A 72,089-nucleotide genomic window follows, 5' to 3' on the forward strand; every position below is an offset into this window, starting at 1 on the left:
ATAAGTGCAAACACCCCAAATGTCATTTCTAAAATACAATATTGAAATCAAAGGAAAATAACAATTTATCCATTTGTTCAAATATTCTATAAAATATTCTATAACCACATAGAACAAACTATATTTGAAACTTTACAGTTTAACGAATTGGTTAAATTACATATAAAATATATCTGTCACGCTTTTTAGTTCATTAGTAGCTACAGAACCCAACAAATGAGTAAACTATTTTTGCTCGGTGGGGAAGGCTTTCTTTTCTTCATCAAATGCTGACAAATTATCAAATATTTTATCACAATAAATCCAGTCTTAATAATGCTTATTAACTCTCAGCTAATACAAAAAAAACTCTGAAATGGTGTGAGAACTTCACTTTATTTGTCCGTGTGCAAAGTTTGCAAAACCCTTTTTTGGTTGATTAAGAAAGTATAGACTGAATGAATCTTCTAACAATAAAAATGTTGCAAATAATAAATATTTTCATAGTGAGAATTGTATAATTCCAACACATTTGAAGTATATTTGCCTAAAAAGGACAAACCGAAAAAGCAAGTGGAAAACATAGGGTTAAAACACGATCGATGTTGTTCAACTAAACAAAATTACAAGAAAGTCGGCTTTAATTTTTTTGTGCAATCTAGTTAAAAAGCTTTTAGGAAACACAATTTTCACTAAAAAATTGCAAAAACTGGCACAATCTTACTTAGTTTTGTAAATTTTGCGTTGTGATGATTTTAATGATGTTTGTCTAACTGTTCAAGTTTGCTACAGTATACATAATAAAGTGTATTTAAATATTGTATGGTGCAATGCAACGTTTGGTATAGTATATTAATGAAGGCTGTCTTGCGATGAAAAAAGCTTTGTTTAATTGCTTTAATTTCAAATAACAGCATGAAATCTCATTAAAAGCACCAAATTTCCGACATATTATTATGCTATTTTGTCTTGCAATTATTATCGAGCATAGCAGTTGGTTATTTCTGATTGTTATAAATTGAGAAACATTTAATTAAAAAGATATATAAACTCTCTCGTAAAGATCTTCTCAACATGAGTAAACCCTCTTTGTGCAGGTGCGCTGAACTTGGTTTTCAAAATTACTCGATTTTAAGCTGAGATGAATTTTTTGAAGAAGCAATTTTGTTTTCACTTTGCCAAGCACGTACTCATTGCTTTAACTAGAAACAAATCGTGAAATTATTAAAACTTTCACCTGTCTCAATTCAAACGACGATAAAGCCAAAATGAGAAATTTAAATAGTAAGTTAACATTTATTTCATATCCTTACTAAACGTAATTTCCTGTGATTTGTTAATATATAATTATTGTAATGTTGAATTCAAGGAACAATAATATAAAAATAAATTTAGAGTAACAAAATCTACAAGGCGCGTCTTAAACTATAACATAAAATAATTACAAACCATTTGTAATGTTTTTTTCCACAAACTGTCCTTGTACTCTCGGGCATGTGACCTGTATAGTCTGTCTAGACGGTGTAAGTAAATAAAATAGAGTGTTGTGTACAAAGATTATGTCATCGATTATATTCAATGACAGCATTCCATATTTTGGTACTTCCATCTTCCTTTGTTAATTCATTCATCAGTAAGTGCAATATTGCACCACTTTTTGACTGACCAATATCAAAGTACGTAAAACTTTTCTTAAAGATGAGTAAAGATCCAAATATAAAGACATTTCATTTAATGCCATAAGTCGTCATTATTTGAAATAACTGCCTACTTGATACATCAGTAAATAATTTCTACTTCTGTTCTAGTATAAAACAATAGGGAAGCTTATTGCATCACATTTTTAAAGACATAGTATCATGTACATTTAAAGCCATCTTAATAAATATGTAAGCAACGACAAATATTTAACAAAATAACCTTTGTATGGTACATTGTATAAAGTACACAAATAAATTGAAATTTGTCAAGACAGTTCTAAAACGGTCAAGAGAATGTCTAAGATAAAAAGAATAACCAAGATAATAAGCAATGGTCAAGACAACAACAGTTATGAAGATAATAGTAATTGCTCATAAGTTAGTGTAAATCATTAAGGGCTCAATGACTTTAAAGAAGAACTTAATCAATGAATATTTTAACTCTCTTGCATATAAGAATTTAACTAAGAATCCGATATAAAGTTCAGCCAATAATTCTCCACTTAAACTACTTCGCTACTTCCAGATTTACATTCGTGGAAGACGTTATTTATGTTCTGCATGTCATTTTTACCACATGTAAATTATGATGTTTAGTAACAAAATTAAAGTAATTGCACGAAACATACAAAAACAAGCTTTTTATCGTCCAGATCACGCATTGCCGAATTTTTCATGCTTGTTTCCCCACAACAGAAAAATGTCAAGTGCTGAATTTAGTAGAAGAAAATGAAGAACTGTGACAACAAACTATTTGTATTTTGTTGAACAGAAGGTATTACAAATTATAACAACTACATACAGCAATTTATCGTTTTTATAATAACTTGCATTCAAAGATTGTAAGATAAGGTACTCTATTAATTACGAATTTGACGATAAAGTTAATATTCAAATGAAACCTTTCAAGCGGAATATATTTTGCGCATTATTAAGTTCTGAGCATTTATTCATGCGTGAAATCTAGTTCTATCTTGTATACATGTATTAAATTTTTAAAAGCAGAAGAAAAGTAAAAGTAAATGCCATTTGCACTATTTAAAGAAAAAATGAACAAGGTAGTATTTTCATGGCAGTGAATTTTAAGGAGTAGTAAAAGCCTTTCCACGCTACCCAATTGATACCATCAGCATATGAGGAGTGTATACCATGATGATAGATCCCGTTTAAACTAGAATAATGACAATCCTTATACCACCATGCTCCCCTATACACACTTGCACAATTGCCAAAGTATTTATCGTTGTCAGAATCTTTTGTCGAAAATGCCATTCCTTGGTGGTAGTTCAACGATCACCAGCAGTTCCTAAATATGTGCACAGAATAATTCAGGTCATCATAAGAATTAAATTGTGTCTAAAATGTATATTTCTTATGCAAAACTTTGAGTTGTAAAGCATTTTAGAACGTCTGATACAAATAAACAATCATTTGATAGTATTATTTACTACTTATTATGGGAGGGAATTTATCAAATTGTATTTTGATTTGTAAAATCTTAAAAATGTAAATTGTTTATGTAACACTGTTGCAAGCGTTTTAGTTTTTTAAAAAGATTAACATTTGACAATATTGCTTTCGTCTGAAGTGGTATGGAGATAAATTTCAGCCTTGTCATTTAATCCAAAAGCTTCTGATCAATTAAAAATAATTAAAATTATTCGTAATATTACAGGCAAAATCAATTAAAGTGTTGTATGATAAACTGAAAACAACAAAATAGTTTAAAGTCTGTTGAAAAGATATACGAAACCTCTGTCAGTTATAAAATTCACAAAACTTTTTTTTCTTAATTTCATTTTGCTACTCGATGGCTATCAGGATTTTATACCTGAATATGTTCCAAGGTACAACGTCTATTTCTGCCATTCACTTGTAATAGAAAAGAAGTCAAATTCTGCGTATGTTGTGTTTCCTTTAAAGTCTTCCATGTCAATCGGATTTTAAACTTCCAAAGCCATTATTGTAATCTTGCCATCCTCTGTAGAAATCGACACTACCATTAATACGACGTTGAAACACGGTGCAACCACCACCAGATGTCCTCATGTCACACCATACATTAAAACTGCCTAGATTGTCCGGATGAATCTTGTAGATTCCGTTGACTCTTTTGTCATTATCGTAAAGATCTGCGCAATCTGTTGCTAGGAAAAAAAATATATTCACTATTTAAGAAAATTCACACGTTAAATGCATTCAAACATGAAAAAAGCAATTTTTCATTGGTCACATGATTGCGAATTCGATTCAACTGCCAAGCAGTTTTAAGCTGTTCATAAGATTATATCGAAGTTCTGTGAAAACGAAGATCGGTTTGTATCAAAAATTGACCATTGTATTTTAAAAAACATTTAGAGTAAACTTTTCAAAGGATTTTTGTTCCTTGAAGTTTGCAAGATGTTTTATGAATTTTGAGGCTTTTCAATAAAATAACTCTAAACTTTTGAAATTTTATGAATGATCGTTAAGTCTTACGTCATTTAAGGTTAAGTGAACGACTTTTGGCTTTAAAAACAAGATTTTCATTTTTTAAAGACCATATTTCTGCTGATCTTTAGTTGCAATTTACTTTTTTGTCAATCAAGCAAATAAGCATTACAGTAAACTGGTTTCGAGTTTAATATATCTTTTTTTACTTGAGCATAAGCTTGCAGAAAAAGCGTTTGTGGATGTTTTACATTTATTATAATGTTTTAAAGAATTATGTAAGTCATTTTGTTGTTTAAAAATGATCATATGTAAAGTTAAAAAAAAGAAAATAATTAGCTGTAAGACCTGGTTTCAAATTCATTTTTTTAAATTGCTATTACAAATACTTAAATGTAACAAAGTTCATTGATCATGTCGACATTTACAGAAATGATTATAAGAATATGTTGTAAATTAACCCTTTAAGTAAAAAATTTAGAACTAAAGGTGCAAATTTTCTCTTGCAAAGAATGTTTGTTTTATGTACAATTAATGTTAGTATTTAAAAAAATTAGCCCTAATTTTATTTTAGGGGTGGGGTGGGATGGGGTTCGATTTGTTGCAGGTTTTCAACATAGCTGCTTAAGAATATAGATGTTATAAAATTTAATATCATAGTAACTTTATTTATATGCTTTTTTAATTTTTAACTTTATTAACAAGTTTTATAATTATTTTATTTAGAATATGACTGTATACACATAATTTTTCATGTTTAAAAGTTTTAAAAAAGTAGTTACAACATAATAATGTGGAGAATCATGTCTATTTACAAAGGTAGTGAAAAAAACTTTTTTTTTCTTCTGATGTAATATAAATAAACTTGCCCTTAAACTGAAGTCAAATTTGTAAATTTAATATTAAAAACTGCACCTTAATGTACCTAAATTTTTGTGACTGACCAACTATGCGGGCTTTATTCTTATTCCTTCGTTTGTTTCTATTATAATAGCATCATGATATGTACAAAGAAAGAGCAAAGGTTGTATCCATGAAATAACGAATACATGAATGAAGCTAATACATTTAATGGTAAATCAAAGACCCGTACCAATGCCACTATTCCTTATCAGATGTGTGTAAAAAGCTTTCAAAATTATGCTATAGTGATTGCCTTAGTTCATTTCAATAAATTTGTTGGTAGTGTTGGTATCCACTTTACACTTGGCAACCTTGTGGCAGTCTACACTGATTTTCAGTGATCTCAGCAAAATCGGATGTTAGGGTGCCAGGAAATACTTTAACTAATTCACCAACACCATGCTCCCGATACAAAATTTTGCTATTTTCTTCTTTAAAATAACTTTGGACAATGATTTTGTGTACCATCAATAAATTAAAAAAATTGACATTACAGCAGATGATGTGGAGGAGCTACACCCACTTAAAAAAGATTGGACAGTTGAAGCACTTAGTTCTAGAATGATAAAATGAGTTTATCATCTGACAGAGTCGCTAAATAATCCTAACAAATTTATGTTGTAGATAATAATTCCCAAATAAACGTATGCTTAAAATTGTTTGAAGAGCAAAATTTATGGATACATCCAAAGTTTTAGTTACTACTATCAAAGAAAATATGATATTTAACTTTCAAGTAAATTGTTAAAAATATAAGAACATGAAGTACTTTCATGAATAAGGGATTTGTCTAGGCTATTTCTGACAAAGGTGGCTCATATGACTACATTTTAAGTATAAATTATGAAAGTGACTAACTAGAGTTACTTTAGTGTAAGTTAGCAAAGTGATAATCTAACATACGTAAACTAACATCACAAATAATCCTTACTTTTTTCACCAGAAAATCATAAATAATTCGCAATAAAAAAGATTATTATATTAATTAATTATAAAGTGCTTGATCACAACACCCATATATGCGTCCGTATCTGAAATATTAGGATACTTGCAATTGGAAGATCTAAGAGAATAATCAATCAAATCTAAAAAACGATCACTTCAGGAAGAATAATTTTTTGAATAATATGCAACGTGTTGTCCCCGTTTTACGGCAAGGCGTTACATTTGTGTTAGTTCTGAACACTATATTTTCTGAAATTCTTCGTACCATTAATTTTTTATATTTATTTACATGGCAAACAACAAACTATGGAATGAAACACCAAAAAATAACTGTTCTAATTCCAGATTATATGCTTCGTGAAACCTTACAAATAGACAACTATAGTTCATTCAGGCGTTATTGGACAACAGCGTGTAAACGGCTATGTGCTTGCATTTAATCTATAATGTTGATGGGAAAGGAAAGACGAAAGGGAACCATCTTTGTGAGTGAGATGTAAAGCAAAATCAAAGAAAGAAGATTGAAGAACGCATGAAGACAACATTTAGCAAAATAAAAATAACCAGACAATGGCTTGCAAACAGACAAACGTCCAAACGAGCAAAGGAAGAAAAGGCAGATAAATAATAGAATAACTAGTAGAGATACAATATACACAATATAAAAGACGTCGTCATGTAAACAAAGAAAAACCATCAAAGTAAATTATTTAAGGGAAGAGATGTAGTGTTTAACTTAATCTGGGGATACTAATGATATGCATGCATCCATGTTGGTCAAGGGAAGAAAAATATAAGGAAGGTAAATGATATAGATTGAGGAGAGCATAAAAAATTAAACAAGAAAGAACAATAGGCATGGATCTTTATATAGTTAACAAAAATAAAAACAGATAAAATGCTTGAGGATACTTTTGCTGTTCTTGGGTTTTCTTCAAGCGAGGGCTTAAACGTTGCAAGTTTTAATGAGGATATTTAATGTTGAGTCATTGAATGACGTAAACGTCAACTATGTTTACTATTCATTAATGACACCCTAACTAAATTATTAATGAAATATTTCTCCGGTACCTTTTTGATATAAAACAGTCACACATTCTCGAATCTCCTCTTCGCAATCCCCCACTATTGTAGTCTCATCAAAAATTACTTGAATTTTACTCTGAAGTGGCAGGCTTAGAATATATTTAAGATTCAAGGAATTACGCTGATGGCGTCGGTCAGGCTATTTAGTACTGACGTAGCAAGTTGCAAAAGTTAAAGTTTGTTTTGAAATAAAGAATTACTCATTGCGATTTGCAGCATCAGAACATAAATATACATCAGAAAACTAACTTTTTTTTCGATTAAGAAGTCTGGTAACTAGCGTAAAGACAATTATGGATAGAATAATGTTGACTGCCGACACTCAAAAAGAACAAACACTGACTTTAGGAGTTTTCAATTCATTTCTTTGTTTATTCCCAGCAAGTTGTCCTTTTTCCAGTTAAGAGGGGGAATTCAAAAGGTCCTCACATGGTACTATAATCCCCATGGACTCATCTGGCGCCACCTAACTCAAAGCATGATAATTAGGCACACCTACTCTACATGTACATATTGTGGTTAATTGTATGCATTTACAATTTTATTGTTTTTAAGTTAAATGTTCTCGTCATGTTTTTTCAATTTGTAAAGTAGACATATCAGGAATGGAAAAATTAGTTAAAATATCTAAACAATTTGCCTGTTTCCGAAATGGGAAACAAACGAGAAATCTTGTATACGTAATAAACTGCAAAAAACTGGTAATTTTGACCATGTTGTAAAAGCCGACCAATTCTAAAATCTTCTTGGGCGAAATTAATGATTTAAATTAGTAAAAAAAATTGATAAAAAAAATTTACATAAGTACAATATCAAAAAGTTTTGGACAATTAGACACTATTTTACTTTCATGAGTCTAAAAAAATTTAGAACCAGAATTCTTACATTTTGGCTTAATTTATCTTTGTTTATTTGGCAAGTTGTCACTTTTTTCCCGATGTGGAGGGAGTAGTGAAGGTCCTCACAAGGAAACTATAATCCCCATGGACTCATCTGGCGCCACTCCTAGCTCAAAGCATGTTAATTAGGCACTTTACCACCTGCTCTACTGTGCATATTATAGTGTCGTTTTAATTGTATGCATTTGCAATTTTATTGTTTTAAGTTAAATCGTCATGTTTTCATTATAAAGTGAAAACTTATCATGGAAGGCAAAAAGGTAGAAAATATCTAAACAACTTTTACTGTTTCCCATATCCTAACAAACTTATCTAGTTTTATTGAACAGTATTCTCCTGTAAAGCCAAAAGGACATTGACATCTGTAAGGATCAGAACCAGGTCCGTCTCTCAAGTCAACAGTCGTTATTCCTCTATTTTCACACATCTTTTCTTTGTTGTATGGTATCTTTTAAAAGTAAAATGGGCAATTAATTAAAATAAGTGGCTTTGCATATAAAAATAACTTAAAACCGATTGTATAATATTCATTCGTACCTTTCTTTGTGGATTTAACAATTCATAGAAACTCCACTTGTTATCTGTGCAATGTTCATAATACAGTGGACGTGTGTGGGTTTGTTGGCAAGTTATGTCCCTTTTCGCTATGTCTTCACAATAGCTAAAACCAACACAGAACGGCTCTTGTAAGCATTTTAATGCACATGAATTTGCCGATAAGAAAAATGTTTCAAAGAAAACATTTTCTCTTAATGGACGAGTCTCTAAAATTAATGGTGAAGTAAAAACATTTTTCAAAAACAAGATTTAAGATAGCTATAGATTAGATGACAAGATGCACTTTGGTAGTTTTCTTGTGACTCGAAATTGTCAAGGGATTGAAAGTATCTTTCTTGTCTCAACTTATATCATGTACATGAAAGGTGTATCAAAATATACGAAAAATATCTGTGAATTATAAAATTGAAAGATAAATTACATAAATATGGCTTCAAATTAGGTTATCACACTTTAGTGAAACTAAACTTTTTTCAGCAAACGCAACATGGATTTTTTCAGTAATACCACAACATACTTCAAAAGCAATTGTGATTATAAATGTAATAATCTGAAAACTCAGTGACAGTTTTTACTTTTTCTCTAAATCATGGATGTATAAGGTCAAGAATATGGCCAAGTTTTTGTCTGGATCTAAAAAAAATCAACAGTGTGATCTCATGTTCTTTAACAAATTCAATGCGAAAGCATGAAATGAAGTTTTTAACGTTTCACTCTTTCTTCATTTTTATAAATTTCCCCACTAAATTATTAATCTTTGAGAGTGTTCTAAAATACATTGTTTTTCTTGAGATTTTAAAAATAAGAATTTTATTTTAAGCTGTGATCAAGATTATTCTTTGGTAATTTCGTTATTTCTTATGTATAGTAAGAGAGGTGATACATTAACAAACTAATCATCTTCCTCTAAATGTTACAAATTATTTGTTTGTCTAGGCGATATAAACAAAAATAAGATTTTTAAACGATTTTAATATATTTTGAAGTTTGATTGACTCACTTCTACAATTTTTCAGCTACATATGGCAACAGAGGATGATTTGATTAAGAGAGAGTCTAGTATGTATCTTTTAATTTATTTATTTACTTTAAATTTATATAATCAATAAACTAAACGAGGGTCCCTACAGTTACTTAGCAGGGGACCGGAGAAAATTTGCATGCACATATTGGGCTCATGTAAAGTGGGCTTTTTTCATAAACGCTTGGACTCTGTGACTTTATTGAAGGTTTTTCCTTCAGCAAATTTTGTTAAAAGTTCGTGTAGATGTTTATCATAACAAAATTATAACATACGCAAAAAAGAACAAAATCTACAAATAATTTTTCATTTAGCTGAAATTCTTAAATAGCAAAAAAAATTGTTTATAGAATTCCTCAAATGCTCAACATATTGTTTCTTGAATGATTGACAATCGTTACACGAAAAGTTAAAAAAAATAAACCGAAAACAAGATACGGTAACTTCTTTTAAAACTGGACAACCAAAGCGTTAAAAAAAATACTATATGGCTGCCATAACAAAGCAAACAGTTATCCCATCCAAGCATTTATAGATTTCACTGGCATTCTTGACTATTCTCTCGAAAATTACATTTCTAAAGTTTTAATGTTTTGAACAAACTAATATTTTGCAAGTAAAGGCTACCTGAAATACCCGAATTTCACGTGAACTTGTAAATACCGAGATACGGACGCCATGAGTTATATGAAAGAACTTGATCTAAGATAGCAGTTAAATTAAGCAAACTTAACTATAAAATAATGATAAATAAATATGAAGAAAAACAACATTTTTTATCTTTTATTTCTCTAGGAAAGATATAAAGCGTTTTAATACAATAATGCCTTTCAAACAAATCAGAGACCTTGTATACGTAAGTAACTGCAGGAAACTGGTAAATTTTGACCATGTTTTGCTTTTGCTGGAAGAGAATACAAATCATAAAATTTACGTGTCTTATTCAGTAATTGAATCGGGAGCAACACGGATGATCTGACTGTAAATCATCCCAAATCGAGAATGTTTGTCGTGGCTCCGTTTCAACAAGCCAACATCAGCATTTTAGCAAATAAGCTTGGTTCACCCTGAAACATTTTAATGCTATCAACTTACTGCAGCAAAAAAAATTCGAAGATTTGTGCACACTTCTACGTCACTTAGCTAGCATTTCTTGTGTAAGAAATACTCTAAATAACTTGGCACTTTTTCTGCATTTTACCAGTTACTTGCTTAACAAAAACTGTCGTTTTGAAAAAAATATGTATGTGCACATTAAAGATAATGGATCTTTATTTCTTATTTATCTTTTTATTTCAATTTATTATTACATTGCCTTTAAAAATGCAGTTGCCATAGTCAATGGCGAAAAGTGATAAAGCTCCCAAAACTTCTGAAAAATATATAAACCCAGTTCTATAATAAAAATTAGGACTGCTGGGTTTCTATTTAATTTCAGAAATCTCTAGGACTCTGCTAAGGCTTTGCAAAATCCTTTAAATGGTCGATAAAGAAGATACACTGAATGAGTTTTCTGACAATAAGACTGTCACGAATTTAAAAAAATTTCGAGTGAGAATTGTTTTATGTAGAAAGATCTTCAAAATAGTATTTGCACAAACACGAGAAAGGTAAAAGGCAGTTTGAACACGGAGGTGTAAGATGGTAGATGCTGTTCAAATTGTAAAAAAGTCGTTCAAAACATGTACAAGAATGCTTAGCTTTGAACTTATGAACTATTTTGTGGGGGTTTTTCTGTGCATTAATGCGTTTTATAAAAGCCTCGTAAATTATTCGGCAAAATAAGTTCAAGTTTAGACATAACGTATAATTTATAAATTATAAAAAACATTTAAAAACGAATAATGGAAAAAATAACACAGGATTTATAGAACGTAAATGATTAGCGTGTTCGCATTTGCGAGATTTCTTAAAACTATGTCTGCTTAAACAATATATACATGCCATGTTTTAAACTTATCGAATCCACTTCATTTTTAGCTGCTTCTAAATAAAGAGCCTTTAGGAAACACAATTTTCATTTAAAAATTATAAAAACTGTCACACTTTTACTTAGTTTTTTATAAATTTTGCACACTAATGAATTTAATGACGTTTGTCTAAATATTCAGTTTTGATACAATATGTATGAGAAAATGTATTTAACTTTCTTCTTCTGTAGCGCAATGTAGTGTTTGCTAGAAATTGTACTCAATATGCTCATTTTTTAGAAACAAAAAGGTTTTATGATATATTTTTCATTTTTAAATCTTAACAATCAGAAACATTGGCGTCAATCCTGTGTTTAATTGGTGGACCACATTAATATGCTAATATGCTAACAGTGCTATGCACTGTTATTTTCTTTTCAAAACAATTTCATTTCAAAAGAAATTAGACTGGCATAAAACAATATATGAATATGGTCCACCCCCAAGTATTGCATGATTGACGCCTTTAATCAGAAACAAACAACATTATTCTTAAAATAAAAAAAAAATTGCATCTTTCAAATGTTGGAAATTGAATATAATTGTTCAAGATTGTCTTGCACAGAAAAAAGCTTTGTTTAATTGCTTTTTTTTATATGACAGCATGAAAATCAATAAAGCATTAAATTTCCAACCTTGGATTATGTTATTTCGTCTTGTGGTTATTAGTTGACTATAGTACTTTGTTATTTCTGATTTTTATGAAATAAAAAGAAATGAAAAATGAAATCTGTCATAAAGATTTTCTCACCATGTGCTTACTCTCCTGATTTAATGGTTTATATAAATTGTGAATTATTATTGTTAAAGCAAATCTACAATAAATTAATCATGGGACTGTTAACATCATCTCGGGAAACTGGGTTTTAGAAAAGCTTAGAAGGATATTGAGGTCAAATCTTCAAGCGTTACTTCACGTTCGGCACGCCGCACAGTTAAATTTCAAGCATTGTTTGCTGCATTATGAGTTTAATTTTGCCAACTTATTTCTATGAGTTTTCAGTTAATCTCTTTATTGCGCCATTTTGTTGTTTAACATGTTTGATATTTAAAAGAGAAAAATGAAGTTCCTTGCAATTCGTTTTTCTTCTAACACTTGGCATAAATGCTATTTTACCATAAATTCTGCATTTGCTTGTAGTGTAAGTCCTATAACAAACAATTTTTTCGTGTGTGAGGACTTTGTACTTTTGCGCCAAACTTGGTTTTCACTATCATTCGTTTTGAGTAGTATATTAGTGTTGTGCCTAAAATTGGTGCTTTAGTTTTGGGCAAAAAAATCATGTAGTTTTACCCAAAATTTGGTGCAAATTGAAGGTTACAGGCTGAATTTTGAGTTGGGTTGAATGTGCGATGAAACCATTTTGTTTTCTATGTGACAAGCATGAATTTAATTACTCTTACAAGAAAAGAATGGTGAAAAGTTTGGACTTTCTCGAATTAAACAATGCTAAAGCCGAAATGTGAAATATATATGGTAAGTAAATATTTACTTCATATTCTTACAAACTGAAATTTCCTGTAATGTGTGAGTTACAATTAATGTTTTGTTAATTTGAAAGAACTAAAATATAAAAATAAATTTAGACTAACAAAATGTATAATCGTGTGTTAAAGTGTTTCTATGACGAATTTTAGCCACCCTATTTTATTAGCTAAATTGAAAGACGGCCTTTCAGTGATTATACTCCTGCAGTTATAATTGAAATTGGATTGGTAGAAGTGATTTTATGAATGTTCATTTCAGGAATTTTTTTTCAAACTTTTTCGTCGGTTTAATAAAGAGTTGTGACGTAGATAGTTGAACTCATATATCAACTTGGCTTAATCTACTTGTAATCTCAAAACTAAACGCGGAGGAAAACGCTGTGTTGCTGGCAAACCTAATCAAGTTAGTTCCTTTAATGATTTAAAAACCAGATGAATATCGATGCATCTATATCACAACAAAGAAACAGAGCCTGATTTATGTAAAATTGCGACAAGTGTATTTGTATAAAGACGTTTGAAATGTTTAGAGCATTATATTACCAGGAAAATAGTGTCTGCAGTGTAGCATTGCTTGCGATTTAGTTAAAGCATATGAGGCGCTGCATTGCACATTATTTGCAGCCATACATGCAGTATAATAAACCTTTAATATGTTCTATTCTTTCGCAATAGCTATGAGGAACTTAAAAACACGTTCCATATTTTTCATAATTTTAATAGTATGACAAACATAAACCTTCTAATTCAAAACATATTTTAAAGATGATTATATATTATCACAATATATTTTTACTCAAGAATTTGTTGCATACACCCTGGTCTTTTTTATATATCATGTGGTAGGATGCATTGCGGTCTTGGTGGCTCTATCCACAGCCTTGTGCTGGCGAATTGCGCAGGGCCATGCAGGTTGGTAATGGTTTAGTATTAGTATAATTCAAAATGGCTATGATTCCATCATGCGAAACAGCTGCCTTTAGCGATGTCGCTAGTTTTTTGGAGTCATTTTAAATTCATTACAAGATATTGAACAAACGTTGAATAACCAAGAATTCAAAGTTCTCGATCATTTCGAAACATTGGCGACCATCTGGAAGAGACGTTTCAAAAAAGTTTATGATTTACGAACGAGGGAGAGAATACTAAAAACTTCAAACCAGAGGTTTCAGAGAGGAGAGAAGATACTATAAACCGGGCCTTATTTCTAATTCAAGATCTAAATAGAACCTGCAAACGCTTAGTTACTTCAAGGATTCATTTTGAAATTTTAAGCACTAAAGAAGCTGAGAGAATAAAGAGTTCTGCACAGTCTGCATACTTTCCATGTAAGCAAAATTTTACAGGAGAGGGAAGGCAGCCATGATTGAGTTCGTTTTGAAGCTTGTAGCATATTTGTATTTATGTACTAAGATATTAAAAGGAGGAAAAAAGATGAAAATAAATGCCAGTTGCCAATGATTAAGTTAAAAATTTTGAGGTTATATTTTTATGGCTGTGTATTTCTAGGAGTAGTAAAAGCCTTTCCATGAAAGCCAATTTATACCAACACCATACGAAGAATGATTAACATGATAGTAAAACCCAATAAAATTGGAAGCATAACAACGTTCATACCACTATGCTCCCTTATACACAACTGCACAATTGCCGGAGTATTTACCGTAGTCAGAGTCTTTTGTCGAAAATGCAAATCCTTTGTGAAGACTTAATAAGTTACCAGCTGCTCTTAAATTTTTGTACAAAATAATTCAGCTCATCACAAAGCTTAATTTGAGCCTAAAATGCAGCTATATTTCTTATGCGAAACTTTGAGTTCTATGCCATTTTGCAATATGAGATACTTTTATTCCACCATATAAGAAAATTAGTTACCACTATGGGGGCTGACTTTATCAAATTGTATTTCAATTTGCAAAGTCTTAAAAATCTAAATTGTTAACGCAACACTTTTGCAAGCACTTTAGTTCATTAAAAATATTAACACTTGAAAACAATGCGTTCATTTGAAGTAATAGGTGGATAAATTTCAGCCTTGTCATTTAATCCAAAAGTTTTTGATCAACTACAAAATAATTGAATTTTTTGTAATATTACAGGCAAAGTCAATTCAAGTTTTGAATGATCAACTAAAAACTGCAAAAATGTTTAATTTCTATAGAAAAATAGACAGTTGACATTTTTTCCTTTTATTCGACTACTGGATACCTATCAGCATTTTCTACCTGAAAATATTCCAAGGTCAAACTTTTATTTCTGCTTTTCAATTGCAAAAGAAAATAAGTCGTATTTGGCGTACGTTGTGTTTCCTGTAGTGTCTTCAAAGTCAATGCGAAGTTTATTATTTGTTCTAGACGTAAGTCTATTTATTTTATCTAATCCAAGCCAAAGTTCTAATTTTAGATTTCCAAAGCCATTTTTGTAATCTTGCCATCTTCTGTAGAAATCGACACTACCATGGAGACGACGTAGAAACACGGTCCAGCCACCTCCATATGTCTTCTTGTCACACAAAACATTGAAATTGCCTTGATTGTCCGGATCAATCTTGTAGATTCCGCTGACTCTTTTGCATTTTCGTATAGATCTGCGCAATCTTTTCATAGGAAAAAACATATTCACTAATTAAGCAAATCAGCAATTTTCTGTTTCCGACGTTAGCAAAATTCAAAACCTGAAAAAGCACTTTTTGTCAAATCACTTGATTGCAAATTGTATTCAATTTCCTAGTAGTTTATAGCTGCTCATAAGATTATTATCGAAGTTCTGTAAAAACGATGATTGGTTTAGGATAAAAATTGACCATTGTATTTTAAATAACATTTGGAGAAACCTTTTTAGAGGTTTTTTGTTCATGAAAAACTTGAAGCTTGCAAGATGTTTTATGACGTTTGAGGCTTTTGAATAGAATAACTCTAAATTTTTGACATTTTGTGCATGTCATTAAATCTTACGTCATGTGACGTTAAGTGAAAGACTTTCGGTTTTAAAAACAAGATTTTCATTTTTTAAAGACCAAACTTTTGCTTATCTTTAACTGCAATTTACTTTTTTTTCGATCAAGTAAATAAGCATTACAATAAACTGGTATGAAATTTAATAAATCTTTCTTTAGTTGAGTATAAACTTGCAGAAAAATCATTTGTGGATATTTTTCATTTATTATAATGTTTAAATAATTTTAATAGTGATTTGGTTTTTTAAAAAAATGATCTTTAGTGCAATTTAAAATAAAAGCAAATAATTAGCTGTAAGACGTGGTTTCAAATTGATTTTTTAAATTGCTATTGCACATACTTAAATGTAACAAAAATTCGTTGATCGTGTCGTCATTTATAGAAATGATTATAAGATTTTGTAGTTAATTAACCGTTTAAGTAACAACTTCAGAATTAAAGGTGAAAATTTATCTTGCAAATAATGTTTCTTTTATGTTCATTTAATGTTAATATTACAAAAAATTATTCCTAATTTGTTTTCGGTGGGGAGTTAAGGAGTTACAATTTGTTGCAGATTTTCAACATAGCCGCTTAAGGGTAAAGATGTTATAACATTTAATATTATAACAACTTTATTTATATGCTTTTTTTAATTTTTAACTTTGTTAACAAGTTTTATAATTTTTCATATAATTTTTCAAAGTTACTTAACAAAATATTTTTTCTTTCTTGTAGGTATAAGCACGCATTGCTGCAATAGATTTTGGAATAGCCATCTTTACAAAAGCAACAGCGACCCTATGTTCTTTTGTGTGATCTGGCCAATGGCTAAATCCATAATATCGAATGTCATTCGTTGGGGGATTGCAAAATAGTGTAGATGATGGCATAAGAGTGTTTAGCCTGAGTCTAACCTCTCAGGTAATACGAAAAATACTTTTGTTAGGTTTTTTAGAGGCTTAAGAGTTTTGTTTGTTTAATTTTTGACGCGTTGCACAAATATATTTAAGCTAAGAAATATTTTTTTCGCAAAGTTGCAATAATAAATTTAATATTACCAAATTGTACCTAAATGTAGCGCAGTAAAAACTTTCAATTTAAAAAAGTGGTTAATTTTTGTGACCGAGTTACTATGTGGTCTTTATTCTTATTCGTTAACAAAGAAAGAGCAAATGTTGTATGCATAAAATAATGACTATATGAATAAAGCTAATACATTTAATGGTAAAATCAAAGACCAATACCAATTCCAAAACTTGCTATCAGATGTGTGTAAAAAGCTTTCAAAATCATGCCATAGTGATTGCCTTAGTTCGTTTCAATAAATTTATTGGTAGTGTTGGTATCCACTTGGCAATCTTGCGGCAGTGTAAACTGATTTAGAGTGACTTCAGCAAAAAGGGATGTTAGGATTCCAGGAAATACTTTAACTAATTCATTCACACCAGGCTCCTGATAACAAAATTGTGCAATTTCCTTCATTAAAATAACTTTGGACAATGATTTTCAAAAACCATCAATAAAATAAAAAATATACCTTACAGCAAATGATGTGGAGGAGCTACACCCACTTAAAAAAGATTGGACGCTGGAGCACTTAGTTCTACGATGAAAAAATGAAGTTCATCATCTGACAGAGTCCCTAATTTCTCCTAACAAGTTCATAATTTCAACGAGATAAAATCTCATTTTTTGACATAGGCACTTTAAAGCATGCATGATGACATTGGTCACTAGGACTGACAACGCAACTCAAATAGGCATTTATCTTGAAATTATGATAATGAGCTAGCGTAATCTTATAAGACATATGAGAAATAGATCGTTCAGCAACAATAATGGTGGATTGGGAAGGAGATTCAGTGCTTGAAAAATAATTTTGAATTTTTTGATTTTAGGAGGATTAAATTTCATTGAGTTTTTTACAGCCCAGTTAGAGCACTCGCAAATTTTAATGAAAGACCTGTTTCTGGTTTTTTCTTTCTAAATGATTTCACATGATGTAGTGTCATCGAGAAATTGAACTATTTCTTCATAAATATCGAAATCACTTGCCATGATTTTAAATAACTTTGGGATTAGTTTGGTTTTCTTGGAAACGCCCAACAATGACTTCGCCTAAACACGAAAAGCTGGTCCAAGTTTACGCGCGTTATCTTCGGTTTGTGAGAAAATTTGCAGTCCAATTAATCAGAACGGGGTTGACTTTTGTGATTTGTGGCTTTGCATCACAATATTTTGATCATGTAATTTTGTCGAAAGCTTTAGAATCGTCTAAGGTACATGTAAGCGTGCAGGTATCGAATGTGCCCATATATTCATACCATTCATTGAACATATAAATGAGTACAGTTTTAGAAATAGGGTGCCTGGTGTGTTCAAATATTCTCATCATTTATGGAATATATAAATGAGTGCCAATTTAGAATTAATGTGTCTGGGGTGTCTATATATTCATACCATTTATGGAAAATATAAATGAGTACAAATTAAGAATTAAGTCATTTAATCCCAAAAAATTGCTTATTATCAATTAAAATGCTGATTGATTGCAACAGTCATTATTGGTAAACAGTCATCTATTGGATGTTAGGGAGACTGGTCTGAAGTCCCAAGTCTGAAGTGTGTAATTTTAAAGATCTAAGTGAACTTTTGATTTCATTAAGGCTTGATTTCAGGCGTTCATCGATTTTAGTGATGTATAATCTTGAATGTGCATTTTTATGGAAAATGTTCCCTTTGTTTTTGCAAAAATAAACGGTAGCTTAGTTTTCTAAACTCCAAGCGGCTTGGCGTTTGGACATTTTTTTATGTTTAGGAGTTATTAAAATTTTCTCGCTACTATTAATTTTTACTCGTTTAATGAAACATGATGTTCAAAAATCCTATTAATAAACTCTTAGCTGGTGTACTATACACAACTCTTATAAACTAAGCGTGTGCATCAAATTTCTTCACTTAATTCAGTTGAACGAGATCGAAGGTGCCCTTCTCTTTGTCAGTCAATCATTGCACTTAGTGATCGAAATGAGATCTGTTGTAGCTACAACAGTAGCAGTGTCAATTAACGTCACTATCTTGACAGATCATCAATGTCTTGTACGTTGAGACCAATAGTAATGTGTATTATATACATTCATCTTAATTAAAAAAAATTAACGGCCTTTTAAATTCCAGTATTGTTCATCCTATTAGTTGCCAACATATCAATAGTGGTGACGTAGTTTTCTATAAATATCGCGTTTTATACATCATCATGAATTATTGTAGTTTTTCTAGCAAACTTCACAAGGAACATCAATATATTAAGTATTCTACATAATGCCAATAAAACGGTAAATTTAACCTACTTGAATCATGAAGCTATCGTTATATGTTAACTTAACATAAATATTTATTATAACTAAGTTAAACTTATAGAAATCTCTAAATTGCAATAGTATATAAGAAAAGAAACGGAATAGAGCTGTGATGTTTATATGGAGCAAGTTGGCTCAATAAGATTAGTAGTATTAGTAAACTCAAAGTCATGGAAACCAATACTGTATCCAATTAAATATGCATTGCAATTTTTTGCCAGAAGATTTATCTCATCAATCGACAAAATTTTGTCCCATATGTACACAGCATCTAAAATTCCTTTAAAACTGTCATGAATGTCAAATCCTCCACCAAGAGTGTCTTGATCCTGTCCAACAACCCATACCCCTCCTGCTAGAAGCGTTAAATCTTTTGCAATTTTTTCTGAATATTTTTGTTCGCTGTCTTTGTAAATGGTCATTTTTCCATTAACCTTTTGCCACGTGATCATAATATGATGTTCTTTTCCATCAAATATATCACTAATGTCAGTTCTAAAAGGTGTAGAAAAATTTATATGATATCAAGTTAGAAATTAACCATAAAAAGATGGAAAATTTTCGTTCATTTCTAGCTACCACTTTTTAAAGTCTTTTTTATTATGTCAATAACATTTTTTGTTGAGGAGCTACTAAATGGTTTAGAAAAAATCAAAAGATGACAAATGAATGTTGAAAACGGAAAAAGTCCATTTTTACTTACTTCTCCATCTCGAAGTACTTTTTTAAAGAATCAATTACACTTTAGGTAAAAGGAAATTTCTGTATACGTAAAACCTAAGTGAAAAATATCCACGTATAACGTCTTTTTTGAGATATAAAACATCGGAGCGTTATCATAAACGTGGCCTTCTTCTTCAAATGCATAAGATATTATCGATGCTTCTTGGGTCTGGTAATAATCATCATCAGACATTGTGATACAAAATGATATTGAAAATGCATTGAATTGCTCGAAAGAGTTGAGATATATTCCATATTGATGTGTATTGTCACCATCAAACTTGCTTGCCAGTCGTGGACCTGCAAGAAACTACTAATTCAACCAAAAGTACATTTTTAAAACATTTTTTTATGGAAAAAAGATGACATCAGGAGAAGGGATAGCCTAAAATTTTAGCAGGGTAGCAACGTACAAAAATGATACTGCTAATTTTCTAATACTGTCGCTCAAAGTTAAAATAGTACTATACGTACGCAAATGCGAAGGTGACCTGAACAAACAGGTGCAGTTATTTGGCACTTTTTTCAAACTTTAACTTCCTTATTTCATCATCAAAACGCAGAACGCACATTCTATAACTAATAGCTAAGTTTTTTTTAATAATTAGGTTAGGTCTATGCCCTAACTTATGTGATAGTTTTGTATTATATATATCTCACGTTGTAAATAACTTCCTTATTTACTCTGAGTTGTTTTTGTATTAATGATATTAATAAAAATAAATTTACATTTTTTTCCTTCTGGTAGGCATAAGCACGCATTGCTTCAGTATATTTTGGAATAGCCATTATTATAAAAGCAACAGCGACCCTATTTTCTTTTGTGTGATCTGGCCAATGGCTAAATCCATAATATCGAATGTCATTCGTTGGGGATAGCAAAATAATGTACATGATGGCGTAAGAGTATTTAGCCTACGTTTAACAGTCAGGTATGATAACAAATACCTATATTTGGTGAGTAGAAGTTTAGGAGTTTTGTTTGTTTAATTTTTGAGGCGTTGCATAAATATTTAAGCTAAGGAATATTTCATTCGCAAAGTTGGAGTAATCGAAGTGTAAATAAAATACCATCCGAATTACAATTTTCCTAACCTTTTGAAGTTAGTAAAGATAATTTTTTTGATCAAATATCTAGTCTTAGTCTTAAAATAATACAAGAAAGCGTTTACCAAATGAGCTTCTATAATATAAATAAATTTGCCATTAGACTGACGTCAAATTTGTAAATTTAATATTACCAAATTGTACAAAATTGTAGCGCAGTAAAACCTTTCAATTTAGCAAAGTGGTTAATTTTTGTGACCGGGCAAGTACGTGGTCTTTATTTTTATTCGTTCGTTTATTTCAATTGTAATAGCATCATGATATTAACAAAGAAAGAGCAAAGGTTGTATGCATAAAATATTGACTATATGAATAAAGCTAATACATTTAATGTTAAAATCAAAGACCCTTACCAATGCCACTCCTCCTTATCAGATGCGTGTAGAAAGCTATCAAAATTATGCTATAGTGATTGCCTTAGTCCATTTCAATAAACTTGTTTGTAGTGTAGGTATCCACTTTACACTTTGCAACCTTGCAGCAGTGTACACTGATTTACAGTGAGTTCAGCAAAATCGGACGTTGCGGTGCCAGGAAATACTTTAATTAATTTATGAACATCAGGCCCGTGATGACAAAATTGTGCAATTTCCTTCATTAAAATAATTTTGGACAATGATTTTTATCGACCATTAATAAAATAAAACTTTGACCTTACAGCAGATGATGTAGAGGAGCTACACCCTCTTAAAAAAGATTGGACAGCGGAAGCATTAGTTCTACAATGAGAACATGAAGTTCATCATCTGAAAAGTCCCTAATTTCTCCTAACAAGCCCATGTGGTAGAAAATAATTCACAAATAAACGTATGCTCAAAATTGGTTGAAGAGCAAAATTTATCACTACATACAAAGTTTGGTTACCACTTACAAAGAAAATATGATATTTAACATTTTAGTAAATTGTTAAAAATATAAGAAGACGAAGTACTTTCATGAATAAGTGATTTTTCTAGGCTATTTCTGACAAAGGTGGCTCATATGACTATATTTTTATGTATAAGTCATGAAACAGACCAGGGGCGGATCTAGAGTATATCAAATCCGTCGCGCGACCTATGTTTGAAATTCAAAAATTACCTATTCATAATAATTAAAAATTCATTAATTCCTCTTACTTTATTATCGCATTTATTTCGTGATGAAAATCCAGCTTTATTTATTATTGAAAACTAATGACTAATGCAATGAATATCTCGTTGGTAACCAGATCAGTTCAATTTTAATTGACCTGGAATAACCGACTGATAAGCGGGGTGGCTTGACTGGTTCGACGGATAAAGGAGTCTATGAACGCCAAAAACGCTTATTTCATTGGTCAATAGCCAGATCAGTGGACGATCTGGAATAATCTCGACCGATAAGCAGGGTGGCCGGACCTATAAGGGGTCCACTTGCTATCGTGTAATTGGCTCGTTTAAATTTTTGTCTTACTGTGATTGGTTTGACCAATCTCGACTGATAGCCAACTGAACTAACATAGTCAAGCTCACAGTCTGAATTGAATGTTTGATCGTTTCATAGTAATTTTCTAAAGCATGATAGAAACTAAACTACAATTAGATGGAATTTATTGAAATCTTTTACAAATTCATATATTGACATGAATGCTGCTTTCCAAACTGGGAATTTTTTCAAGAGGGTGAAAATTTTATGGATGAATTGTAAATGCTTGGCAAAGACGATCTCGCGAGCGACATGCTAGTCATTGATGTTCAAAAGCAAGCCAACATTGTTTTGAGTTTTATCAGCAGAAATTTACATCCAAAATCAAAAGTAAAGGACAAGTGAAGTTTATGCATGAATGCAATATATCAAAGACAATTTATGCGAGTGTGTGATGCGATTTATGCTAATATGGCGTATGGTAAGCAGATTGATGCTTCTAAAATTGTTGTTGCCGAAGGACTTTTAGCTTTGATTTCTTTAATGCTTGGGGTATCGTGGCCGTTATATGGCAGCGAAATCCTACATTCCTGCAAATATAATTCAATGAACAGAAAATCTGTAGCCATAAGGCGCCATACTATTATTTACTTTATCATAAACAAATTTTTGGGGCTTTTAAGTTTATGATCATTGATCATTCAATCATTGGACAGTTATGCTACATATTGTTTAAGATTTGAGAAAAATAACATTGATTACATGAGAAGCTGTTTACTATAACCTGTGATTTTGTGTATTCTGATCCATGAAGCTTTTTATTTTGACAATTTGACTGAAATGGTATTAAACCTGAGTATTTCACATACATGAAATGTTGTCCTATGTTACATATTGTCCCCTTTTCTAACTGAACACCTCATGTAGAGATGTAAAGGTGTGTTAATCTACGGCTCATACCAGATTGTTTGCCATAAATTCCAAAGGGCTATTGATGTATGAAAAGTATTTTCTATAAAGTAAAAATGTCTTCCTATGTATACAGATAAACCTTGAAATTTGGCAAAACAGCAAAGTATTTTTCATGATCACTAGGTAATTGTTATTGATGATCATTATAATTTATAATCTAAATTATTTCAGATTTACATTTAAACAAGCTTTGATTATTTGAAAAGATATTTATCATAACCAGTAAGCATGACACATAAACCATTTTTAACATTCATGTAATTATATAATTAAAGACATGTGGTTACATTCTGTTTGTATTTGATAATTCAATGCTACTAGTGATTGCTATATAGCACACCTGCAGAAGATAATAGTCTAGTGAAATGCCTAATAAACATTTATGGCATTAAGCTAACCTTAACTGAAAATTTTCACTGTGATAATTTTTGCTTAATCTTTGGCAGAAAAAAATATTGAGTTTTTCTCAAAGGGTGAATTTGCTTGCACTGATGTGGAGATGGGTAAAGGGTTACAATAAACTTGCATGGTTTAAAGTCTGAGCTTTTCTATATCTATGAACTGTCACTTATAGTACAAAATTTCTAACTTAACTCATTACATAGAGGTTTGAATGGGAGTCTCTAAAGGGTCTATGCCTGACAACTTGGTAGAAACTTTAAAGACTATATCTGTTTTTGAATAGCATTATTGTAAAATCAATTTTACGTTCCTAGACATGCTAACGAGCCATATATTTGGCATGATAAAGATTCTAAATATTTGGCAAAACATTCAAGTATTGTTCACTTTATTATTTTTTTTGAAAAAACGTAAGCAAAATATGTTGTTTTTACCCAAAAACGATGCCCACAAAATACATTTTGTATTGCTCTAAAACGCTGAAAATGGCATTTTCAAGGCTCTGAAATTCAAAGTTTCTCAAGGGAGAATGCCTCAGACCCCCTAGGTGCGGAGCGCCTCCGACGTTTTATGACTGATGTTCGACAAATCCTAGATCCGCCCTGAAACTGACCAACTAGAGTGCCTTTAGTGCAAGTTTGCAAAGTAATAATGTAACATTCGTAAACTAACCTCACAAATAAATTCTTACTTTTTTCACCAGTAAATCACAAATATTTTGCAACAAAATATTATATAAATTAAAGTGCCTGAGCATTAACCTTGTTCACACATCCTTATATGCGTCCGTATGTGAAATAGTGGGATATTTGCAAACGGAAGATCGAAAAGAATAATCAATCAAATCTAAAAAACGATCAATTTCTCCCTCTACCTCTGTTGCACAACTGACCTTACTGTTGCACAAAGCAATAGTCAATATGTCATTCTGACTCTGCAGAAATGGTAATTTTAAAAATTTACAAGATCATGCTCTTCGACGTTATTCTAATTTTGATTGTTCACTTGCACCAAGCAGCGTTCACAAGTTTATTCAGCTTCGAAATCTCGAAGGAAATACCTTTTTGAAGATTAAAAATAACTGAAGCTATGACTTTGTTGATACAGAATACAACACGACTGATAAGTAGAATATGTAATGGAAAGTGCTAGTTCCCTTATTTCCACCTTCAATGACCCGCAGTTTTTGAGTAATAATATGTTGGTGCCTTTCTCATAGTATTAAAGTTCTTTGATATATTCGATCTCTGTAATGCGATATTGCCTTATGCAATAGTGCGATATATAAATTATAAAATCCTGACGGTTTCATTCGACACACTTGAGACGCGGTGCGAGAAATTGATGAAAAACTAGTATTTTTTATAACGGTCTTGACGTAATCAATAACTAAGGGTGTTAATCATTTATGCAAAACAAATATTTTGTAAAAAAATTTTTTGTCAGCAAGAAAAATTATATAACTTCAACCATTTTGCAGCATTTTAATTTGTCAATATTGTGTAGCCATTCACCTCCTGGACTTCTGAATAATCCTGCTATGTAGTAACCACCATTTTTGCACGTTACCCATCCTTTTTTGTTAAACTTTTCACTGATGTCTTCATCGTAACAATCACCATACTTGTCTGGATGATTGACTGGTTTGCAACATTTTCCTTGCTCAATATTGTTTAATCTTTGGCCATTGGTACGAAAGAGTCCGTTTATAAAATAACCATAAGGGCAAACACCCCAAGTGTCATTTCTAAAATACAATATTGAAATCAAAAGAAAATGGCAATTTATCCATTTGTTCAAATATTCAATAAAATATTCTATAACGACATAGAACAAACTATGTCTTACTGTTTCTTGGATATTTGAAACTTAACGGTCTAACGACTTGGTTAAATTACATAAAAAAATATATCTGTCACGCTTTTTAGTTCATAAGTAGCTACAGAACCCAACAAATAAGTAAACTATTTTTGCTATGTGGGGAAGGCTTTATTTTCTTCATCAAATGCTGACTAATTATCAAATATTTTATAACAATAATGGCATAACAATCTTTAGAAAAGACATTGTATAAACTTACGAAATTTTATAAATGGCAAAATTAGATGTAGTAAATTTTTGCTTAACAATTTTTAATTACTTTTTTAAACCCTCGTCAAAGTGATATTTGATTAATTCTATCCAAATATACTCACATAGTTGAAGAGGTTTGCCAGCTAACATTTTGACATGTGCTACTTTGCCCTTTATGTATATTATTTGACGAACAGCAGTTGGCTTTTTGGAGATTGTGAATGCCATCAACGTTTGTATTGTTGAACTGGCTGCGCCGAAAACCAGTTATAAATTTGTAGTTGGACCCACAAGTTGACCATCCTTTTTTGTTAAATGATTTCTGCCAACCAGCGATTATGCAAGACTGTGGTTTACGAACGCCTAAAATGAAAAGTTCTGTTATATTCTTTATTCAAATAAACTGATATATTTTTCACGTACACTTTCTTTGATTTTGTTGTTAAGAAAACAATTATCTTCTCCTCATACTCTTCCTTATTAATGTGCATGCACTTAAAGCTAATTTTTTAATGAAAATCTTGCTTTTTCAAAATATAAGTACAACAATGAGAGAACCCTAAATAAGTTAATTTTTAAATTTGCTTACATACATGACAATCTATAAAAAAGTCAAAACGAAACCCCGATATTTGTACAAAAATATTTTAGAAAATTTACTGTGAGAAATTAGAGTCTTGTTAATTTTATAACATCAAATCCTGGCAAAGTAAACATTTTGCTTTGAACTTTTTTTTCTAAATTATTAGCTACTGTGCACATAGAAAAGGAAAAGACCACCAAAAAAGTATAGTTATGGTCTTTTTGTGGACTTTTATAACTCAATTAATAATAGTCCAGGGGCTGATTGTATAAAAACGTAATTAAATTTAACTATAGTTAACCCTAACTACCGTAGTTAACTCCTCAACTGTAGTTACTTAGCTGCTTGACTTAACTGCGTTGCACAAAACGTAGTTTGTCGGATAGTTAAGTAACTGCCTAGTTAACGTGCGTGGAAATTGCGTGGAGTGTTGTTTTCGTTAAATTACATAAGGTTTAATCAATTTATGCTTTGTAATGGCAGGCAAGTGAACTATAAAATGACTTTAAAATCAAGAAAAATCTCTTGGCTTTTGTAAAAATCTTAAAATATGGCAAACTTTTGTCGTTTTTACGGATGTTGATAATGCAAAAGAAAATTTATTAAACGTGAGTCGTGGTAACCTAGTGACATGGTAACGGGATCAAATTGTAGCATAACGGTGACATAACCTAACGGTGACATGGTAACCTGATCAAATTGTAGCATATACTTTGGATTTTTCTGAAGAAAATCGACCCTTATCTTCTGTGTAGTACAGTACGATGTTGATGAATATGAGTCTCTGCAAGGACTGCTTTCTTTCATGAACCAATTATATATAATGGACTTGGGCAAGCGAAACAATGAAATCTTCTCAAATTGATTCATATTGTGTTCTATGTACAAGGATTTAAATATTTCAATGGCCTTGCTTTCACAGAATTTAAAACTGAGAGTTTGAGGGTACCAAAGGAAAAGGTCGTTTCGTTTCTCTTTCTAACAGCTAAGTAAAATGCTTGAAAGAAATGTGTTTGTAAAGACATAAGTCACACATACTTGTAAAAGATGACAGTGATGGGCTTTTTTTATTATTAGAAAACATTTTTTGAGCCATCATAGTTAGTAGCCATGTAATCCAGCAACTGTCTTGCTCTGCTTGTGTGACATGCTATATTCACAGCTATACACAAAATACTTATTTGTTCTTAATTCTGCCTTGCAAAAAAATGAGTCATAAAAGCTATTGGGTATATTTGTTAATGAGCCGTAGCTATGAAACTCCACAATCCACTGTTCAGGCAAGTATCAACCAGAAACTACAATCCACTGTTCAGGCAAGTATCAACCAGAAAGCTATGGATGGCTTTACCAGTGTTTTGAGCAAAAAATTTAAAGTTTTCAAACAGGAATAAAATGAAAACATGCTGTTAAACTCATTTGAATCATTTTTGACTATTTCTCCTTTAGGAAGAATATTGTTTTGGATAATCTGGAACGTGTTGTCCCCATTTTTACGGCAATGCGTTACTAAGTAAAGCAGACATTTGTGATCGTTCTGAACACTATACTTTCTGAAATTCTTCGACCCAATAATTTATTTGTGTTTAAGCTGAAAAAGATGCAAAACTTGGCAGACAACAAACTATGGAATGCCTCAGCAAAAAAGAATTGTTCTAATTACAGATTATATGCTTTGTACAACCTTACAAATAGACAACTATAGTACATTCAGCCGTTATGGGACAACAGCATGTCCACGGCTATGTACTTGCATTTAGACTATAATGTTGACGGGAAAGCAAAGACGAAAGAGAACCGTCTTTGTGAGTGAGACGTAAAGCAAAATGAAAGAGAGAAAATTTATGAAGACATGAAAACACATTGAGCCAGGTAAAAATAACCAGACAATGGCTTGAAAACAGATAAATATCTAAACGAACGAAGAAAGAAAAGGCCTGATTAGAAATAGAATAACTAGTAGAGATACAATATACACAATAAACAAGGACGTCGTCATGTAGATTAAGGAAAGAAAAACAATCAAAGTAAACTATTAAAAGGGAGAGATGTAGTGTTTAACTTAATAAAGGGATACTAATTGTATGCGTGCATCCAAGTTGTTCAAGGTAAGAAAAAATAAGGAAGGTGAAAGTTATAGATTGAGGAGAGCATAAAAAATTAAACAAGAAAGAACAATAGTCATGAATCTTTATATAGTTAACAGAAATATAAACAGATAAAATGCTTTATTATGCTTTTGCTGTTCTTGGGTTTTCTTCAAGGAAGGGCTTAAATGTTGCAAGTTTTAACGAGGAGATTCGTTATTGTGTCATTGAATGACGTAAACATCATAAGAAAGTTTTTACCTATGAATGTGAGAAGTTGAGAGATAAATCTTTTCTATTCTTTATCAACCATGTTTACTATTCATTAAAGGTTCCCAAACTGACTTATTAATAAAATATTTCTCCTGTAACTTTTTAAAACAAAACAGTCACACCTTCTCGAATCTCGTTATCGCAATCACCCTCTAATGTAGTCTCATCAAGAACTACTTGAACTTCGCTCTGAAGTGACAGGTTTGGAACTTATTTAAGAACTAAGCAATTGAGCCGATGGCTTCGGTCAGACTATTTAGTACTGACGTAGCAAGTGCAAAGTTTAAAGTTTGTTATAAAATAAAGAATTATTCATTGCGAGCTGCAGCATTAGAACATAAATATACTTCAGAAAACTAATTCTTTTTGAGATTAAGAAGTCTGGTAACTAGTGTAAAGACATTTATGGATACAATAGTGTTGATTGCCGACACTAAAAAAGAACAAACACTGACTTTGGGAGTTTTCAATTCATTTTCTTTGTTTATTCCCAACAAAATGTCACTTTTTTTCTCGATGTAGAGGAAGTGCTGAAGTTATTCACAAGGAGACTATAATCCCGATGGACTCATCTGGCGCCACTCCTAACTCAAAGCATGATGATTAGGCACTTTACCACCTGCTCTACTGTACATATTATAGTGTCATTTTAATTGTATGCAATTGCAGTTTTATTGTTTTTAATTAAATGTTTTCGTCATGTTGTCATTGTAAAGTGCAAACTTATCATGAAGGCAAAAAGGTAGCAAATATCTAAACAAATTTTGCTGTTTCCCATATCCTGACAAAACTTACCTAGTTTTATTGAACAGTGTTTTCCTGTAAAGCCAAAAGGACATTGACATCTGTAAGGATCAGAACCAGGTCCGTCTCTCAAGTCAATAGTCGTTATTCCTCCACTTTCACAAATTTTTTCTTTGTTGTTTGGTATCTTTAAAAGTAAAATGTGCAATTAATAAAATAAGTAGCTTTCTATATCGAAATAATTCAAACCGTTGATACGATATTCCTTCGTACCTTTCTTTGTGGATTTTAAAATTCAAAGAAACTCCACTTGTTATCTGTGCAATGTTCATAGTTCAGTGGACGTGTGTGGATTAATTGACAAGTTATATCCCTTATCACCATGTCTTCACAAAAGTTAAAACCAACACAGAACGGCTCTTGTAAACATTTAAATGCACATGAATCTGCCGATGAGAAAAATGTTTCAAACAAAACATTTTCTCTTAATGGACATGTCTCTAAAATCAATGGCGATTTAAAAACATTTTTTAAAAACAAAATTTAAGATAGCTATAGATTAGATGACAAGATGCACTTTGGTAGTTTTCTCGTGACTCGAAATGGTCAAGGGATTGAAAGTATTTTTCTTGCTCTCAACTTAAATCATGTACATGAAAGGTGTATTAAAATGTACGGAAAATATCTGTGAATTATAAAATTGGGAAATAAAATTCAAAATTATGGCTTCAATTAAATTATCACACTTTACTAAAACTAACCTTTTTTCAGCAAACGCAACATGGATTTTTCAGTAATACCAGAACATACTTCAAAAACAATTGTGATTATATATGTAGTAATCTGAAAATTAAGTGACAGAGAGGAAAACATGTTTAAAAGTCGATAATATAGCACAACTTTGCGATTGTAAAATAAATGTAACTTCAATGAAAATGATGCATAGTCTATGCATGCATTTACTTATATACTGTCACAAAAGTTTTTAATTAAAATTTGTTTGAACAGCTGAAAAAAGTTTTTACTTTTTCTCTAAATCATGGATGTATAAATTCAAGAATATGGCCAAGTTTTTGACTGATTTTGAAATAAATTAACCGTGTGATCTCATGTTCTGTCACAAATTCAATATGAAAGAATGAAATTAAATTTTTATCGTTTCACTCTTTATTGATTTTTATGAAGTTCCCCACTAAATTATTAATCTCCGAGCGTGTTCTAAAATACATTGTTTTTCTTGCAATTTTAAAAATAAGAATTTTATTTTAAACTGTGATCAAGATTATTATTTGGTAATTTCGTTATTTCTTATGTATAGTAAGAGAGGCGACGCATAAACAATTTAATCATCTTCCTCTAAATGTTACAAATTATTTGTTTGTCATAGCGATACAAAGAGAAATACGATTTTTATACGATTTTAATATATTTTGAAGTTTTACTGACTCACTTGTATAAGTTTTCAGTTACATATGGCAGTAAGGGATGATTATATTAAGAGACAGTCTAGATATGTATCTTTTAATGTCACGAAAAATTTAGTTGTAACAGCGGTATAATATAACAATCCAACAACGATAACCACGTAACGTCAGCGTCATGTTTATTTATTTATTTCTTTAAATTTAGATAATAAATAAACTTAACGAGGGTCCCTACAGTTACTTAGCAGGGGACTGGAGAAAATTTGCATGCACATATTCTGCTCATGTCAAGTGGGCTTTTTTCATAAACGCTTGGCCGCGTTGCTTTATTGAAGGTTCTTCCTTCGGTAAATTTTGTTAAAAGTTTGTGTGGATGTTTATCATAAAAAAATTATATATACGCGAAAAAAGAACAGAATCTACAAAAAATTTTTCATAAAGCTGAAATTCTTAAATATCACAAAAAAATATTTATAGAATTCCTCAAATGTTGAACATAATGTTTCTTGAATGATTGACAATCTTCACACGAAAAATTAGAAATATTAACCGAAAACAAGTTACGGTAACTGCTTCTAAAACTGGACGATCAAAGCGTTAAAGAAAATAAGTCATGGTTGCCATAACAAAGCAAACAGTTATCCTATTCAAGCATTTATAGATTTCACTGGCATTCTTGAATATTCCCTCGAATATCACATTTCTAATGTTTCACTGTCTTGATCAAACTAATATTTTGCAGGTAAAGGCTACCTGAAATACCCGAATTTCAGGTGAACTGTAGGGAGTCTTGTTAAGGAAGCAAAATTTTTGAAAATACCGAGTTACAGACGACATGAGTTGTATGAAAGAACTTGATCTAAATTAGCAGTTAAATTAAGCCAGCTTAACTATAAAATAATCATAAATAAACATCAAGAAAAACAACATTTTTTCGTCTTTTTATTTCTCCTTCAAAGACATAAAGCGTTTTAATACAATAATGTCCTTCAAATAGAGCAAAAATCTTGTATACGTAAGTAACTGCATGAAACTGGTAATTTTGGCGATGTTTTGCTTTTGCTGGAAGAGAATACATATCATAAAATTTATGAGTCCTATTTAGTAATTGAATCGCAGGCAACACGGATGATCTGACCGTCAAGTCATCCCAAATCAAGAATGTTTGTCGTGGCTCCGTTTCAACAAGCCGACATAAGCATTTTGGCAAATAAGCTTGGCCCACCCTGAAACATTTTACAGCTATAAACTTACTGCACCAAAATAATACGAAGATTTGTGCACACTTCTACGTCACTTAGCCAGAATTTCTTGTGTAAGAAATACTCTAAATAACATGGCACTTTTTCTACATTTTACCAGTTACTTGCTTAACAAAAACTGTCGTTTTGAAAAAAATATGTATGTGCACATTCAAGATAATGGATCTTTATTTCTCATTTATATTTTTTATTTCAATTTATTATTACATTTCCTTTAAAATTGCAGTTGCCATAGTCAATGGCGAAAAATGATAAAGCTCCCAAAACTTCTGAAAACTAATATCAACCCAGTTTTATAATAAAAATTAGGACTGTTGGATTTCTACTTAATTTCAGAAATCTCCAGGACTCTGGGAGGCCTTTGCTAAATTCATTGGCTTGCAAGTTTTGAAAAATCTTGCAAGCCAATGAATGGTCGATAAAGAAGATACATTGAATGAGTCCTCTTCTTGTGTGAGAATTGTTTTATGTAGAAAGATCTTCGAAATAGCATTTGCACAAACATGAGAAAGGTAAAAGACAGTTTGAACACGGAGATGAAGAATGGTAGATGTTGTTCAAATTGTAAGAAAGTCGTTCAATACATGTACACGAATGCTTGGCTTTGAGATTAGGAACTATTTTGGGGTTTTTTTGTACATTATTGCATTTTTTAAAAGCCTCGTTAATTATTTCGCAAAATAAGTTCAAGTTTAAACATAACGTATAATTTACAAATTATAAAAAGCATTTAAAAACGAAAAATGGAAAAAATAACACGGGATTTATATAACGTGAATGGTTAGCGTACGCATTTGCCAGATTTCTTGAAACTATGTCAGCTTAAACAATATATACATGTCATGTGTTAAATTTATCGAATCCACTTCATTTTTTGCTGTTTCATTTTTGTGCGCAATCTAAATAACGAGCCTTTAGGAAACACAACTTTAATTTAAAAATTGTAAAAACTGTAGCAATTTTACTTAGTTTTTGTAAATGTTGCACACTAATGAATTTAATGACGTTTGTCTAAATATTCAGTTTTGATACAATATGTATGAGAAAATGCATTTAACTTTCTTCTTCTATAGCGCATTGCAGCGTTTGGTAGCTATTGTACTCAATATGCTCATTTTTTAAAAACAAAAAGGTTTTATGACATATTTTTCATTTCCGAATCTTAACAATTAGAAACATTGGCGTCAATCCTGTGTTTAATTGGGGGACCACATTCATATATTATGCTAAACACTGTTATTTTCTTTTCAAAACAATTTCATTTCAAAAGAAATTAGAGTGGCATAAAACAATATATGAATATGGTCCACCCCCAAGTATCGCATGATTGACGCCTTTAATCAGAAACAAACAAATTTATTCTTAAAATAAAAATCGAAATTGCATTTTTTCAAATGTTGGAAATTGAATATAATTGTTGAAAATTGTCTTGCATATAGAAACGCTTTTTTTAATTGTTTTTTTTTATATGAAAGCATGAAATTCATTAAATCATTAAATTTCCAACCTTGATTATGTTATTTCGTCTTGTGGTTATTAGTTCACTATAGTACTTGGTTCTTTCTGATTTTTATGAAATGAAAAGAATAAAAAATGAAATCTCTCATAAAGATTTTCTCACCATGTGTTTACTTTCTTGATTTAATGGTTGATATAAATTGTAAATTAATATTTTTAGAGTAAATCTACAATAAATTAATCATGGGACTGTTAAAATCATATCGAGAAACTGTGTCTTAGATAGGCTTAAAAGGATATTGAGGTCAAATCTTCAAGCGTTACGTCACATTCGGCACGCCACGCAGTTAAAATTCAAGGATTGTTTGCTGCATTATGAGTTTATTTTTGCCAACTTATATCTATGAGTTTTCAGTTAATCTCTCTATTGCGCGATTTCGTTCTTAAAAAGTTTTGATATTCAAAAGAGAAAAATGAAGTTCTTTGCAATTCGTTTTTCTTCTAACACTTGGCATTAATGCTATTTTACCATAAAATTCTCATTTTCTTGTAGCATAAGTCTTATAACAGACAATTTTTGCGTGTGTGAGGACTTTGGGCTTTTGCGCCTAACTTGGTTTCCCGTATCACTCCTTCTGATTAGTAGACTAGTGTTGTGCATAAAATTGATGCTTTTGCTTTAGTTTTGGCAAAAAAATCATGTAGTTTTACGCAAAATTTGGCCTAAATTGAAGGTTACAGGCGGAATTTGCTGTTGGGTTAAATGTGCGATGAAACAAATTTTGTTTTCAATGTGACAAGCATGAATTATTCTTACTAGAAAAGAATGGTGAAATTATTAAAAGTTTGGACTTTCTCGAATTAAATAATGCTAAAGCAGAAATGTGAAATTACTGAAATATATATGGTAAGTTAATATTTACTTCATATCCTTACAAACTGAAATTTCCTGTAATGTGTGAGTTATAATTAATGTTATGTTAATTTGAAATAACTATAATATATAAATAAATTTAAACTAACAAAATCTACAATCGTGTACTAAAGTGTTTATACGACGAATTTTAGCCACTCTTTTTTATTAGCTAAATTAAAAGACGGCGTTTCAGTGTTTATATTCCTGCAGTTATAATTGAAATTGGATTTGTAATAGTGATTTTATGAATGTTCAAAGTCACCATTTTCAGTTATTTTTTTTGCGAACTTTTTCGCCGGTATAATAATGAGTTGTGACGTAGATAGTGGAACACATATATCAACATGGTGCAATCTACTGGTAATTATAAATCAAACGCGGCGGAAAACGCTGTTTTGCTGGCAGACCTAATCAAGTTAGTTCCTTCGATGATTTAAAAACCAGATAAATATCGATGCATCTGTTTCCCAACAAAGAAACAGAGCCGGATTTTATGTAAAATTGCGACAGGTGTATTTGTATGAAGACCTTTGAAATGTTTAGAACATTATTTCACCCGAAACGATTATCTGCAGTGTAGCGTTGCTTGCGATTTAGTTAAAGCCAATGAGGTGCTGCATTGTACATTATTCGCAGCTATACATGCAGTATGCTAAACCTTTAATATGTTTTATTCTTTTGTAATAACTATGTGGAACTTAAAAACACGTTCCATATATTTGATAATGTTAATATATTATCACAATATATTGTTACTCGAATAATGGTTGCATACACCGTGGTATTTTTCATATATCGTGTTGTAGGATACATTGCAGTCTTGGTGGCTCCATCCACAGCCTTGTGCAGGCGTATTGCGCAGGCCTATATCGGTTGGTGATGGTTTAGTATGAGTATAATTCAAAATGGCTATGATTCCATCATGCGAAACAGCTGCCGTTAGTGATGTAGGTAGTTTTTTGGAGTCACTTAAAATTATTACAAGATGTGGAACAAACGTTGAATAACCAGGAGTTAAAAGTTCTAGATCATTTCTAAACATTGGCGACCATCTGGATGAGACGTGTCAAAAAAGTTTATGATTTATCAACGAGTGAGAGAATACTACAAACTTCAAACTAGAGGTTTCAGAGAGGAGAGAGAAGCAGATACTATAATACGGGCCTTTTTTTTAATTCAAAATCTAAATAGAACCTGCAAATGCTTAATTACTCTTAGGATTCATTTTGAAATGAAATTTCAAGCACTGAAGAGGCTGAGAGAATAGAGAGTTCTGCACAGTCTGCACAGTTTCCATGTAAGCAACATTTTACAGGAGAGAGAGGGCAGCCATGATTGTGTTCGTTTTGAAACTTGTAGCAATTTTGTATTTATGTACTAAGATGTTAAAAGCAGGAAAAAAAGATGAAAATAAATGCCAGTTGCCACTGATTAAGTTAAAAATTATGAGGTCGTATTTTCATGACTTTGTATTTCTAGGAGTAGTAAAAGCCTTTCCATGAAAGACAATTTATACCAACACCATACGAAGAATGATTAACATGATAGTAAAACCCAATAAAATTGGAAGCATAACAACGTTCGTACCACCATGCTCCCTTATACACAACTGCACAATTGCCGGAGTATTTATTGTTGTCAGAGTGTTTTGTCGAAAATGCAAGTCCTTTGTGAAGACTTAATGAGTAACCTGCTGTTCCTAAATATGTGTATAAAATAATTCAGCTCATCATAAAGCTTAAGTTGAGTCTAAAATGAAGCTATATTTCTTATGCGAAACTTTGAGTTCTATGCCATTTTGCAATATGTGATACTTTAATGCCGCCATTTAAGAGAATTGGTTAGCACTATGTGGGGTGACTTTATCAAATTGTATTTCAATTTGCAAAATCATAAAAATCTAAATTGTTAATGCAACACTTTTGCTAGCACTTTAGTTCATTAAAAATATTAACACTTGAAAACAATGTTCTCCTTTGAATTAATTGTAGGATAAATTTCAGCCTTATCACTTAATCCAAAAGTTTCTGATCAACTACAAAATAATTAATTTTTTTTGTAATATTAAAGGCAAAATCAATTGAAGTTTCGAATGATCAACTGAAAACTACAAAAATGTTTAATTTCTATAGAAAGTAGACAGTTGACAATTTTTTCCTTTATTCGGCTACTTGATACCTATCAGCATTTTTTACCTGAATATGTTCCACGGTCCAACTTGTATTTCTGCTTTTCACTTGCAAACGAAAAGAAGTCATATTCGGCGTATGTTGTGTTTCTTGTAGTGTCTTCCATGTCAATGCAAAGTTTATTATTTGTTCTAGATATAAGTCTGTTTATTTTATCTAATCCAAGCCAAAACGCTGATTTTAGATTTTCAAACCATTTTTGTAAACTTGCCATCCTCTGTAGAAATGTACACTACCATTAGGACAACGTTGAAGCGACCAGCGACCTCCAGCTGTCTTCATGTTACATAATACATTAAAACTGCTTTGATTGTCCTGATCAATCTTGAAAATTCCGCTTACTAATTCGCCTTGTTTGTAATGATCTAAGCAATCTTTAGCTAACAAAAAAATATTCACTATTTAACAAAATCATTTTTTTGTATTTCTGACGTTAAGTGCATTCGAAACATGAAGAAAGAGCTTTTTAGTCAAATTATATGATTCCCTGTTTGATTGAATTGCTTAGCAGTTTAAGCTGTTCATAAGATTAATATGGAAATTCTTCAAAAATGAGGATATGTTTAGAAAAAGGATTAACCATTGTATTTTAAAGACCATTGAAAGAGTACTTATTGAGGATTTTTGTCATGAACAACTTGAAGATCGCAAGATAAAATTTTTTTATCTTCAATTGAGGTTTACTTATTTGTCATATTAATAAATATTTTTTTAGTCATAGATAAACTTGTAGAAAAAGCGTTTAAATGTTTTGCATTTATTATAATGTCTAAATTATTTATCTAAATCATTTGGTGTTTTAAAATGAACTTGGTTGTATTAAAAAAGTAAGCAAATCATTAGTTGGTGGTTTCGAATTCATATTTTTATGGTGCAATATCACATACTTAAATGTGACAAAATTCATTAAATGTGTTGTCATTTACAGAAATGTTTATAATATTTTGTAAATAACATTTCTTCACTAATGTGTTGCTATGGGAACGTAAAATTTCAGTAAACACTTCAGAATTAAAGGTGAAAATTTTATCTTGCAAATAATGTTTGTCTTATGTACATTTAATGTTAATATTGAAAAAAATTATTCCTAATTTGTTTTCGGTGGGGAGGGGAGGAGTTACAATTGGTTGCAGATTTTTAGCATAGCCGCTTAAGGGTAAAGATTTTATAACACTTAATATTATAACAACTTTATTTATATGCTTTTTTAATTTTTAACTTTGTTAACAAGTTTTATAATTTTTCACACAATTTTTCAAAGTTACTTAACAAAATATTTTTTCCTTCCTTTAGGCATAAGCACGCATTGCTGCAATACATTTTGGAATAGTCATCTTTACAAAAGTAACAGCGACCCTATGTTCTTTTGTGTGATCTGGTCAATGGCTAAATCCTTAATATCGAATGTCATTCGTTGGGGGATGGCAAAATAGTGTAGAGGATGGCATAAGAAAATTTAGGCTGAGTTTAACCTCTCAGGTAAGATGACAAATACTTTTATTTGGTGAGTAGAGGTTTGTGCGTTTCTTTTCTGTTTAATTTTGACGCGTTGCACAAACATATTTAAGCTAAGGAATATTTTTACGCAAAGTTTCAATAATAAATTTAATATTACAAAAATGTACCTAAATGTAGCGCAGTAAAACCTTTCAATTTAGAAAAGTCGTTAATTTTTGTGACCGAGTTACTATGTGGTCTTTATTATTATTCGTTCTTTTGTTTCAATTGTAATAGCATCATGATATTAACAAAGAAAGAGCAAAGGTTGTATGCATAAAATAATGACTATATGAATGAAGCTAATACATTTAATGGTAAAATCAAAGACCAATACCAATGCCAAAACTTGTTATCATATGTGTGTGAAAAGCAATCAACATTATGCCATAGTATTGCCTTAGTTCATTTCAATAAACTTGTTGGTAGTGTTGGTATCCACTTGGTAACCTTGCATCAGTGTACATTGATTTACAGTGAATTCAGCAGAATCGCATGTTAGGGTGCCAGGAAATACTTTAACTAATTCATTCACACCAGGCTCCTAATAACAAAATTGTGTAATTTCATTCATTAAAATAACTTTGGACAATGATTTTCATGTACCATCAATAAAATGAAAAATTGACCTTACAGCAGATGATGTGGAGGAGCTAAATCCACTTGAAAAAGATCGGACAGTGGAAGCACTTAGTTCTACAATGAAAGCATGAAGTTCGCCATCTGACAGAGTCCCTAATTTCTCCTAACAATTCATAATTTCAACGAGATAAAATCTCATTTTTAGACATAGGCACTTTAAAGCATGCATGATGAGATTGGTCAACAGGACCGACAACACAACTTAAATTGGCATTTATTTTGAAATTGGGATCATGAGCTAGCGTAATCTCTTAAAACATATAAGAAATAGATCATTTCTCCTCCTGATCATTCACGTTTAAATTGGAAAATCGAGATACACATCGTGCAACATGCTTAACTCGTTAATCCCAGTCCCAGCTTTTGATTACTAACTTGTTCTGCGTACGAAAAGTTAATGCAGCAAATTATAATAAGTTTAACAGATGGCTTACCTTTGCAAACATCATATTCAACAACAATCATGGTGGATTGGGAAAGAGATTCAGTGTTTGAAAAACATTTTTGAATTTTTTGGTTTTAGGAGGATTAAATTTCATAGTGTTTTTTACAGCCCAGTTAGAGCACTCGCGAATTTTAATGAAAGACCAGTTTCTGGTTATTTCTTTCTAAATGATTTGCCATGATGTAGTGTCGTCGAGAAATTTAACTATTTCTTCATAAATATCAAGATCATTTGCCACGATTTTAAATAACGTTGGCTTAGTTTGGTTTTCTTGTAAACGCCCAACAATGACTTCGCCTAAACACGAAAAGCTTGTCCCTGTTTACGTGCGTTATCTTCGGTTTGTGAGAAAATTAGCAGTCTAATTAATCAGAACTGGGTGGATTTTTATGGTTTGTGGCTTTGCATCACAATATTTTGATCATGCAATTTTGTCGAAATCTTTAGAATCGTCTAAGGTACATGTAAGCGTGCAGGTACCGAGTGTGCCAATATATTCATACCATTCATTGAACATATAAATAAGTACAGTTTTAGAATTAGGGTGCCTGGTGTGTTCAAATATTCACATCATTCATTGAATATATAAATGAGTGCCAATTTAGAATTAAGTCATTTAATCGCAAAAAATTTGCTTATTATCAATTAGATTGCTGATTGATTGCAACAGTCATTATTGGGAAACAGTCATTTATTGGATGTTAGGGAAACTGGTCTGAAGTCCCAACTCTGAAGTGTGTGATTTTAAAGATCTATGTGAACTTTTGATTTCGTTAAGGCTTGATTTCAGGCGTTCATCCATTTTACTGATGTATAATCTTGAAAGTGCATTTTTATAGAAAATGTTCCCTTTGTTTTTGCAAAAATGAACGGTGGATTAGTTTTATGAGCTCCAAGCGGCTTGGCGTTTGGACATTTATTTATGTTTGTGTGTTTTGTAATGTAGTTTTTACTTTTGGGCTTTAATCTTCGAAATTTAATTATAGAATTAGGCATTCTGCATGGCTTATATGTGAAAAGTAGAATATTACCTTTTAAAAAAACATGTTCAATCCAACTAAAACTGACTTATTTACAATCCAACTAATACTGAAAACTGAGTTTATTACAATGCACATATTGAAAAGTGCGGAAAGTTTTCTTAGTCTGTGGAGCCCGTTAATCTAATTTTTATACCGTCATAAGTACTATTAACGCGTAAGTCATCATCAATATTTTTTATGCGGGGGACTCATATATATATAATTATTTTCGCCTAGTACAATTGAAAATAGATAAAAATGGTCCCGTAAACCTTAAAAAAATATGATAGTTGTTCTTACTTTATTTATGTTAGTGATGAAATTTTTTCACGTGATTTAAATTTATACGTGATTTATATACATAAAAATTTAATGGCTTTTGTGGTGGGATTGACATCGTTACCACGCATGTACATGTGGTTTGTATATTAAATTTGTACAAAGCATGTTTTTACTTCAAAATCGGTCGTAGAAGATGCAGTTGATCGTTGCCATGACTATAAACTTGCGCTGCTGGTCAAGTCGACTGCGCTTGCTAAAGAAGACTACCCATGCGCGAATGATTTATCATAAAACTTATCACTACGTGAGGGAATTACTCCATAATGGGTACTGTTACCAACAGTTGGTCTTTTCCATGACTATGAACTTGGAGAGTGATAGAGTTGACTACGCATGCTTAACATTAATTCTCAATTAATTTTTGAATTAGTGAGCTCTAAAATTGGTGCTTGTGTATACAATTAGCAAACTTTTAAATTAAATATTTTGGCATGTTCTTTGCTGTGACAAGGTAAGAAATGTTTTCGTTGCTATGACCATGAACTTGGAGAGTGGTAGTGTTGACTGCGCATGCTTAGATTAATTCTCAATTAATTTTTGATTTTACGAGCTCTGAAATTAGTGCTTGTATATACACTTAGCAATTTTCAATCATATATTTTTGTCATGTTCTTTGTTGTGACAAAGTTGGAGATGTTTTTTTTCGCTAAAACGTTGTATCTGCATATTTTGTCCATGGACAATGCTCTAATGTTTACGACGTATATTAAAGTTAGTGAAGTAAGGTAGAAAAAATATTGAAAATGAAACTTCCAACAAGAAAACAAAATTAAGCATGACAGAGGAGAAGCAAAGAAGCCAGGTTGAAAATAGCTTAATGAAATTGAATGAAGACTCGTGGACAAACAAAGACGAGAATGTTTCGAAGAATGTTGATGACGATAAAAGGTCTAGTGAAGACGAGGCTCCAATACAAAAACAATCCATTATCAACACCGAGTCTACTGAACATATGTTCCAATGAAATATCAATAAATCACATTACACAACTTGGAAGCTCGTTGGCTCACGTGGTATGTAGTAGTGGGAACTGTTCGTGATGTTGCTGAAAATATGTAGAAATAATTACCAACATCTTTCCATTAGGAAGAGATTTGCAAGAAGATTCAAAGTACGCTGCAATCATTGTATATATTGATGGAATATTTGAGTAGTGTACTCTGAGAAATTTTATTCACGTGCGATTGTACAAGGACCAACAGAGAATGTGCTGGCTTGTGCGTAAGATTTTAGAACGATTAGTTCACGTTCATACACAGGTAAAAACTTTCCATTATTGTATGTGCTAACTGTGTGTATGTCTAACGAAATATGAAAAAATGCGAAAAATTTTTGTTTAAAACAATAATTATATAGAAAGAATGAATAGGTAGTGACTACTCAAACTCGTGGAGGAAAAGGGAAGGTCAAACATGGAGAAGGCTAATTTCTCATCCTTGCTTTATTGAGACATTTTCTCTCGTTGGTTGTAACTTTCCTCGTACCAACGTAACTGTAAACAATCCAAGACTCCATCTCCAGACTCATAATTTCGCATTGACTGTCAATTTAAGACTGGGTGTTCAAGCATGCGATATTCACGTAGAAAATCTAACCTAGTCTACGCGCATTTTTGTTCTGATGTTAACTGCAAAAATACATCAGGTAAAAACAAAATGTCAACCAAATTATTATAAATTATTAGCGCGCGTCCTATGGTCAAAAATATGGCAGAATTTGATTGTCTAAGTCAGCGGAAAGACGCGGGATCACGAAATATATTTTGCCCACCCGCATTTGATAACCACGAATGAGATTTTATAAAATGCCAATGCTATTCTTCCAAGCACGAACATTTTTTTATAATTTTATGTATAAAACATTATGCAAACTTGGGTGTTATGCGGAGGCGTAAGTACTGCCAGAAAAAGAAACATTTCATGACATTGGTAAGCAACTTAGTATTGCTTATCATTTTAAGTGTTCGTATTTTCTTTTTAAGTCAATATTTGAGGTGTGATGGTATATATTTTTAGAATGTTTTAACTACTAAGTTGTAATGTAGGTTATGTTTATCTAGTCCTATTTGTTCTTTACTCAATCACTTGCTAGATAAGGGGAAAGCAACCATTCTTATCAAGATTTACATATCTCAAAACTCCTGGTTTAAATTGAGTTCACCTCCAAGAAATGGAAGATTTTTCATAATTTTTTCTACAAATATGAAGGAAAATGGAAATAGAGCAGAGTTGAAATGCAGTGCAACATTAATTAATAACTCTTTATAACATGTCGTGAAATAAAAATAAATACCTTTATTAAACAACTAGCCTGCATAACTTGACAGATTATGAACAATCACGACGATGGTGTTTCAATGTTTGCTTTAGCCAACAGTTTTATAAAAGCTATCTACTTTTTCTCTAAATGAACAATTAATATTATTGTTATATAGTAAAAATCTTAACCCATCAAAACTACTTTGAGCAATACTATGCTAAGATTTGCTCCTATACCTTGAAATTTTTATCAGGAAAAACTTAAGATAATATGCATGAAATATGAACTCTCCCTCATCTGACAAATTCCATTCTTGTTCAATTCCAGATGATCCAAAATTCACATAGGATGCACTGGTTGCAATGAAGTTGTGTGTAGAAGCAACTATAGATGGTAAAGAACTTTTTTGTATCTTATAAAGAAATAGTATAAATTTAAAAGTATAAGGATAAACAATCTGGTAAAAGAAGCAACGTCTGACTTTAACAAGGAACTTTCTACTTACGTTTAGTTTCTTGTATAAAGAAAGTACTATTTTAGATAAACTTGATTTGGAAGTCTTTCACTCATATTTTTACTAAGAAACAAAGGAAAAATTCAAAGGCATGATGCAGAACCCAAATCTGTCTCAATTTTGTTTGAAACTAGAAAAAATTAGTGTGGGGAGCTGTAATTTATAAATGCACAAGGGAAGAGTAGTGCAAGGATTTTGCATTTTTAGAAAATAATACATTCTTCCTTGACATATATAATATTTACAGTGGGAAAGTATTGTAGTTCTGTTCAGTAGTAGATCCAAGATTAAACCAAATAATTCACAATCAACTCAGTTTCTAATATTTTGCCTGTAATCAGAAAGTTTCAACCAGCCAAATGATCATAGCGTTTTGATTTTTTTTTTGCTCTTGTAGTTAAAGATATTTCCCTTATAAGTTCTCAGTACATTTATTAAAATATATTTTCGTTATAACTTATAAGACACCCAGAATCAATCACACCAAAAGTAACTCGAAAAAATATATATGTTTCTACTTAATAATGACATATTTCCAGTTCACTAAAATCGTTGGGACATGCAAACTTATCACTTCTGTTTTGGACATTTTAACCAAGATTTAACAATCTATTCAAAAAAGGTTGTCGTTGTTATACGCAGTAATAGAAATTCAGATTAAGATAGGAGCGAATATTTCTCAAAGTTGAAGTTTTTTTTAACTAAAATCCGCCATTACCACTATGTTTTTGACAACCGGGACCAGGCCTCTTATTCCCTTCAGGTCTTAATGAACTCAATAAGTGTAACAGAGAAATTGCGCATCCAAAAAGAAAACTAAGTGAGTATGAGTCAACTTTTGGAATACAGGCGGTAATGTACACAGATGGGGTCAGACTAACCATATAGTAACAGCAATATGTCCTGCAGGCTCTGTAGTTTTTGAGTCCTTTACTTACTCTTAATTAGAAATACAACACCAAGCGAGCTAGCTTACATAGGTGTCATGCCTGAAACGGCAAAGCCCTTAAAACCTGTGGCGCTCGAATGAAAAAATATGATGTATTGAGAAAGAAGACTTGCTCAGAGTCAGGAAACTTAATAACAAGTAGAAGCCAAGATATTTAGCAAAGAAATACGAAATTTGCTCGTTTTATCAGTAATTTACTCATTTGAGCGTGCCTGCAATCGAGCAGCAGTTTCAGCAAAAGACGTCACTTCACTGTTGAGTAGCAATTGGCTGTGAACGTCAGCGGAAAGACGCGGGCTTACCAAAAGAAAATTTTTTCTCCCCTCCGGATTTTGAAAAACACATATATACGCTATTATTTGTTGTTGTATTTGCTAAAAAACTTTAGTCCTCTCCCAAAGTTTTTGTAATTTTACAAACTTGCCGTTAACTGATGTGGTTATTGGATGCAGAAATATTACTAAAAATTTAAACTTTTTATTGTACCGGAAGCAAAATAGTATCGTTTTAATGTTCATTTTGCACATTACTTATACGCTAAAATTTCAACGGTTTTGTAGGTAGCCACGTGAAGTCGTGTTTTACTACCAACCACTATGTTATACTGCAAAAAAGTAGAAGAACAAAAAATTGCAAAAACAGGAACACTTTTCCTTAGTTTTGTATATTTTGCGCTGTGAGGAATTTAATGATGTTTGTCTAACTGTTCAATTTTAATAGAGTATGTATACAAAAAAGTGTATTTAAATTATTCCATTGTGCAATGCAGTGTTTGGTATTGTATATTAGTAAAGGCTGTCTTGCGAGGAAAAAAACTTTGCTCAATTGCTTTACTTTCAAATAACAGCATGAAATCTCATTAAAAGCACTAAATTTCGGACATCGCATTATGCTATTTTGTCTTGCAATTATTATTGGAGCAAAGCAGCTGGTTATTTCTGATTGTTATAAAATGAGAAACATTTAATCAAAAAGATATATAGAGTCTCTCGTAAAGATTTTCTCACCATGCGTAAACCCACTTTGTGCAGAGGCTCAAAATTACTTGTTTCGATTAGTCTACTTGTGTTGAGCCTAAAATAGAGCCGCCTTCGGTTTTGGCAAAACAATTTCGTGGTTTTACATTGAATTCTGTCAAACTAAAGGTTCTAAGCTCAATTTTGAGGTGGGATGAATGTATGAAAAAGCAATTTTTTTTCACTTTGCCAAACATGTACTTATTGCTCTAACTAGAAACAACTCGTGAAATTATTAAAACTTTGACCTGTCTCAAATCAAGCGATAATAAAGTCAAAATGGGAATTTTAAATAGTACGTTAAGATTTTCTTTATATCGTTACAAAATGTAATTTCCTCTGATGTGTGAATATATAATTATTGTAATGCTGACTTCAAGGAACAATAATATAAAAGTAAATTTAGAGTAACAAAATCTACAAGGCGCGTATTAAACTGTAACATATAATCATACCAAACCATTTGCCATATTTCTTCCACGAACTGTCCTTGTACTCCTGGTCATGTGACCTGTATAGCCTGTCTAGACAGTAAAAGTAAAGCAAATAGAGGGTTGTGTACAAAGATCAAGTCATCAATTATATTCAATGACAGGATTCCATATTTTAGTACTTCCATCTTCCTTTGTAAATTCATTAACCAGTAAGCGCAATATTGCACCAATTTTTGACTGACCAATATCAAAATACGAAAACTATTAAATTTACCAATAACAATTCAAAACTCGCAGACTTATATATAACTCGCATAAAAATGTCAACATTTCAAAACTTTTCTTAAAGATAAATAAAGACCAAATTATAAACACATTTCCATTTAATGTGATAAGTTGTCATTATTTGAAATAACTGTCTATTTTATATATCAGTAAATAATTTCTCCTCCCGTTCTAGTATAAAACAATAGGAAAGCTTATTACATCACATTTTTCAAAGACATAGTACTATGTAGATTTAAAGCCATCTTAATAAAAATGTAAACAACGACAAAATATTTAACAAATGACCCTTGTTTGGTACACTATATAAAATACAAAAATATATTAAGACTTGTCAAGACAGTTATAAAACGGTCCAGAAAATGTCTAAGATATAAAGAATAACCAAGATAACAAGAGTCTAGACAGCAACAGTTATGAAGATAATAAAAATTGCTCATAAGTTAGTGTAAATCAGTAATTTTTTAGTGATTTTATAAGAAGAACATTATCAATGAATATAATAACGCTCTTGCAGATAAGACTTTAACTAAAAATCAGATAAAAATGTCAGTCAATAATTCTCCACTAATATTACTTTGCTTCTCTCAGGTATACATTCGTGGAAGAGGTTTTTTATGTTTTGCATGCAATTTTTACTACAGGTAAATTATGATGTTTAATAAAAAAATTGATCTATTTGCATGAAACATACTAAAACAAGCTTTTTACCGTCCACATCACGCAGTGACGCATTTTTCATGCTTGTTTCCCCACAACAGAAAATGTCAAGTGCAAAATTTAGTAGAAGAAAATGAAGAACTTTGACAAAAAACTATTTGTATTTTGTTGAACAGAATGTATTACAAATTATAACAACTACATACAACAACTAATAATTTTTATAATAGCTTGCACTCAAAGATTGTAAGGTATGCCACTCTATTAATAATTAATTTGAAGATAAAGTTAATATTCAAAATGAAACCTTTCAAGCGGAATATATTTTGCACATCATTAAGTTCTGAGCATTTATTCATGCGTGAATCCTAGTTCTATTTTGTACACATGCATTAAATTTTTAAAAGCAGAAAAAAATAAGAAGCCAGTTGCACTACTTAAGGAAAAAATTAACAAGGTCGTATTTTCATGGCTGTGAATTTTAAGAATCGGAAATAGCTTTTCCTATTGTGCCAAAAGATACCATATCTATATGGGTTGGTTTGATCATGATAATAGATCCCGTTTAAATTAGAAGCACTACATCCAAAATACCACCATAATCCCTTATACGAACTTGCACAGTTTCCATGGTATTCATCATTGTCAGAGTCTTTTGTCGAAAATGCCATTCCTTTGTGGTCGTACAACGAATCACCGGCAGTTCCTAAAAGTGTGAACAGAATAATTCAGGTCATCATAAAGATTAAGTTGAGTCTAAAATGTATATTTCTTATGCAAAACTTTGAGTTGCAAAGCATTTTGCAATGTCTGATACAAATAGAAAATCATCTGATAGTATTATTTACTAGTTATTATGGGAGTGAATGTAACAAATTGTATTTTGATTTGTAAAATCTTAAAAATCTAATTTTTTTGTAACACTGTTGCAAGCGCTTTGGTTTTTTAAAAAGATTAACATTTATCAATATTGCTTTCGTATGAAGTGGTATGGAGATAAATTTCAGCCTTTTGTTTTAATCCAAAAATTTCTTATCAACTAAGAAATGAGTGAAATTTTTCGTAATATTACAGGCAAAATAACTTGAAGTGTTGAATGATAAACTGAAAACAACAAAAAAGTTTAAAGTCTGGAGAAAAGATATATTTAGGAAGCCTTGGTCATGTTTAAATTTCACAAAACTTATTTCTCCTTAATGTCATTCGACTTCTCGATACTTATCAGCATTTTGTACCTGAATATGTTCCATAGTCCAACTTGTATTTCTGCCTTTCACTTGCAACAGAAAAGAAATCATATTCGGCGTATGCTGTGTTTCCTGTAAAGTCTTCCATATCAATCCAAAGTTTCTTGTGTTTTCTAGATGTAAGTCTATTTATTTTATCTAATCCAAGCCAAAACTCTGATGTTAGATTTCCAAAGCCATTTTTGTAATCTTGCCATCTTCTGTAGAAATCAACACTACCATCAAGACGAAGTTGAAACACGGTCCAGCCACCTCCAGATGTCTTCATGTCACACCATACATCAAAACTGCCTCGATTGTCCGGATCAATGTTGTAGATTCCGCTTTTTCTTTTACCTTTCTTGTAAAGCCATGAGCAACTTTTTGCTAGGAAAAAACATATTCACTATTTAAAAAAATTGACATGTTTTCTTTTTCGCACGTTAAATGCATTCAAAACATAAAAAAGCAATTTTTCGTCGGTCACATGATTGCGAGTTTCATTCAACTGCCTGGCAGTTTAAAGCTGTTCAAAAAATTAATATCGAAGCTAAGGGAAAACGAGAATTGGTTTGGATTAAAAATTGACCATTGTAGTTTAAAGAACATTTAGAGTAACCTTTTCAGAGGATTTTTGTTCGTTGAAGCTTGCAAAATGTTTTATGACGTTTAAGGCTTTTGAATAGAACAACTCTAAATTTTTGAACTTTTATGAATGCTCGTTAAGTCTTACGTTATGTAAGGTTAAGTGAGCGACTTTTGGCTTTAAAAACACGGTTTTCATTTCTTAAAGACCATATATCTTGTGATCTTAATTACAATTTACTTTTTTGTCAAATAAGCATTATAATAAACTGGTTTCGAGTTTAATAAATTTTTCTTTAGTTGAGGATAAGCTTGCAGAAAAAGCGTTTGTGGATGTTTTGCATTTATTATAATGTTTTAAAAAATAATGTAAGTCATTTGGTGTTTTAAAAATGATCTTATGTGCAGTTAAAGAAAAAGCAAATAATTAGCTGTGAGACTTGGTTTCAAATTAATTTTTTAATTGCTATTACACATTCTTAAATGTAACAAAAATTCATTGATCGTGTCGACATTTACAGAAATCATTATAAGACTTTGTATTTAATTAACCCTTTAAGTAAAAACTTCAGAATTAAGGGTGAAAATTTTCTCTTGAAAATGTTTGTTTTATGTACATTTAATGTTAGCAATGAAAAAAATTAGTCCTAAGTTGTTTAGATGGGGGATACACGATTTGTTGTAGGCTTTCATCAGTGCCGCTTAGGCTTATAGATGTTATAAAATTTAATATTATAATAGCTTTATTTATATGCTTTTTTTAATTTTTAACTTTAATAACAAGTTTTATAATTATTCTATTTAGAATATGACTGAATACACATAATTTTTCATGTTTAAAACTTTAAAAAAATAGTTGCAATAAAATAATGTGGAGAATTATGTCTATTTACAAAGGTACTGAAAAAAACTTTTTTCCTTCTGACGTAATATAAATAAGCTTGCCATTAAACTGACGCCAAATTTGTAAAATTAATATTACCAAATTGTACCAAAATGTGTTGCAGTAAAACCTTTCAATTTGACCAAGTGGTTAATTTTTGTGGCCGATTAACTATGCGGGGTTTATTCTTGTTCGTTCATTAGTTTTAATTATAATAGCAAACAAAGAAATAGCAAAGGTTGTATGCATGGAATAATAAATATATGAATGAAGCTAATACATTTAACAGTAAAATCAAAGACCCGTACCAATGACAATACTCTTTATCCGATGTGTGTAAAAAGCTATTAAAATTATGCCATAGTGATTGCCTTAGTTCATTTCAATAAACTTGTTGGTAGTGTTGGTATCCACTTTACACTTGCCAACCTTGCAGCAGTGTACACTGGTTTACAGTGAATTCATAAAAATTGGATGGTAGGGTGCCAGGAAACAAATTCTTTCATTAAAATAACTTTGGACTATGATTTCTTTGTACTATGAATAAAATAAAAAAATTGAAGTTACAGCAGATGATGTTGAGGAGCTACACCCACTTAAAAAAGATTGGACAGTTAAAGCACTTAGTTCTACAATGATAACATGAGGTTTATCATCTGACAAAGTCCCTAAATAATCCTAACAAATTCATGTGGTAAAAAATAATTCACAAGTAAACGTACGATCAAAATTGTTTGAAGAGCAAAATTTATCAACACATCCAAAGTTTTGGTTTCCACTTACTAAGAAAATATGATATTTAACTTTCTAGTAAATTGTTAAAAATATAACAACATGAAGTACTTTCATGAATAAGGGATTTGTCTAGGCTATTTCTGACAAAGGTGGCTAATATGACTACATTTTTATGTATAAATCATGAAAGTAACTAACTAGAGGGACTTTAGTGTAAGTTAGCAAAGTGATAATCTAACATACGTAAACTAACCTCACAAATAAATCCTTACTTTTTTCACATGTAAATCATAAATAAGTCGTAATAAAGAATATTATTATATAATTTAAAGTGCTTGAGCACTATGCGGACACTGTTCACACATCCTTATATGCGTCCGTATCTGAAATATTGCGATACTTGTAATCAGAAGATCTAAGAGAATAATACATCAAATCTAAAAAACGATCACTTTCTCTCTCTAACTCATTATCATTTTCCCCAAAAGACTTAACGCGTTATCCTTGCCAGTACGTGGTTCTGTTGGGAATAGGATGTTGCTCATTTGAACCCGGCATAATGACTTTATCTAAAGCTTGTGTTGCTTCCTCTGAGTAAGTGACCATCGTATTAATTCCATTTGATACATACATCATTAAGCACTATAAGTTTAATTGAGTGATTTTCATCATATATAGCAAGTAACTACGTCAGAAACTGACCTTACTGTTGCACAAATAGTCAATATGTCATTTTGATTCTGCAGAAATGGCAATTTTAATAATTCACAAGATAATGCTCTTTCACGTTATTCTAATTTTGCTTATTAACTTGCACAAAAAGCGTTCACAAGATTATTCAGCTTCGAAATCTCGAAGGAAATACCTTTTTGAAGATTAAAAAAACTTAAATTATGACTTAGTTGATACAGAATATAACACGAATGATAATTAGAATAAGTAATGGAAAGTGCTAGTTCACTTCTTTCCACTTTCAATGACCCACAGTTTTTGAGTAGTTCACCATTGAAATATCAATAATTTCATGTCTTTCGCAATCGATTAACCCCATTTTGATAACGTAATTTCAGGGATACTTGATGTTAAATACGACATAAGATTCAGGTTCTGCAGTTTTAAAAACATTTTTAATGAATTTTCGCTAAAATCCGCTGTTCAAGCAAGCTTCAACCAGAAAGCTATGGATGGCTTTATCAGAGTTTCGAGCAAAAAATTTAAAGTTTTCAAACTGGAATAAAATGAAAATATGCCCTTAAACTCATTTCAAATATTGTAGATTATTCCTTCTTTAAGAAGAATATTTTTTTCAATAATCTGGAACGTGTTGTCCCCATTTTACAGCAACGCGTTACGGAGTAAAGCGGACATTTGTGTTAGTTCTGAGCACCATATTTTCTGAAATTCTTATATCCATTAATTTTTTTGTATTTATTTATGCTGAAAAAGATGCAAAACATGGCAAACAACAAACTATGGAATGTTACAACAAAAATAATTGTTCTAATAGACAACTATAGTATATTCAGGCTTTATGGGACAACAGTGTGCCCACGACTATGTGTTTCCATTTCAACTATAATGTTGATGGGAAAGCAAAGACGAAAGGGAAGCGTCTTTGTGAGTGAGACGTAAAGCAAAATCAAAGAGAGAAGATTGAAGAACGCATGAAGACAACATTTAGCAAAGTAAAAATAACCAGACAATGGCTTGCAAAGAGACAAACGTCAAACAAGCAAATGAAGAAAAGGCAGATTAAGAATAGAATAACTAGTAGAGATACAACATACACAATATATGAAGACGTCGTCATATAAATTAAAAAAAGAAAAACAATCAAAGTAATTCATTAAAGGGAAGAGATGTAGTGTTTAACTTAATCTGGGGATACTAATGATATGCATGCATCCAAGTTGTTCAAGGTAAAACAATATAAGGATGGTAAATAATATAGATTGAAGAGAGCATAAAAAATTAAACAAGAAAGAACAATAGTCATGAATCTTTATATAGTTAACAAAAATAAAAACAGATAAAATGCTTTAGTATACTCTTGCTGTTCTTGGGTTTTCTTCAAGCGAGGGCTTAAACGTTGCAAGCTTTAATAAGGATATTTATTGTTGAGTCATTGAATGACGTAAACGTCAACTATGTTTACTATTCATTAAAGATACCATAACTAACTTATTAATAAAATATTTCTCCGGTACCTTTTTGATACAAAACAGTCACACATTCTCGAATCTCGTCTTCACAATCCCCAACTGTTGAAGTCTCATCAAAAGCTACTTGAATTTTGCTCAGAAGTGACAGGCTTAGAATATATCTAAGAACCGAGCAATTAGGCTGATGGCTTCGATCAGACTACTTAGCAGTGACGTTGCAAGTGCAAAATTTAAAGTTTGTTTTGAAATAAAGAATTACTCATTGCGATTTGCAGCATCAGAACATAAAATACATCAGAACACTATCTCTTTTTGGGATTAAGAAGTCTTGTAAAAGCGTAAAGACATTTATAGATAGAATAATGTTGATTGCCGACACTCAAAAAAACAAACACTGACTTTGGGAGTTTTCAATTCATTTTCTTTGTTTAGCAAGTTGTCACTTTTTTCCCGATGTGGAGGGAGCACTGAAGGTCCGCACATGGAGACTATAATCCCCATGGACTCATCTGACGCCACTCCTAACTCAAAGCGTGATGATTAGGCACTTTACCAACTGCTGTACTGTACATATTATATTGTCGTTTTAATTGTATGCATTTACAATTTTATTGTTTTAAGTTAAATGTTTGTAGAGTTTTTATTAAGTGCCTTCTTATCTAAATGTCCTCTATATATATACATTATATGCGGAAGTAATATTTAACAGGAAGTGACGTCTACACATCTTCCCTATTTAATATAAAGAATAACTAATTAATAATAAATATTTATACCTATAACTATACAAAATATCTTTCAAAAGTTTTCTAAGTTCAATCTATTTTGGGGTTTAATAATTCTTCCTGAACGGGTTCGAATTACCTTCGATTCCTGTTCATTGTCCAAACTACTTGAACATTCGTTCATTTCGTTCTTATCACTGAAATTCAGCTCTCTTCTTTCGTTAAACTCACCGTTTTCCCTCAGATTTTCAGGATCAGGGATAAGATGTTTTCTATTTCTTCTTAAAAGAGACTGCTCTGTCCTGACTATATATGATCTTGGTTTATCGGTTTTTCCCACAACCACAGCTGGTGATTTTATATCTTTTACCCAAACCTTTTCATCAGGACTCAAGTGTGGAAGGACTGAAGCTGTGTGACGACAATTAAAGTTTTCTGCTTGACGTCGCTTGTAACTTTCTTCGTCTCTTCTCAATTTTGCCGTATCAGCAAGCTTTGGAGTTAACTTTTCGGATATTACTGGTAGATTAGAACGTAATTTCCTCCCCATTAATAATTCTGCTGGTGAGTACCCGTTCTGCAATGGTGATGATCTGTATGCAAGTAAACCTGAATAAGGATCTTCGGATTTTATGATTAAGTTCTTTGCAGTTTTTACAGCACTTTTTGTTTCTCCATTACTTTGAGGATAGCGAGGACTACTTGTTAAATGTGTAAATATCCCATTCTTCAGCAAATTTAATAAAAATAGCTGCAGCATACTGTGGACCATTATCCGACACAACTGTTTCTGGTATAACATGACGAGAAAATATGGATTTCATATGATTGATAACATCTTCTGCAGTTGTGCTTTTTTTCAAAGGAGCAATTTCAAAATATCTCGAATAATAATCTACTACAAGCACATAATTTTTTCCGCTATGTTCAAACAAGTCTGTAGCAACTTTCTGCCACGGTCGTTGAGGAAAACACGTTGTTAGTAACGGCTCTGCAGGATTTTCTCTGTATTTACAACAAATGGAACAATCAGTAACCATGTTTTCAATGTGCTTACTTAGTCCAGGCCACCAAACAGATTCTCTTGCTCTTTCACGACACTTACGGATGCCTTGATGGCCAGCATGAATCTTTTCTAGAATATCTAAACGTAGCGATGATGGAATTATCAAGCGTGAGTCTTTCATTAACATTCCTTTCTGCATTGTAATTGTTGCTCTTTCAAAGTAATAAAGTAACAAGGTACTAGTAATTCGATTTTGGTCCGGCCAACCTTCCGAACAAAATTCCACAAGTTTCGTACAAACCGGATCTTCTTGTTGGTGTCAGCGAATTTCTTCTAGCCTTCTCTCACTAGCTGGTATGTTTTGAACAATCTGTGCAACATAAATGTTCAAATCTTGGGATAAATTTTTATCAGATTTTGTAGGTTGTCTCATAATAGGCGCTCGAGACAATGCATCCGCTACAAGCAACTCTTTTCCTGGTATGTGACGAATAGTAAACGAATATTTCATCAGCCTCGTCTTGAATCTCTGTATTCTTGGAGGAAGTTGGTCTAATATCTTCGAGCCAAGCAGAGGAACCAAGGGTTTATGATCAGTTTCTATCACAAAATCCATTCCTGAAATATAATCATTAAATTTCTTACAAGCCCAAGTTGTTGCTAATGCTTCCTTTTCAATCTGAGCATATCGCTCTTCGGTAGTTGTCATTGATCTTGACGCATAAGCGACTGGTTTCTTTTCTCCTTTCTTAATTGCCAAAGAACTGCTCCTATACCATACGACGATGCTTTGACTGCCAATTTATTGTTTGTACTGAAATTTATTCTTTGTACTCAATAGATCTCTAATAGGTTTTGTTTTTTCAGACAAATTTGGAATGAATTTTCCCAATTGATTAACCATTCCCAAAAATCTTCGCACATCACTCACATTTTGTGGCACTTCCATACCTTGTACTGCTTCAATCTTTTCTGGATCTACTTGAATTCCATCTTCACTCACTATATTACCTGAAAACTTTACCATCTTCTTAGAAAACTCACACTTCTCAGGATTTAGTGTTATTCCAGCATTATCAAATTTTTTCAGCACAGCTTTCAGTCTACTGTCGTGTTAATTTTTTGTCTTTCCAAGAACAAGTACGTCGTCAACTATGCTTACTTGACCATCTTGTTTCTCCAGCAGCTGTTTCATTCTTTTCTGAAAATGCTCAGGTGCGGATTTAATACCGAAAGGCATTCTGTTGAAACAGAATCTTCCGAACGGAGTAATAAATGTAGTTAACAAACGAGAGTTTTGTTCTAGTTTTTCTTGCCAGAAACCAGAGTTACAATCTAGCTTCGAAAAATATTTTGAAATAACGCCAAGTTTTTCCATGCTCGTCAATTCATCATGAACTTTCTTTGTCATTGTTAAAGGTATTCTTCTAGGTGTGGTTAACGCAAATGGGATAGCACCAGGTTTTAATTTGATGTTGTATTCTCCGTCTAATTTACCCAGACCTTTAAACAAGTTTGGATAAGTAGCCTTTATTTCTTCTTCCATATCACTTGCATCATTTGACTGAATCGCTTCGACTGTCGCTATTAGATCAAGGGCATTTATAGCTGGACGTCCCAACAATGGATCTTTCAAATTTTTCACAATATAAATATCTTGCTCTGTTGTTTTTGAAGTAGCAGTTCTCAATGTTGCTCGAATTTTTCCCTTTACTGACAGCTTTGCTTGATTTGGCCCGAACAATTCTTTATTAGTTGATTGCATCCGAGTTATGCCTGTTTGCATAAACACCGGTTCTGGAATCACCGTCACATCAGCGCCCGTATCAATTTTAAATTTCACTGTAGACTTTCCTAATAATAAATCGATTGCCCATTTTCGCTCATTTTCTATATCGCTAATTGTCCCAAGAAAAAAATCTCCTGGGGAATCCGTGCTTTTGTCATCAACTGATTGAATTTTTGCGCTTGAGTTACTTCTGCATACCGCTGTAAAATGCCCTTGTTTATTACACTTTAAACAAGTTTTATTGTTCGCTGGACAATCCTCTCTTTTGTGAATTGTTGATCTTCCGCATCGAGAACATTGACGGTTTTTCTTTCTCGAATGTTGATCGGGACTCCTATTCTGATTCCATTTTAACTTCGATTTTTGTGTCGTATCATTACCTTTTCGTTGATTTGTTCTTACGCGACCAATCAGCCCATTTTCGCTGTCTCCTTTTAGAATATCGTGATGGTGCTTGACAAGCTGCGATGATTTCACCTCCCTAATAGCTTTCTCCAATGTTAATTTATCATCTTGCATTAGCCTTTGTGAAAGGTTTGCATTTTGTATACCGACGACAATTCTGTCTCGTATCAGCTCGTCTTTCAGTGTTCCAAATTGGCAAGTTTCCGCCAGTTTGTACAAATCTTCCACAAAGTCGATGACTGATTCTTTTTCACCCTGTATTCGTTTATTGAACCGAGAACGCTCGAAAATTGTGTTCGATCGACCAACAAAGTGCGATGCAAATTGTTCTACAACATTTCCGTACACCATATCTCTTTCGCTTATTTGAAAGCTTTTTAAAAGATCATTGGTATTGCCTCCCATAGCATATACCAAAGTATTGATTTGTACTTTATCATCCTTTTCGTCTAAGCCAGCTGCGATGCGATAACATTCGAATCGTTCAATCCATCGCTTCCAGTCTTCGGGCTTTTTCGATTCTAATTTTTCTGGCAATGGAATTTGTGTTTGAAATGCCATTTCTTATTTATCTCCACGTCTCTTGTCCACTGGTCTTTACCATTTTAGACAGAATCTCATCGCTGCCACCATGTAGAGTTTTTATTAAGTGCCTTCTTATCTAAATGTCCTCTATATATATACATTATAAGCGGAAGTAATATTCAACAGGAAGTGACGTCTACACAATGTTCTCGTCATGTTTTCATTGTAAAGTGAAAACTTATCAGGGAAGGCCAAAAGGTAGCAAATATCTAAAAAATTTTACTGTTTCAAGAAATCGAGAAACAAAGGAGAAATCTTGTACACGTAAGTAACTGCAAGAAACTGGTAAATTTTGACCATGTTTTAAAAGCCGACCAATTGTAAAATCTTCTTGGGTGAAATTAATGATTTAAAATATTAAAAAAAATTGATAAAAAAAATTCTAGCATCACACTCACATTTATATTCATAAATTACATTGCTTAAAAGTTTTTTAGAGATTTTTTTGGGTGGGTGGTAGAATAGTTCTTTTCAAAAATATAAAGATAACATTGCTCGCAAAAAAAAAATTATCAATAATATTTTTAGTTTTCCTTTCAATATCATCAGAAGCCTTACCCATCCATGGAAGTTTGATAAACACAGGGCACATAGCTGGTCCAAAATGCTTGAACATGAATCAAATTGTCAGTTAGCGTTCTTGGATGTTCTTGTCCATAAACGCAATGGTCAATTCCTCCCAAGCATTAATCGCAAGGCAACTTTTTCGGGTTTGTACACACGCTTTGACTGTTTTTCTTCACACAGAGAAAAAATTTCTTAAGTGAAGTGTTTAATAAATTGAACACTTAGACTGTCATCGGAGGATTTCATTGAGATTGATCTCAACTCATTGAAAAAGATGTTTCTCTCAAATGGATATCCGGAATAAATGCTTCATAAACTTTTCTCATCCACAAAAAATGAGCAGAACAGGCATTTTGGAGAGGCTAAGTGCCCTGTGTTGATCAAACTTCCATGGATGGATAAGGCTTCTGATGATATTGAAAGGAAAACTAAGAATGTTATGAATAATTTGTTTTTGGCGATCAATGTTATCTTTATATTTTCGAAAAGAGGTATTCTATCACCCACCCCAAAAAAGTCTCTACCGACACAACTTTTAGGCAATGAAATTTATGAATATAAATGTGAGTGTGATGCTCCATATTTAGGTAGAGTGACTCAAAGGTTGGGTGATAGGATTAAACAGCATGTACCAACTTCAATCAGAAATGGAACGGTCCCCTCAAGACAACAAACAGAACGTGATTGTAAGAAAAGTAATTTAGTTTCATGTGACTCCGCGATAGGTAAACATCACTTGAATAATTCCCATTGTGCTGATTCTTATTCAAAGGACAATTTTAAAATCATTAGGAAATGCCGTTGATTCTTTCAGTTACGCATTATGGAGGCTGCTTTAATTAAACTAAACAATCCCGTCTTCCGCCGACAAAAGGATTATGTTTTTATATATGCGTGAATATTCATGTTTTGTGACCTAATGTGCTCAGCAGTAGGTAGTGACCGACAAAGAAGTTATGTAAATAGGAATGGCCAAGAAAGTATGGCATTTAATTATTGCTTAAAGGCAGGTCTTTTAACTTTATAAAAGTTTGTGGAAGCTTCATCTAAGGTTTCATTTTTGACACATTTACTCTAAAGACTAGTACCAAACATAACTCTCGATAATTTTTTGTAGTATTGTGACCACTTTAAGTTCTTTATTGCGTTGACATCTTTAATTATGAAACAAGATACACTAGCATTTTTCAGATTGGCCAAATTTGGTACCACATCAATATTAGCTGAATATGTTAAACTATTTTTGGCGAAAAGACAATTTTTTGTTTTTAAGCCATTAACATTTCATCTTTAGATGCAAATAATTGACAATCTTTATTAACTATATTACTTTTCAATATCTTTTACACTGAGAGTGAACATGCAGATGTTTGTAGCTCTGCATGTAAAAGTTTGAATTTTTTTATTTTAAAAGTTTAAACAGAATGCTCCTTGCGTCATGGATTATCTTAGATGCATCTTTATCCTCATTTGCAAAGTTCACGAAAATGTTAAGTTCTACAAAAAAGTGACATACGATCTACGTTTATCGAAAGAGGAAAAACTTAAGTGACTTTTACAGCTTTCTGAAAATCGGTTAGCTCATTGGAGGGTAGAGGATAACAGTTAAAGGTTTTCCTTGGTAAAAATCCTTTAAGCAGTATCTTTTTAATCATCATAGAGAAAATACGAGACTTAGATAAAGGAGATATATTGCTGTATATAGCTTCTCTAAATTAACATTATGACCGTAAGTGTCTTAGAGTGACCAACCAGCCATCTGCTTATTATTTTATTTCTCTCTTTAATAAAACTGGTACGCAAGAATTAATTACACGATCTTTGCAAACTCAACATTGTAGTCTGTTTCACCATTTAGCAATGATTTCGGATGTTTTTATTTCAAATGTTTTTTCAATGGTTTAAAAAATACGGGGAAGTCTAACAAAGCATATATGATTGAACTTTTGAGCATTTAGCTCATCCAGAATGGCAGAGTAAAAACTATGTTTAAATAGAACAGCATTCTTTAAAATGCGGGCCTGTTAGCTTCAGCCTACATAGCCTAATGACTAATTGGACACTACCCATACTTGTCATTTCTTGGAATAAGTTTATAAAGCTACAATATCATTGGCTTAAGAAATTTATGTAATATTTTTTAGGTGCGCTCATTCTAGGAGGTCTGGAAACTTGTCGGTCAAAATGCTTCTTATAGTTTGGATTTTCAGAATTCTTAGTTCAAGAAACCAACCCATAATGAAGTCAAAACTATTTAATATAGTGTATCTAGGTTAGCAGGGCCATAGCTAGATTGCTAACGGCAGGAGGAGTGTTAGCCCTAACCCTAACCCTAAACCTACCCCCTCCCTTATGTAGAGAAAATCAAAATGTGTTGATGTTAACATATGACTCTGAAGATGACTACCGCCAAGGTTGGCGAAACGTCAGTCAACAACAACAAAAACATTCCTTCTCAGGACTATACCAACCTGGACGATCTACATTTACAAATATTTAACATATGCTATATCATTTAGAGAACCATATACTTCCAATTTAGTGTGCTGAGGTAGTTTTAAGTGTATTGAAGCTTTTCATAAATTTATTACTGATTTCCTGCTTGATTGTATTAATAATGATGAACTTGTATGTGTGGCTGTGAGCTTTATTGCTGTGGTTTCATGTAAAATGTACATGTAGCAAATTCCTTGCACAATAGCAACTGCACAGAGAATTCTTCAGATTTCTCAACAGAGAACAAAGTTTTAAAACTGCACAGAGATGCTCTTTATTCATGATACGTGATTAAAAGATCTTGAAGAAGACACTAATACAGCCATACCTTGGCAAGAGTTACATTCTCCTGGGTATCCTTTCATACACGTGCAGTTCAATGTTCCATTCATTTTACGATAGTATGTGTAGGGTCCACATAAAGGAAAGCGAAATGTGCTTGTCGCTATAAATATTAATAAAATTAAAAATAATATCAACCAGAGATTTTAAACGAAACATATTCTTCCTCAAAGAACACAATTTCTCACTCAGTATCCACTATGACGTACCCAGCTAGCAAGTTTGCTATGTAATGTTGGTATCTTTGGTGTTCGCAAATATCGTAAAAACAAAACAATTAAATAAACGTTGAAACTTTACAGAGTATGAACAAATTTGCTGGCTGTTTGGGATACTAAAATAGGATGTATCTAAAGAAGTTAGATAATTGAAAAATGTTCAGAAAATTATCCATTCATCAAAAGTTCTCGCAAAATGTGTCAAAGCTCATGTATTTTGGCATTGCCTTGTCTTGCTAATTTAAAAGTAAAACGAATTAAAAATTAATCTCGAAAACCATGAGAGTACTTCGTAATTGCTTCAATTTAAACTGTATGCACAAAGAAAATGAAAAGTTTCAAATCTAGTTTAATCCAAAGATGTAAAAGTTTGAACTCTGTTTTGCAATGTACTAAAACTTTAGAAAATAGGATAAATATTAAGTTCACTGCACAACATACTCAAATTGGATGTTTTTGTCTTTCAACTTATTTTCATGAATTTTTTTCTTATTTAGGACTGATTACAAGCCAGAGTGATTGTTGAAATGATGTAAGAAACAATAAAGACTTAAATTTAACACCCAAGAAGTTTGGCAAGAATAGACAAACAGCAAAAACGTCCAAATTAGACACTTTGCACTTTGATATAAATGTTTATCAAATTTTCTATAATTTTGGAAGGAAGAACAACCGTTTACTAAGGCAATGTACATTTGAACTATTTAACGTCTTTCTATTTTATGAACATTAGCGTGGGAGTTTTAGCAAGTCTTAGATTATTATGTCAAATAAGTAAATATTTAACTACCGTTTGAGTCAGGAGTGATACTGTGTATAGCTACAGCCAAATCAAGATAACTGTTGTTTACAGGAAGAAAATATTTACGTCTCGTACGTTGATCTGTTGTGTTATGGACACTAACGACACTTTGTCCGACACTAGTCATGATATAAATGAAATCCTCAAATACTGCCATGGGACCTCCTGAAGTTCCAAAATCAATTACATTGTGGGAGTAGTAATCACAAGTAAAAACATTTCCGTTTGAAACCCGCCAATAAATCTTCTCTTTAGCCATGTCAAGCGTTAGATCATGTGCTATTGACTGAAGTAAAACTGAAAAAATATGATGTTTATTTGCAGTCATGTTCCATAACCATAAGAAAACTTCTGTACTTCCTGCCAAGAACAGATACCTTAATAAAAATATTTGTTTTGTACATTAGTTTTCGCTATACGTACTGAGATACATAAACAATAAACAGGCTAATATATGCAAAAAAGAAAATATAGAATTTTTTTTTTTAATTTAGACAAAGATATTGCCATAGTATTCAGAACTACCTTCATATATAGACGGTTTAATGTAACATATTCATGAAGTTTGATAATATAGCAACATAAAGCTATCGTAACTAACAAGAAAAGATCATCTTTATCATTTGAAATCTCTCTTTTAAAAACCGAACTAAAATATATGAAGTAATTAAACATTGCATTTGATTCAGAGTATAATAAATGTAATATGTTATTTTTATTCACATAACTTATATGATTGGTATTGTCTGATATTATTGTCGGAATGAGTAATGCTGTAGTTTGGAGTGGCTGCCGAATGAATTGTGTTGGTAATTGATAATGCCGAAAATTAGCTGATGGGTGGAAATTTTGTTCGAATTGAAAGTTTGGTGTTGGTAAATGATATGCACCATTTAATGTAGATATAAAGTTAAGAAAGCTTTGTCATTTCAATTTCAAGCTTTCTTAATTTTTCAGTTTCATCTTGCATGAAAAGTAGCAGCTCCTTGGATGGATCATCGTCTACAAATGTCTTTAAAAGAGCTATAGCTTCACAAACATTGTCTTTTGTTGATTCTTTTTTCCAATTTGTTTGCACAAACGATTTTTCACAACTATCTTAACCTTCTCTTTTTAATTGTCAAATTTTTTCATTGTTTTTCTGAAAAATCAGAAAAAGATTGTCACTGGAGCTAGCGCTATTGGTATCATTTGAAAATGTTCATTCTATCGCCATGTCATGTTCGTATTTTTAAGAATCTCTTCATTAGACAAGCTGCAAAAACTGCTTGAATACTATGGCCTTTTCTTTATTGAAAATGTTTGATGCAACTGGCAGTTTTGATTATCATCGCATCATATTTGCATTCTCCAATACATTTCTAAATTAAATTATGCATTTGAGTAACAATAAAGTCCATGTCTTATTGTCGTTCATTTCACCTTTCCCCGAACTCTCTGAAAACTTTCTCGTATATACTATCGTTCTTTTGGTTTTTATGTTTGTGAAAATTAAATTTTTTCATGCAATATGATAAAAATTAATGCCCACATAAAGTTTTAATTAGAGCCGTAGAAATAGACCAAAAGTTGTAAAATGGAATTCATACTGACGTTTTGTCCCTAGTCAAGACATATTCAGGCAAATTATAGTTTATAATGAGATGTGAAGACAAGATATTGTATTTACAAAATGTGTTAAATTACGACTTAAGACGCGGTTCAAATGGAATATTTGACAAAGAAGTAGAGAAGTAAAATATACTGAAGCTTAGAGAGGTTAAGTGGAATGGAACTTTCTTGAACGATGAGTGAAGACTTGTATTTATTGATAAGAAGGCTCTCATGAATGGAGAGTTCATAGGATTAGTTAGAAGAGGAATATTTTTTAAATTCGTAAAATATTTATAACATATTCAGAAAGTCCTCGCTTCACAGGCTTTTCAGTCAATTTCTTTTTAATCTCTAACTTGGTTGTTATCTTCAGATTCATCATTAGTTGAGCAACTACAGATCTAACGTTTGCCTAAATTACACTAAGAAACTTTGCTTGAACTAAAGGTAGTGGAACCATTTTCAATTCTGGTGATTTGATTTGATGTGTTATTGGATTTATTAAAGGGTAGTGTGCAGACACTTAATTTGCAGCTCTATACTTTTCAAAATACTCCGCCGTTCAATGAAAGTTAAAAGAAGGCTTGAAAAACTTGATATATTGATTTTTTTAAATTGCCACATTTTTTGAAAACTAAAATGCTTTTTTATATTTTTGATGTAACTACGTGGAAATTTTTGCAGTTTTTTTATCTTCAATATAAAACAAAAAGTTGAAGTTTTTCACGTTCACATCCTTCGTGAATTTTTTAAAACTTTATTGCCATTTCGTATTGAGATTGTTGCACATCTCTTACACTGCCTAAAAAAGGGTTAAAGTATATGAAATGGCACAGCAAAGCAACAAACAATGCTCCTAATCTGTTGAAATCTTTTGTGTAGGGCATATCTTATTAAGCATATGATTACCATGGAGGCGTCAAGCAAATTGCATTTTATGATAAACAAAAGTGCTCTAAGGTGGGCAGCCGAAGCCAGTAATATTATTAAATGTACAACACCAAGTTGCACAGTAAAATTGGACTACTTTTTGTTTGTAGGTTGTGGCAAACCAGTGTTATGTGAGCATTTGACTAAAGTTTCATCGGTAAAGTAATTATTTAATACTTTATCGCAGTTTCTATCTCTCTGTTGTATTTCATTTAACGACTTCATCAATTATAAACATTGTTTTCTCCGTTGTTACATTTTTGTCAAAGCTCTTTGGTTGCTCAACATAAATATCGCTGTCGATTTTTGCAATTTCAGAATCTGCTTGTTCTTTCTACTGCGTGTGTGCTGAATAATCACACGTACTGAGCTTATTCTTGCAGTTGATTTGAAATGCCTCATAATCACGCAATAAATTTTGGTCGCCAAATCTCCTTAATTTTATTGAAAAGCTGTCGTTTGTTTCTTTATACACGAAAAAATACTTAATATTCGCTCCCTTGGAAAAAAGGGAGATTTGTTTTCCCTCAAAAATCAATATTTTTCTATTCTTGTACTTTTAAATAACAGGCCATAATACGGACTTCAAAAATTCAACTTTTCTATTAAACTAAAATGCCGTCTCTAATAATGAAACTCTTAGCTTACTTAAAAAAATCCTCCAATAGACTGACATAATTTCTTAATTTTACGTTTAAAAGTTAATAAAAATAATTTCACTATCGCCTTACCCATGTTTTGAGTCAAATGCAATGCTCGAAAATTGTAAGCCTGGTTGAAGCCTCATAACACTTGTAATTTCCTTTTGCAAACACATTTGGTAGATAATGTTCGTGGAGTTAATGTAAAAGATACGACGACCAATCCAGTCAACTGTAATGTCACGAACAGAAACATTTTTCGCAAAAATTTCGTTTCTAGTCAAGTCAAGATTTCCCCGTTTGATGTCTTTGTCATCAATGTAGTAAAGCACATTCTCAACTACATCAGTTTCGATGTCATTATATCTTAATGCATTGTCAAATTTATTCTTACTGGATCCAATAATTGCGCTGACATGAATATCTCCAGTAATTGAATCAACAGAGCATACTTTATCATAGCTCATAATAATGAAATATGGCTTTGGATAAACACCAAAATATACAATAAAAAAACTATAAATAACAACGACGTGAGTGGATTAAAAAATGCAAATTTTTATGGACATTAGAATCATAATATTTGGTGAAAGACCACAATAACTGTTTTAGAAAGAGTTTTCACTGTAAAATATTACTAATAACTGAAATTAGATTGGTTTCATAACTTCTACTATTATTGTTGCATACTATTTTTAATGCTATGAAGAAGACACTATGAAAATTTAACAAATCTAAAGATTATACCTTTGTAGAAACACATTTCTGTTTGCATTTGCATCATTCCTTTGTTATATTGTTTTAATTCCTTGCATGCAGTTGTGTTATCGTCATTGCCATTTTTATCTTCGCAAGTTTCCCTCCACTCTTTCACGTTATCTTTTAGTGTCTCTAAGCTTTTCTTGCAGATTGATATGTCGTCGTTACCACTTACTTTTTGTACAGTAATAGACAGGATTATAAGAGTTCCAAGAAACGCTTTTGTTGAGCTTGATATCATCTTTACTTTCTATTTGTTAGAAGATGGACGATTATTAATTTCTTTAAAGCTTTCGTAGTAAAAAAATTACTTTTTATGAATGGTTTATCATCAATATAATCATATAATCAGTTTGTTTTTTACTTTTTTGGGGATGTATAAACCAAGTATTGATTTGTATAATTATGTAACATTTTAATTTTGCTTCTCCAAAAAGAATTTTCACGTTTGCTTTCATAAAATTGATGATGATTGAATATTGTTGCAATAGACTAGGCAAATTGTTCATTACAACGACTCATGTTTACAACAATTTATATAAGTAGAGTTCGCCAGCGTAGAACGTGTTTTGAAGAATTAGATATAAGCAGGGGCGGATCTAGAGTTTGTCAAATCCGTCGCGCGACTGATGTTTGAAATTCAAAAATTACCTATTCATATTAATTAAAAATTCATTAATTATTCTTACTTTATTATCGCATTTACTTCGTGATAAAAATCCAGCTTTATTTATTATTGAAAACTAATAACTAATGCAACGAATATCTCCTTGGTAACCAGATCAGTTGAATTTTAATTAACCTGGAATAACCGACTGATAAGCGGGGTGGCTTGACTGGTTCGACTTATAAAGGAGTCTATGAACGCCAGAAACGCTATTTTATTGGTCAATGGCCAAATCAGTGGACAGTCTGGAATAATCTCGACCGATAATTGGGGTGGCCGGACCTATAAGGGAGCTCAATTGCTATCTTACAATTGGTTCATTTGAATTTTTGTCTTACTGTAATTTGTTCGACCGATTTCGACTGATAGCCAACTGAACTAACATAGTCAAGCTCATTGTCTGAATTGAATGTTTGATGGTTTCATAGTAATTTTTATAAGCATGATAGAAACTAAACTACAATCAGATGGAATTTATGGAAATCTTTTACAAATTCATATATTGACACGAATGCTGCTTTCCAAACTGGGAATTGTTTCAAGAGGGCGAAAAATTTATGGACGAATTGTAAATGCTTGGCAAAGACGATCTCGCGAGCGACATTTCAGTCATTGATGTTAAAAACCAAGCCAACATTGTTTTGAGTTTTATCAGCAGAAATTTACATCCAAAATCGTAAGTAAAGGACAACTGAAGTTTGTGCATGAATGTAATATATCAAAGTCAATTTATGCGAGTGTGTGATGCGATTTATGTTAATATGGCGTATGGTAAGCAGATAGATGCTTCTAAAATTGTTGTTGCCGAAGGACTTTTAGCTATGATTTCTTCAGTGCTTGGGGAATCGTGACCGTTATATGGCAGCGAAATCCTACATTCCTGCAGATATATTTCAATGGACAAAAAATCTGTAGCCATAAGGCGCCATAGTATTATTTACTTCATCATAAACAAATGTTTGGGGCTTTTCAGTTTATGATCATTGATCATTCAATCATTAGACAGTTATACTACATATTGTTTGAGATTTGAGAAAACTAACATTGATTACATGAGAAGCTGTTTACTATAACCTGTGATTTTGAGTCTTCTGATCCATGAAGCTTTTTATTTTCACAATTTGACTGGAATGGTATTAAATCTTAGTATTTCACATACATGAAATGTTGTCCCATGTCACATATTGTCCCCTTTTCTAACTGAACACCTCATGTAGAGACGTAAAGTTGTGTTAATCTACGGCTAATACCAGATTGTTTGCCATAAATTCCAAAGGGCTGTTGATGTATGAAAAGTATTTTCTATAAAGTAAAAATGTCTTCCTATGTATGCCGATAAACCTTGAAATTTGGCAAAACAGCAAAGTATTTTTCATGATCACTAAGTAATTTTTCTGATGATCATTATAATTTCTAAACTAAATTATTTCAGATTTACATTTAAATGAGCTTTGATCACATGAAAAGATATTTATCATAACCAGTAAGCATGACACATGAAACAATTTTTACATTCATGTAAATATATAATTAAAGACATGTTGGTTACATTCTGTTTGTATTTGATAATACAATGCTACTAGTGATTGCTATATAGCACACCTTGAAGAAGATAATAGTCAAGTGAAATGCCTAATAAACCTCTATGGTATTAAGCTGTCCTTAACTGCAAATTTTCACTCTGATAATTTTTGCTTAATCTTTGGCAGAAAAAAATTTTGAGTTTTTTCTCAAAAGGTGAATTTTCTAATACTGATGTGGAGATGGGTAAAGGGTTACAATAAACTTGCATGGTTTGAAGTCTGAGCTTTTCTATATCTATGAACTGTCACTTGTAGTACCAAATTTTTAACTTAACTCATTACATAGAGGTTTGAAGGGGGGTCTCTAGGGGGGGTCTATGCCTGACTACTTGGTAGAAATTTTTAAAGGCTATGTCTGTTTTTGAATATAGCATTATTGTAAAATATATTTAACGTTCCTAGACATGGTAATGAGCCATATATTTGGCATAATAATGAGCCTACATATTTGGCAAAACATTCAAGTATTGCTCACTTCATTTTTTTTTTGAATAAAAGGTAACCAAAATGTATTGTATTTACGCAAAAACGATGCCCACAAAATACATTTTGTAATGCTCTAAAACGCCGAAAATGGCATTTTTAAGGCTCTGAAATTCAAAATTTCTCAGGGGAGAATGCCTCAGACCACCCCAGGTGAGGAGCGCCTCCGACGTTTTATGACTGATGTTTGAAAAATCCTAGATCCGTCCCTGACAATATGCAACAAAAAAATTGTTTTAACAATTCAAAGAAATACCATTTACATTGAAAATAAAAGACCAAGTCATTTTATTTCCTTATAAAAACACCGCAGAAAAAAATATGTTTATTTTGACGTTATTCAAATTGGTCAACTATTTCAAGTGTCTCCATAAACTAAAAGAAAAATGTGCACTGCAGATGTTATTTTTCGTTCATAGATAAGATACTACAAAGCCAAAATGGAGTATTGTCTAGAAGCAACTTTTGTTCAATTTTTCTCGTTCATTTTAATAAGGTTTACCCCGTTTTTACTTAACATAACATGAAATTTTTTAAAGTATATCAAATTCAAAAAAGGCCAGTTTCTTAGGTAATTATCTTTATTTATCCCATTTCACATGATTTCAATTTCTCGTTCTAGTTTTTAATAAATTAAGCTCATTTCAACGTATTATTCCCTTTCCTCTCTTAAAAATTCAGAAAATAAGGACAAAGAAGACATATTAATGTTGCAACCCCTCCACTCCAAACATTTTCAGAGCAAAATTTACGACTTACATTTTACATGATATACATTATATTCTGTTAACAACATATGTCAGTCGTAGAGAGAAGTTTCAATCTTATAATTATATAAGTTCTGAATTGAATAAAACTTATGAGCATTTTTACAGAACTATTAATATAAAAAAGTCTAAAGAACTAAATAGAGGAATGCAGCTTTGCAGTAATGAAAAGTTTTTACTTCTTCAAATATTTTGTTTCAGATAATTAAAAGGCATTTGCCATCTGTCCAAAAATATTCTTGAAATATTAAATGATCGAAACAGAGCAAACAAGAGACGAAAAATGTATAATTTACTCTGCATATACTTCTTGCTCTTAAAAATAACTTCTGTATTGTTGTTTGATGACGATTTGCCCCATTTAATTTGTTCATTTATGTACCTCTCTTTCTTTATCATTTCCCTCAATCCTAAATTTTACCTTTTATGTAAAATTAAATTGTCTTCTCCTAAAGTGCTAGTAATATTGGCTTTTTGAATTTTGACATCAACACAACACTGGTACTTTCCTGTGTACGGGGACACAAAATTTTCATGATTTTTCATTATATTTGGGATAAAGAGCCGTAATTGCAGAAATTTAGTGTCAGCATAATATGCCACAAAAATATTGTTTCAACACATCCAAGAAATACCATTTACATTGTTAATAAGATACCAAATTATTTTAATTCCTTATAACAACACCGCGGAAAAAAATATGTTTATTTTGACGTTATTCAAATTGGTCAACTATTTCAAGTGTCTCCATAAACTAAAAGAAAAATTTGCACTGCAGATGTTACATTCCGTTCATAGACAAGATACTATAAAGTCAAAATGGAGTATTGTCTATAAGCAACTCTTGTTTAGTTTTTCTAGTTCATTTTAAAATGGTTTACCCCGTTTTTACTTAACATAACATGAAACTTTCTAAAGTACATCAAATTCAAACAAAGCCAGTTTCTTAGGTAATTATCTTTATTCATCTCATTTCACATGATTTTAATTTCTCATTCTCGTTTTTAATATACTTAGATCATTTCAACGTATTTATTCCCTTTCCTCTCTTAAAAATTCAGAAAACAAGGACAAAGAAGACATATTAATGGTTGCAACCCCTCCACCCCCACCTCCCACCCTAAATATTTTCCGAGAAAAATTTACGACTTACGTTTTACATGATATACATTATATTCTGTTAACAACATATGTCAGTCGTAGAGAGAAGTTTCAATCTTATAATTATATAAGTTCTGAATTGAATAAAACTTATGAGCATTTTTACAGAACTATTAATATAAAAAAGTCTAAAGAACTAAATAGAGGAATGCAGCTTTGCTGTAATGAAAAGTTTTTGCTTCTTCAAATATTTTGTTTCAGATAATTAAAAGGCATTTGCCATCTGTCCAAAAATATTCTTGAAATATTGAATGATCGAAACAGAGCAAACAAGAGACGAGAAATGTATAATTTGCTGCGCATATATTTCTTGCTCTTAAAAATGACTTCTGTATTGTTGTTTGATGATGATTTGCCCCATTTCAATTTGTTCATTTATGTACGTCTCTTTCTTTATCATTTCCCTCAATCCTAAGTTTTACTTTTTATGTCCAATTAAATATTTTTTATCACACATACATTCAAGTTTTAGAATACTATTTTCTCTGGCGTATCAATGGAAATTTGATGAAATACATTTCCAGACATTCATAAATTTCACTTAGTAGAACTTTATCATTGGTTGTGTTCAATCAATTCATTTTTGTTGTCATCATAAGGATAAATATGAAATGATAAAAAGATGTGCGAAATGGTAAAATTTTTTAATAGAATTTTAGACTAGTCAAATTACCAGATGGCAGCTTTGTATATATGATGCATAGCTGCGCTACTCTAAATTAAAGTAAATGTTTAAAAAAATATACAAAAATGTTTCATAATGCTTTGGGTATTTTATAAGATAAAGATTGTGTTAGACTATCTGTTGGATTACGTATAGTCAAAACTATGATAAATGAAACCTATGGTCTTAATAAGGAAGTCAAATCGATAAGAGTTATTGTTCTTGCATTATGTGATAGGCTCTGAATTTTAGGTTTTCTTTATGTTTTCTTTGCTTACCATTGAAGAGGCAATTTGGCTATCAATGAAATTTCTCTTTTGAATTCTGACGAGTTTTTTCAATCCTTCTCAAACCGCAGCTTAGACAAAATGTAACTGAAGCAGAAATTGTCTTCTCCTAAAGTGCTAGTAGTATTGGCTTTTTGAATTTTGACATCAACACAACACTAGTACTTTTCTGTGTACGGGGACTAAAAATTTTCATGATTTTCCATTATATTTGGGATGAAGAGCCATAATTGTAGAAATTTAGTGTCAGACAAAATATGCAACTAAAATATTGTTTCGACAATTCCAAGAAATACCATTTACATTGAAAATAAGAGACCGAATTATTTCAATTCCTTATAACAACACCGCGGAAAAAGATATGTTAATTTTGACGTTATTGAAATTGGTCAACTATTTTAAGTGTCTCTATAAAGTAAAAGAAAAATGTGCACTGCAGATGTTACATTCCGTTCATAGACAAGATATTATAAAGCCAAAATGGAGTATTGTCTATAAGCAACTTTTGTTTAATTTTTCTAATTCATTTTAAAATGGTTTACACCGTTTTTACTTAACATAACATGAAACTTTCTAAAGTACATCAAATTCAAACAAAGCCAGTTTCTTAGGTAATTATCTTTATTCATCTCATTTCACATGATATCAATTTCTCATTCTCGTTTTTAATAAATTAAGCTCATTTCAACGTATATATTCCCTTTCCTCTCTTAAAAATTCAGAAAATAAGGACAAAGAAGACATTCTAATGTTTGAGACCTTCCACCCCCCCCCCACCCCCACCCCAAACATTTTCCGAGCAAAATTTACGACTTACATTTTACATGATATACTTTATATTCTGTTAACAACATATGTCAGTCGTAGAGAGAAGTTTGAATCGTATAATTATATAAGTTCTGAATTGAATAAAATTAATGAGCATTTTGACAGAACTATCAATATAAAAAAGTCGAAAGAAATAAATAGAGGATTGCAACTTTGCAGTAATGAAAAGTTTTTGCTTCTTCAAGTATTTTGTTTCAGACAATTAAAAGGCATTTGCCATCTGTTCAAAAATATTCTTGCAATATTGAATGATCGTAAC

General features: G+C 31.5%; 3 protein-coding genes across 3 annotated transcripts; all 3 read right to left on the reverse strand.

Moving 5' to 3' along the window:
• Positions 1-25,106: 25,106 nt before the first annotated feature.
• Positions 25,107-29,805, reverse strand: LOC124457180 (the record flags this gene model as incomplete). The annotated part of the gene is made up of 3 exons (XM_047007463.1): positions 25,107-25,614; positions 26,063-26,303; positions 29,679-29,805. Coding segments are annotated over 3 exons (660 nt in total), but the record flags the coding sequence as incomplete, so codon positions are not given.
• A 1,164-nt stretch (positions 29,806-30,969) lies between these two features.
• Positions 30,970-53,807, reverse strand: LOC124457181 (fibroleukin-like). The gene is made up of 4 exons (XM_047007464.1): positions 53,489-53,807; positions 48,177-48,554; positions 47,465-47,647; positions 30,970-30,983 (listed from the first exon to the last, which is right to left on the reverse strand). Exons 1-4 carry the CDS (start codon positions 53,805-53,807, stop codon positions 30,970-30,972), a joined length of 894 nt encoding a protein of 297 aa, XP_046863420.1.
• Positions 53,808-53,955: 148 nt separating this feature from the next.
• Positions 53,956-55,290, reverse strand: LOC124457182 (uncharacterized protein K02A2.6-like). Its single transcript, XM_047007466.1, has 2 exons — positions 55,215-55,290; positions 53,956-54,401 (listed from the first exon to the last, which is right to left on the reverse strand). Exons 1-2 carry the CDS (start codon positions 55,288-55,290, stop codon positions 53,956-53,958), a joined length of 522 nt encoding a protein of 173 aa, XP_046863422.1.
• Between the last annotated feature and the right edge of the window lie 16,799 nt (positions 55,291-72,089).

Source organism: Xenia sp. Carnegie-2017, unplaced genomic scaffold, assembly GCF_021976095.1.
Source record: "Xenia sp. Carnegie-2017 unplaced genomic scaffold, XeniaSp_v1 HiC_scaffold_6, whole genome shotgun sequence".
Taxonomy (NCBI): domain Eukaryota; kingdom Metazoa; phylum Cnidaria; class Anthozoa; order Malacalcyonacea; family Xeniidae; genus Xenia; species Xenia sp. Carnegie-2017.

Coding starts and splice junctions, on each gene's coding strand:
- LOC124457182 (XM_047007466.1), bottom strand. CDS start 55,290: ATGGTAAAGTTTTCAGGTAATATAGTGAGTGAAGATGGAATTCAAGTA. Junction 54,402..55,214: donor AAAGATTGAAGCAGTACAAG/GTATGGAAGTGC, acceptor CGCTACGTTTAG/ATATTCTAGAAAAGATTCAT.
- LOC124457181 (XM_047007464.1), bottom strand. CDS start 53,807: ATGGGGAGGAAATTACGTTCTAATCTACCAGTAATATCCGAAAAGTTA. Junction 48,555..53,488: donor TGAAAATCTGAGGGAAAACG/GTGAGTTTAACG, acceptor GTTTTTTCCTAG/CAAAAAGTTGCTCATGGCTT. Junction 47,648..48,176: donor GGACTATGGAACATATTCAG/GTACAAAATGCT, acceptor TCACACTTTTAG/GAACTGCCGGTGATTCGTTG.